Here is a 66,898-nt window from a genome sequence, read left to right as displayed (position 1 = left end):
TCGTGCTCTCTGTCTCTCATTCTCTCTCTCTCAAATAAATAAATAAAACATTTAAAAAAAAAAAATATCTCTCTCCACCTAATCCCGAGCAGCTATGCTTTACAAACTGCAGATACGTTGGCCATTATGCTTCTGATCCTTGCTACATGTTTCTGATCATTATTATGGGCATCAATTGGCAAAACGATGTTTGTTTTTCTTTTCTTTTCTTTTTTTTTTTTTTCCTTTGGCAAAGGAATATTTCTGAGAATGAAGTCTTTGGGCAGATGGTTGCAGACAGAGCTGTTTAGACAGAGGTAGTTTTTATTTTTTTTAAAAAAGTTGTATATGCCTTCAAATCCATCTGGCTGAATTGCTGACTCAATAAGCAAATACTGAACAGACAGAAAATTTAGGATGAGCTCCAGGACAGCAAAGAGGATGGTGAACTTCAAGATTGATTATGGAGCAGTTGTTGAAACGAGGTCTGTGAAGGGGTAAGTCTCCACCAGGTCAGGAGAAGGCAGGCAGGAGTTATGATGTTAATTAAGTTCATCAGATTCCAACTCCCTGGATAACCTGCTCGGCTTCCTGGGGCTACAGGTGAGGTCTCTCCACATCCACATCTAAATTGCCAAGCTTCTCAGCGCCCAGTGACACACCCATAGGGCCTCGGCCCATCTCAGCACTCTCTGGAGTGTTGCACGCATGCTCAGGTACAAGCCCAAACCTGTCTTCCACCCTGGCCTTGTCTTATTTGCATCCCCTGCTTCTGCTGGCCTGCCCTTCAGGAAAACAGCACCCCACTCCCACCCCCTATCTCACCTCCACCCCCCAGCCATCAGGGCCACCCCTGGTGTTCCCAGACTGCTGGTCCTACACAGTCAGTATCAGGCTGGGATTGGGGCAGAAATGCAAGGCTCTGTGACCACCCATAGTTGTGCTGTCCTGTGTCACCTAGGCCCCAAAGGGACACAGCCAGAGGCTCACCACCTCTCATAGAAACAGCTCACTAGTCTCAGCCCCAACGCCCTCTCCTCTCCACTGTTCCTGCCTTCCCTTCCTCTCCCTGGGCACCTCCGCACCAAACACTGCCATCCTCGTCCTCCAGTCCTAAGAGATGAAATCACCGTGTGTGTCCATTCCTGCAAAGAGGACCAGGCCAACACAAGGCCCCTGGCCTGCAAACAGCAGGCCCCGCCTCCCCGTCTGGTTACCTAGCAACACCCTGGGACATCCACACCAAACTCCTCGTTACCCGTGAACAGAGGTGGGGAGGATGCATTGGTTGTGCTCAAAGCCTTTGGTGTCAGTTAAGAACTGCACCTGACTACAAGTAACAAAGAACCAAAATCACAGTAGCTAGAGTAAGATGGAGGTTAAATTTTCCTCTCATGTAAAGAGAATTCTAGCCCGGGGTGAAGACAGCAGCTCCATAGCCATCAGTGACCCAGGCTCCTCTATCCTGTTCTCTGCCATCATTAACATGAGGCTTCCGGGCGCCTGGGTGGCTCAGTTGGTTAAGCGACTGCCTTCGGCTCAGGTCATGATCCTGGAGTCCCAGGATCGAGTCCCGCATCGGGCTCCCTGCTCGGCAGGGAGTCTGCTTCTCCCTCCGACCCTCCCCCCTTTCATGCTCTCTCTCTCTCAGTCTCTCTCTCTCAAATAAATAAATAAAATCTAAAAAAAAACCCCAAAAACATGAGGCTTCCATCCTTGAGGTCACCTCATGATCCCAAAATGGTTACTTCAGCTCCAGATATCACATCCATATTTCAGGCAGCAGAGAGTAGAAAGGGGCAAGGGTGAAAGGACATGCCTCCCTGCTGAGTCAGCCTCCTTTGAAGAGCTTTCCCCAGAAACCCTACCCAGGAACTCCATATTATTGATCTCTTTCTGAAAGCCAATGAATGTGGCATTATAAAAACCCCATTGACAGGCCTGGACGTGGGGATCCTATACCGCCGGTGAGTGACAGCCTCGCGCGCTGCGGACGGGGCACAGACTCGCAGACCGGTAGCGTCGGGAAAGAACTTTAGGGCAGCCCCCGGGGTGGAAAACCAGACCAGCGGGGTCGCGCAGGCGAACTGCAGCACCACCACCCCCCCCCCCGACCCCGACAGGAGCCCGGAGTCACGGTCGCGCACACGCGAACCGCAGTCCCCGGGACAGAACCCCAAGCGCTGGAGTTGCGCGCACGCGAACTGGGAGCGGCTGGTGGTTTTAGAAGCACAAAGGGCAGAGATGTGCCCCGACCTGGAGGCAGGACTGGGGGCGCTGCGGAGGGGCGCACAACCCAGGACGCTGCAGTTTATAGGAGCACGGACAGAAATGGAGACAGTGTGGCCTGGAGAGCTCACTGAAGAACAGACTGCGATCTCTCTGCTCTGAGGCAGAGGGTTGGAAACGGTCTCTTCTGCTCTGACTCGCGCAAGAGACGCGGAAAGCCGCCAGGGAAAGGTGCCAGAGAACAAAAGCCCCAAAGACTGATTCCCACTGAGCCCATCCCCCGCTACAGGGGTGCAGGGCAACTCCGCGCCCGAACAGGGTTGCCTGAGTAACAGCGAGGCAGGCCCCTCCCATAGAAGACAGGCTGGGAAAACAAGAGGCCAGCAACCCTAAGGTCCCAAGAAAACAGGTGCATCTTGCTTGGGTTCTGGTCAATGATTTGGACTCAATACATTCCCTCAAACTCCCATCGACAGAATGACTAGGAGGAGGAGCCCTCAAAAGAGAAAAGACTCAGAGATTATGACTTATGCTGCAGATTTACAAATGGATGCAGACATAACCAAGATGTCAGAGATGGAATTCAGGCTAGCAATTGTGAAGACAATGGCTAGAATGGAGAAATCAATTAATGGCAACATAGAGTCTCTAAGGGCAGAAATAAAAGGTGAATTGGCAGAATTTAAAAATGCTATCAATGAGGGCGCCTGGGTGGCTCAGATGGTTAAGCGTCTGCCTTCAGCTCAGGTCATGATCCCAGGGTCCTGGGATCGAGTCCCGCATCGGGCTCTCTGCTCCTTGGGAGCCTGCTTCTCCCTCTGCCTCTCTCTCTCTCTGTCTCTCGTGAATAAATAAATAAAATCTTAAAAAAAAAATGCTATCAATGAGATCCAATCCAATCTAGATAATCTAACAGCTAGGGTAACTGAGACAGAAGAGAGAATAAGTGATCTGGAAGACGGTATAATAGATAAAAAGGGAAAAGAGGAGGCCAGGGAAAAACAACTCAGAATCCATGAAAATAGAATCAGAGAAATAAGTGACACCATGAGGCGTTCCAATGTCAGAATAATTGGAATCCCGGAGGGAGTGGAGAGAGAGAGAGGGCTAGAAGATGTATTTGAGCAAATCGTAGCTGAGAACTTCCCTAATCTGGGGAATGAAACAAACATTCGAGTCCTAGAGGCAGAGAGGACCCCTCCTAAGATCAAGGAAAACAGGCCAACACCCCGGCATGTAATAGTAAAACTTGCAAATCTTAGAACCAAGGAAACCATCTTAAGGACAGTTAGGGGGAAGAGATTCCTTACGTACAGAGGGAGGAACATCAGAATAACGTCAGACCTATCCACAGAGACCTGGCAAGCCAGAAAGGCCTGGCAAGACATATTCAGGGTACTAAATGAGAAGAACATGCAGCCAAGAATACTTTATCCGGCAAGGCTTTCATTTAGAATGGATGGAGAGATGCAGAGCTTCCACAACCAGCAGAAGTTGAAAGAATATGTGACCACTAAGCCGGCCCTGCAAGAAATATTAAGGGGGGTTCTATAAAAGGAGAAAGACCCCAAGAGTGATCTACAACAGAAATTTACAGGGACAATCTATAAAAACAACATCTTCACAGGCAACATGATGACAATTAATTCATATCTTTCAATAATCACTCAACGTGAATGGCCTAAACACTCCCATAAAATGGCACAGGGTTGCAGATTGGATAAAAAGACAGGACCCATCCATATGCTGTCTACAAGAGACTCATTTTGAACCTAAAGATACATCCAGACTGTAAGTGAAGGGATGGAGATCCATCTTCCATGCCAGCGGACCTCAAAAGAAAGCTGGGATAGCAATTCTTATATCAGACAAATGAGATTTTAAACTAAAGTCTGTAATAAGAGACACGGAAGGACACTATATCATTCTTAAAGGGTCTATCCAACAAGAAGATCTAACAATTGTAAATATCTATGCCCCCAACATGGGAGCAGCCATATACATAAGCCAGCTGTTAACCAAAATAAAGAGTCATATTGATAACAATACGTTAATTGTAGGAGACCTCAATACTCCACTCTCAGCAATGTACAGATCATCTAAGCAGAAAATCAACAAGGAAACAAGAGCTTTGAATGATACATTGGACCAGATGGACCTCATAGATATTTACAGAATATTCCACCCTAAAACAACAGAATACTCATTCTTCTCGAGCGCACATGGAACTTTCTCCAGAATAGACCATATACTGGGTCACAAATCAGGTCTCAACCGATACCAAAAGATTGAGATTATTCCCTGCATATTCTCAGACCACAATGCTCTAAAACTGGAACTCAATCACAAGAAAAAATTTGGCAGAAATTCAAACACTTGGACGCTAAAGACCACTCTGCTCAAGAATGTTTGGGTCAACCAAGAAATCAAAGAAGAACTTAAACAATTCATGGAAATCAATGAGAACGAAAACACATCGGTCCAAAACCTATGGGATACTGCAAAGGCGGTCCTAAGGGGGAAATACATAGCCATCCAAGCCTCACTCAAAAAAATAGAAAAATCCCGAATTCACCAACTAACTCTACACCTTAAAGAACTAGAGAAAAAGCAACAAATGACGCCTAAGCCATGCATTAGAAGAGAAATAATTAAAATTAGAGCAGAAATCAATGAATTAGAAACCAGAAACACAGTAGATCAGATCACCGAAACTAGAAGTTGGTTCTTTGAAAGAATTAATAAGATTGATAAACCACTGGCCAGACTTATCCAAAAGAAGAGAGAAAGGACCCAAATTAATAAAATTATGAATGAAAGGGGAGAGATCACGACTAACACCAAGGAAATAGAAACAATTATTAGAAATTATTATCAACAACTATATGCCAATAAACTGAGCAATCTGGATGAAATGGAGGCCTTCCTGGAAACCTATAAACTGCCAAGACTGAAACAGGAAGAAACTGACAACCTGAATAGGCCAATAACCAGTAACGAGATTGAAGCAGTGATCAAAAAACAAGAGTCCAGGGCCTGATGGATTCCCTGGGGAATTCTACCAAACATTCAAAGAAGAAATAATACTTATTCTATTGAAGTTGTTTCAAAAAATAGAAACAGAAGGAAAACTTCCAAACTCATTCTATGAGGCCAGCATTACCTTAATCCCCAAACCAGGCAAAGACCCCATCAAAAAGGAGAATTTCAGACCGATATCCCTGATGAATATGGATTCCAAAATCCTCAACAAAATCCTAGCTAATAGGATCCAACAATACATTAAAAGGATCATCCACCATGATCAAGTGGGATTTATCCCCGGGATACAAGGGTGGTTCAACATTCGCAAATCAATCAGTGTGACAGAACACATTAATAAGAGGAGGGAGAAGAACCATATGGTCCTCTCAATTGATGCAGAAAAAGCATTTGACAAAATACAACATCCTTTCCTGATTAAAACTCCCCAGAGTATAGGGATAGAGGGAACATTCCTCAAGCTCATAAAATCCATCTATGAAAAACCCACAGCGAATATCATCCTCAATGGGGAAAAGCTGAGAGCCTTTCCCTTAAGATCAGGAATACGTCAAGGGTGCCCACTCTCACCACTGTTGTTCAACATAGTACTAGAAGTCCTAGCAACAGCAATCAGACAACAAAAAGAAATAAAAGGTATTCAAATTGGCAAAGAAGAAGTCAAACTCTCTCTTTTCGCAGACGACATGATACTTTATGTGGAAAACCCAAAAGACTCCACCCCCAAATTACTAGGACTCATCCAGCAATTCAGCAATGTGGCAGGATACAAAATCAATGCACAGAAATCAGTTGCTTTCTTATACACTAACAACGCAACTGTAGAAAGAGAAATTAAAGAAACGATTCCATTTACAATAGCACCAAAAACCATAAGATACTCGGAATAAACCTAACCAAAGAGGTAAAGGATCTATACTCTAGGAACTACAAAACACTCATGAAAGAAATTAAAGAAGACACAAAAAGATGGAAAAATATTCCATGCTCATGGATCGGAAGAATAAACATTGTTAAAATGTCTATGCTACCCAGAGCAATCTATACCTTCAATGCCATCCCGATCAAAATTCCAATGACATTTTTCAAAGTGCTGGAACAAACAATCCTAAAATTTGTATGGAATCAGAAAAGACCCCGAATCGCCAAGGAGATGTTGAAAAAGAAAAACAAAGCTGGGGGCATCACATTGCCCGATTTCAAGCTATATTACAAAGCTGTGATCACCAAGACAGCATGGTACTGGCGCAAAAACAGACATATAGACCAATGGAACAGAATAGAGAACCCAGATATGGACCCTCAACTCAATGGTCAAATAATCTTTGACAAAGCAGGAAAAAACATGAAATGGAAAAAAGACAGTCTCTTCAATAAATGGTGCTGGGAAAATTGGACAGCCACATGCAGAAGAATGAAACTCGACCATTCTCTAACACCACTCACAAAGATAAACTCCAAGTGGATGAAAGACCTCAATGTGAGACAGGAATCCATCAAAATCCTAGAGAAGAACATAGGCAGGAACCTCTTTGACATCGGCCTCAGCAACTTCTTTCAAGATACATCTCCAAAAGCTAGTGAAACAAAAGCAAAAATGAACTTTTGGGACTTCATCAAGATAAAAAGCTTCTGCACAGCAAAGGAAACAGTCAACAAAACAAAGAGGCAACCCACAGAATGGGAGAAGATATTTGCAAATGACACTACAGATAAAGGGCTGGTATCCAAGATCTATAAAGAACTTCTCAAACTCAACACCCAAAAAAACAAATAATCAAGTCAAAAAGTGGGCAGAAGAGATGAACAGACACTTCTCTGAAGACATACAAATGGCTAACAGACACATGAAAAAATGTTCATCATCATTAGCCATCAGGGAAATCCAAATCAAAATCACACTGAGATACCACCTTACACCAGTTAGAATGGCCAAAATGGACAGGGAAAGAAACCACAAATGTTGGAGAGGTTGTGGAGAAAGGGGAACGAACCCTCTTACACTGTTGGTGGGAATGCAAGTTGGTACAGCCACTTTGGAAAACAGTGTGGAGTTTCCTCAAAAATTTAAAAATAGAGCTACCCTATGACCCAGCAATTGCACTCCTGGGTATTTACCCCAAAGACACAGATGTAGTGAAAAGAAGGGTCATATGCACCCCAATGTTCATAGCAGCAATGTCCGCAATAGCCAAACTGTGGAAAGAGCCGAGATGCCCTTCAACAGATAAATGGATAAAGAAGATGTGGTCCATATATACAATGGAATATTACTCAGCCATCAGAAAGGATGAATACCCAACTTTCACATCAACATGGATGGGACTGAAGGAGATTATGCTAAGTGAAATAAGTCAAGCAGAGAAAGTCAATTATCATATGGTTTCACTTATTTGTGGAACATAAGGAATAACATGGCGGACATTAGGAGAAGGAAAGGAAAAATGGGGGGAGGAATTGGAGGGAGAGATGAACCATGAGAGACTATGGATCTGAGAAACAAACAGGGTTCTAGAGGGGAGGAGGGAGGGGGGATTGGTTAGCCCGGTGATGGGTATTAAGGAGGGCACGTACTGTATGGAGCACTGGGTATTATACGAAAACAATGGATCGTGGATCACTACATCAAAAACTAATGATGTATTGTATGGTGACTAACATAATATAATAAAATTAAAAACTACAAAAAAAAAAAAACACCATTGACACTCCCAACACCATAGGCCTTCTGCTGCTGTTGTCAAAGGAAGACAGGGGTGTGGCTATGGGGTAAGCAAATATAGCCTTGGACGCACTTTCTTGTGAGCTGAAGAAAGTAAGGGAATACAGGGGCGCCTGGGCGTCTGCCTTCGGCTCAGGTCATGGTCCCAGGGTCCTGGGATCGAGTCCCACATCGGGCTCCTTGCTCCGCGGGAAGCCTGCTTCTCTCTCTCCCTCTGATCCTTCTCCCCGTTTGTGCTCTCTCTCTGTCTCAAATAAATAAATAAAATCTTTAAAAAAAAAAAGAAAGAAAGAAAGGGAATACAGCCTTAAACTAATTTCTCACCTGGTTCCTTGGGGGGTGGGGAGAGGGGACACAGACAAGAATGACACAAGTGCTTTAACAATGATTATGGCAGCAAAAAAAAAAAAAAAAAGAGGCAGAGTGTCAAGTGTTCTCAGCCCATTCCGCCCCTGAGATGTGATACTGTGTTGTGGTGTTCCCCTTAACAAGACCACTATCATATGCCACTGCTAAGTGGTATTTAAAATAGCAGCCAATTGACTAATGCTCAGCTGGTGGTCTACTGGGACCTCAGGATCTTTGTCTCCTGAGCCATGCAGACTTTGTTTCTCCTCATCCATCTTTTGTTCGTGTTGTTTGTTTTCCTCCTTGGAACCGTTTACTCTGTAACCCTGTTTTTAGTCTTTCTGGGTAGAGTCTTCACGTTGTGGTACTAAGCTGTTGATCAGAATGGAGAGCCGAGCTAAGATGGGGGACACCGCAACGCCACGTGATGACCGACAGAATTTATTTCCAAAAAGGCCACTGGCATGTCTGCCTCCCATAAAGAAAGCCCAGAGCCAGTATTTATGGTGCTTCGAGCTCTGCAAGCTGAGGCAAGCTCCGGACCCTCGGCGCAAAGAAAGCTAACACATACAGCAGAGAAAAGCAAGTAACCCATAGCTGCTAGGGAGAAATGTGTTAAAGGGGGGCCATAAGATGGTGATTAAGAGCCCAGGGTCTAGAGGGGAGAGACCTGGGTTCCTGGGCTGGCATCCCCGGATGCCATCGTGTGACCTTGGACCACTTACGTCTATGAGCCTCACTTTCCTTATCCATAAAATGGAACAATAATGGATAATAAAAATAATGTAGAACCTATTCGTGAAATGAAATCACCCACAGACAGTTCTTGGCCCAGCACCTGGCTCCTGGCACAGGGCAAGTGCCCAATAACACTAGCAATTACTAGTCTGATCAAGCGACAACAGCATTGAGCACGGGGCCTCGTGCATGAGACTGGATAGATGGGTTCGACATCATTATTATTATTATCATTATTATTCTTGTTGCTGTTGAGGGAAATCTCAACATAGGCAACTAAAGACACTTGCTCTGGATCTGGCTCCCTCCCATGAGAACCCTCTGCTGTGAGCCTCCAAGCCTCAGCCACGGGAGAAGCAGACAAGGGAGCCCCTGGAAAAGCAGAGTCGGCTTGGCACCCTTGACCGCCTGGGGCGGTACGGGGGGGGAATGTCTCCGCTCATGCTGACCCATCAGTGCCCACCCGGGTTCCCTGGGCTCAGAGACACCTTCTCCGCCTTCTTGTCTGTGTCCAGCAATTTCCTGGCAGTCCACCTTGTGACAGGTCTGCAGAGACAGGCACCTGTCGGCCCCCACTGGGCAGGAAAGGAACATGCAGAGGCTCTGGGTATGGGGCAGGGGGCACAGCAACCCCCCCATACCAAAGAATACCCTCCTTCCAGTAAAGTGGTGATATGGCCTGAATTTCTGGCAGAAGACGCCGATTTTTGAAATCTACCATAAAACTGGATGTGGGTCCCTGTAGAAAATTCCACATTATAGAAAGCGTGGCCCAATGAGGAGGAAAACTCCAGCTGGGAGCATCAGGAGGCCTGGCCTTACCATTCTGAAGCCCTGTGACTGTGGGTAAGTCCCTTCCCCTCTGTGAGTCTCAGCTTCCCCCCATCAGGAAAGTTTGGGAAGTCGATGGATCCATGGCTCTAAATGCTGAGCATGCATCAGGGAAGTTTGCAACAAAGGCAGATTCCAAGCTCCACCCCAGAAATTCGGATTCGTCTAGACACACAGGGCCCAGGGAGCCACCCACACCTCCCCCCCTAGGAAGAGGCCCCCCTGGGCTGCCACTTGGCCAGGGCTTTCGGCCATCCCACAGTCTCACTCGAAGCATGACTGTCTCCTGGACCCCAGGGAGAGTCAGAGGGACGGGGGGTCCAAGAGGGGAGCAGGAGAGAGGCAGTGGGCCCCAGGGGCCCTGGCCTGGTGGCTGCACACCTCCCCCAGGGAAACCCACTCAGCCCAGCTGGGTACCGGCCGCCCACCCTCCCCATCAGCAGCAAGACAGCTGCCAAACGCAAGGCTGCTGGAACGTGCACCTTATGGAGTCGGTCTCCTTGTTTCTCCTGCTGAAAAGTCCTTTTACCTTTGAGGTTTTCAGAAATCTGAACGGAATTGCTGTCTGGACTCCATACACCCTATCAGCAAGGAAGGGAGGGTTTTCTTTCCATGAAGATGCGGTCATGTGGGAGCCGGCCTGGGTCCGCCCGTTAGATGGCAGTGACCCCCTGCCTCACCCCCAGGGACCCTTCCACCCCCTGCCACCTCCTCAACTGCCACTCTGCTCCATCACCAGCATTTGGTGACACCTGGCCCGTGTTCCAAGTGCTCGGCATGTTTTACTCCATCTACCTCTCACAACAACCCCAGGAGGTAGCAAGTATAATTCTCCCCATTTCACAGATAACGGTACTGAGGCACAGAGAGGCTCAGTAATTTGCCCGAGGTGACCCAGCTAAGAATTGGTGGAGAGGGCTTTGGACTCCGGCAGGCAGGCTCCCAGAGGCTGAGCTCTGAGCCCCACTTCATCTTCTCACTCACGTCTGCAGCCCAAGGCGTGCCTGGCCCCACCGGGGCCCAGGGTCCATCCATCCTGGTCCCAATCTGAATCCCACAGATCCCCATGGTTAGTAAGGTGCAGCCCGCAGGGATAAACTGAAAAAATAAAGTATTTGCTGCAAAACTTTTACCGTGGGCTCTGTGCCTCCCTCAGAGTGCCCAGTAAGAGCACACACACATGCACACGCACACCCACATTCATACACGCATGCTCTCACTCACATACACTCACACTCAACGCATACTTTGCTCACACACTCAAACACACAAACTCACACACACCTGCACACTCACACATTCATGACACACAACACACTCACATACACACCCAAACATCTGTGCTGACACACTTACACACATCTGCAAGCGCAGTGCATACATATCCTCACACTCACACTTACACACTCATATATTCACACACACCCTCACACGTGTACCCTCACACGCTCATGTGCTCTCACACGGTCACACACTCGTGTGCTCACACGCACGCTCACACTCATACACTTGCGTGCTTACACATTTGTGTGCTCACATGCACGAGGGTGTGTTCCCACCACCGCCCACTCCCAGCTGGTTGGTTTGTTCTCAAGCTTCTGACACCACATCAAGTCAGGAGAGCTGATAGACGACTCCCAGCCCGATGCAGGGAGCTGCAGGGGAGGGGTGCCCGTGTGGGCCTCATACCACAGGGAGGGGACAACATCGTCAGCTGAGGCACAAGCTGGAGGGGGCCCCTGCGGGCTCCCAGGCAAGGAGTTACAGATCACTAGAGGATGGGCAGAACATTCCTGAAGTCTTGCCTGGACATGGGTCCCTGTCGATGGCATGCCTGAGCCGATTCTGATTTTCTCTGGGTTCTCTTCATTTCCCTTTTTCAATTTAATCTGCGTTTGTGGAGAGCTCATGGTATGCTGGGCACCTTGCCCCTGCCCTACTGGACACCCTCTAGCTCTCCCAGGTGGGTACTGCTTCATCCCCATTTCACTGGAGAGGCAAAGCAGACCCAGGCCCCTTTGTTCCCAGGTGTTCCCACTGGTACTTCACCTGCTCTCACTGCATGCCAACTCCCTGGTGGGTGCTCCCTGGGCTCACCCTTCACCTTCTCCATATAGACCCCCCAACCCATCCACTCATAGAAGGGAGAGAGGAAGGGGCTTCCCATCATTCTGCTCATGGGCCACATTCCGCCCCCCCACCATCACAGCCCAGCCAGACTCCAGGCAGGGGAAAAAGGGGCCCCCGGGCAGCCTCCAGGACCTCTGCCAACACAAACGTGGACGACCCAGCAAGGACATACAGGGCTGGGGAGATGCGTCGTTTCATTTTCAAGGAGACAGCGTATCTTGGATCTTGCCCATGCTGCTGCGAGTCATATAAAATGATAGGATCTTTCTTTTTTTTTTTTTAAGATTTTATTTATTTATCCGAGAGAGAGAATGAGAGAGAGAGAGCACATGAGAGGGGGGAGGGTCAGAGGGAGAAGCAGACTCCCCACCGAGCAAGGAGTCTGATGCGGGACTCAATCCTGGAACTCCAGGATCATGACCTGAGCTGAAGGCAGTCGCTTAACCCACTGAGCCACCCAGGCGCCCTGATAGGATCTTTCTGAAGGGCAGTATGATCATATATACCAAAAGCCTTTAAAATGTGCATGCATGAGCACATCCTTTAGCACATTAATTCACCTCTAGGAAATGTATCCTAAGGAAATATTTGGACAGGTGAGCAAAGATGTAGGCACAAGAATGCCCATCGCAGCACTGTTTAAAATAGCAAGAAACTGAAAACAGCCCAAGTAGCCCAAAATAGAGAAAAATCTAAATAAATCATAATATCCCCCCAAATTTTTTTTTAAGATTTTATTTTTAAGTAATCTCCAGACCCAAGGTGGAGCTCAAACTCACAACCCAGAGATGAAGAGTTGCACACTCCACCGACTGAGCTGGCCAGGCACTGCCCCCCACACACAAAAATTTTTTAATATAATTCTTGGCATAGATATTCAAATCTATTTAAAACAGGTTATAGTAACTTATTTACATTTTGGTGCCAAATCCATTGAAAATCACTATCAATAAGGAAAAATCTAGGGGCACCTTGACCGGCTCAGTCTGTGGAGCAAGCAACTCTTGATCTCGGCATCATAGGCTCTAGCCCCACTTTGGGTGTGGAGATTACTTAAAAATAAAATCTTTAAAAAATAAAAATATAGGGGCACCTGGGTGGCTCAGTCGTTAAGCATCTGCCTTCGGCTCAGGTCATGGTCCCAGGGTCCTGGGATCGAGCCCCGCATCGGGGTCCCTGCTCAGTGCAGACCCTGCTTCTCCCTCTCCCTCCACCTGCTGCTTCCCCTGCTTGTGCTCTCTCTCTGTCAAAAATAAATAAAATCTTAAAAATATATATATAAAATATAAAGAAAGAAGATAAAGAAAAATCTGGATGTGAATGCATCAAAATGTTAACTAACAAGATTATCTATGGGTAATGCCACCAAAGGTTTTTCATTTTTTCTTTTTTTCCTTTTGTATTTCCTGATTTGACATTTAATTAAAATTAAAATTAACATTTAATGGGGCCCACCTGGGTGGCTCAGTCAGTTAAGCATCTGCCTTCCGCTCAGGTCAACGTCCCAGGGTCCTGGAATCAAGCCCCATATTGGGCTCCCTGCTCAGTGGGGAGTCTGCTTCTCCCTCTCTCTCTGCTCCTCACCCCTGCTTGTGCTCTCTCTCTCTCTCCCTCAAATAAATAAATAAATATTTTTAAAAAATAAATAAATAGGGGCATCTGGGTGGCTCAGTGGGTTGGGCATCTGCCTTTGGCTCAGGTCATGATCTCCAGGTCCTGGGATCAGGCTTGTGGGGGTGCGGTCCTTGCTCAGAGGGGAGCCTGCTTCTCCCTCTGCCTCTCCAGCCCTCCCTTGTGCTCTCTCTCTCTCTCTCAAATTTTAAATAAATAAATAAATAAATTTTATTTAAATAAAATTAATATTCAATGAAGGGGAACTTTTCTTGATCACCTATTTTATTTATTTATTTATTTAATTGACAGAGAGAGAGAGACAGCGAGAGCGGGAACACAAGCAGGGGGAGTGCGAGAGGGAGAAGCAGGCTTCCCGCGGAGCAGGGAGCCCGATGCGGGGCTCGATCCCAGGACCCTGGGATCATGACTTGAGCCGAAGGCAGACACTTAACCGACTGAGCCACCCAGGCGCCCCCACCTATACATTATATGTTAGTCTGACAGACATGAAATATGCCCACACAGGACTACAGAAGAACTGGTTAACATCAGTGCCTCTGGTAACGCAGGGCGTGTGGAAGGAAATTTTTTTCACTGTGTGCTCTATTGTAACCTTTGAATTTTGAATCATGAGTTTATATCTCTTCACAAATGTAAACTAAATTTAAATTTTGAAACAAACAAATAAAGATTTAAGAAGCCTCATTGCCCTTCACAAACCCTATTTTTGTACAGCAGTGAATGTGGAAGGAGACTAGTTATACCAGAGTTGCAAACCCAAATACCTAGAAAGGCCAAGGAGATAAATGAGTGACAGAGCTGGTGTGAGCGATAGGGAGTGGTGGGGACTGTGGCAAACTAGAAAGCAGAGGCCTTCTCTGTGGTGGCAACACGATTCTGCACTGGCTGGTCAGGCCGTGCAGGAAGACTGCCCCGGGGAGCCCTTCCAGTTTTCAATAAAAGTCAAACATCCAGACTTTCTTATGCATTTTCTCATTTTAAAACACGTGCTACACCCCCCACCAGAAAAACAAGTCTCTACCTGTGCCTGCAGGTCGCCAGTTTGCAATCCCTACTCCATTACTGTGGATTTTTTTTTTTTTTTTTTAGATTTTATTTATTTATTTGACAGAGAGAGAGACAACGAGAGAGGGAACACAAGCAGGGGGAGTGGGAGAGGGAGAAGCAGGCTCCCCACTGAGCACAGAGCCCGACTCAATCTGAGGACCCTGGGATCATGATCTGAACTGAAGGCAGACGCTTAACTGAATGAGCCACCCAGGCGCCCCTCTGTGGAATATTCTTATTGAGAGCCCCAGGGAACATTAGGGAGGGGCAACTTGCCCAGAGTCAAACAGTGCTTGCACAGGGCAAGGATGAAAAACTGGCACCCTGACTTCAGTTGCAACGGTGGTTAGTTAACAGTGACTTGTGGGGAGGTGAATGCATAGGGGAGCTGTCAGGACCTCTCGGGGACATAAGCATATTAACAAAGCCAGGGGCACGAGCCTGCTCTCTGAGGACTTTTTTTTTTTTAAATATTTATTTATTTGAAAGAGAGAGAGAGCACCAGCGGGAGGGGCAGAGGGAGAGGGAGAGAGAATCTCAAGCAGACTCCATACTGAGTGTGGAGCCCGATGCGGGGCTGGATCTCATGATCCTGAGATCATGACCTGAGCTGAAGCCAAGAGTCATGTGCTTAACTGACTGAACCACCCAGATGCCCCTCTCTGAGGCCATTTTCCAAGTGGGATAGAGGCCCAGTGCAGAAGGATGAGCCCCTTCCACTCTCCTGATTCCACAACCACATAAGGCTGGCCTTGTCAGAGGCCAACGTCAAGGTGTAGAAGCAGGCTGCCAGACGGCAGGTTCTGATCGCTTGCCTCTGGCCTCCCCACCTCCCCGTCTGTGGCCAGCCCCTCCCCGCCCATTCTGTTGGTTCACACCTGGCCCAGCCTACAACCCAAGTCACAGCTGTCTCCCCTAATGTGTGTCAGGCCACACAGGGCAGAGGAAGGATTCAGCTCAAGGCTGGCTCATTGCCCTGAGCCGCAGCCCTTTCCTCCCCCAACAGGCTTCCCCCCCGAGGCCCATCCTCTGAGCCCCAGTTCCTTCACCCATGAAATGAAACCAAGAAGACCTCTTTCTTAGGGTGAGTTACATAGGATAGAAGGGTAAGGAGACTGAAGATGAGAGACTTTTAGCCATCAAATTAGCAAAGGTTTTTAAATGACAATGTTCAGTGCATAGAATGAAATGGGACATTTTCATATCCTGCTTCTGAGACTATATGCCAGTACAATATTTATGAAAGGTTATTTGAAAGTATATTTCAAAATGTATATCAAAGTATGCCCGGCAAACCATAGAGACAGGACTCAGATGAGTGGTTGCCTTGAGCTGGAGAGTTGAGGGGCAAAGGGGCGTGACTGCCAATGGGTAGAGTTGCCCATGGAAGTGAAAAGTGTTCTAAAATTAGACCGCGGTCATGGCTGCACAACTCTGAATATACTAAAAATCACTGAATTGTACTTTAAATGGGCTCTTAAATAATACGTTATATGAGCCTTATCTCAATTGAGCTACTTTTAAATGCACAGATTTGTGTACAAACCTGTTTGTCTCAGCATCATTTATGATAGAAACAAAGTTTTCCACAATCGAAACATCCAGTATTGGGGTAAAATTAAAGCCCGTCTTGGGGCGCCTGGGTGGCTCAGTCCGTTAAGCGGCTGCCTTCGGCTCAGGTCATGATCCCGGGGTCTTGGGATCGAGCCCCACATCCGGCTCCCTGCTCAGCGGAGAGGCTGCTTCTCCCTCTCCATCTGCCTGCCACTCTGCCTACTTGTGCTCTCTCTCACTCTCTCTGTCAAATAAATAAATAAAATCTTAAAAAAAAAAAAATTAAAGCCCGTCTTTACAGTGGAACTCCTGGGGTTGAAGGAATTCTGGAATCAGCCCACCGGGGTCAAATGCACTTCTAGCTGAGTGACCTCGAGCAAGGTGCTGACCTTCACTGAGGCTCACCTTTCTCATCTCTGAAATGAAGATGATGCTTTTCTCATAAACTAGTTGTGAGGAGTCAGGGAGCTAACCTACGTAGAGTGCTCAGGCCCGTCCCTGCGCATCAGAAGACCTCAGTAAATCTCAGTAAATCCTTCATGACTGAATGACCACAATGTCACATCTGTTCATTCACCAGTTCATCTTAACAGTCATGTGACCCCCTTTAAAAAAAATAAAATGGGGAAGCCTGCGGCTGTTTGGTGAGCTGGTCATGTCACAGTCAGTAACACAGGACTCAGAATTCCAGATGTTTTCCCCTTCTCCTCTTCTCCTGGGGACCTGCTCCTAGGCCCTTCTCTCCTCTCTCACACCTTCAGGATGGGACACAGTTGGATGTGCCCCACGGGACCCCACCTGCCCCTGGGGCCTGCCTGCCTTTGCCCGGAATTCAGCATCTCTAGGTTCATGTCTTCCGGGTACCTCCCCCAGTAAGAGGCAAACCTCAAGATAGGAAGGTCCGCCATGAGACGCCCCCACGGGGTAATATGGGAAGAGAAGGCCTGGAGACAGACACCTCGAGTGGTACTATCCAGGCAACCCTGGGGTAGGGTTCTCTGCACTATACAAATAGCTCTGACCCGGGTGCCCACAAAGATGCTGGGGCCACAGTGGCCCTGTGGCCCCAACCACCTAGCTGGGATCGCAGAGCTGGAGCGGGGCCACACTGATCACTCTGAGCAGCACGAATATGGGCGGCTCCCCTCACTCGGTCCCTCGCAGACAGGCACCAAGCTCTGCCCAACTGGCCTCTCTCTAAGGGCCCGGCCCTCCTCCTGCTCTTCACCCGATGAGCTTCCAGAGGGGAGGCCGTGATCCAGGTCTAAGGCATCCCTGGACACAGTGATTGGTCCACCGTGGACACATGACCTAAGTGCATCCAATCAGAGTACATCTTCGCATTTCCCTCGGGAATGCTACAACCAAGACTCTCATCACCCTATTTCAGTGCGTAGCCCCCGGAGCACCCAGCACCCACCCTGGGGCCAAAAGGAAAATCCTCCAGGATACAACCCCAAGAAAACAGAATAAAAAGTTCAGATTGAGAAACTGGGTCCTGATCATGTGTTTGTGTACAGATCAGGCCTTGCCTGGGTCGCCCCCTGCAAAGTATAGTTGTAAGGGCCTAAAAATCCCACTCTGCTGAAGTAAGTTTAGGTTCTATTACTTACAACCAAGAGAATTCTAAAGGATACATGGCAGAGCTGTCCGAATACACAGCTGGGATGATTGTTTGGCCCCCCTGCTGCTCAGGCTCAAAGTCAAGGACCAAGGGTATGGTCTTACCCAGAAGGGTCTGCCCTGCCCCTCCTGAGGCCCCAGGCCCCCTCGGCTGAGAATTTGCCCCAAGCCCTCTGCCCTGCACACCCTCCTCACACACACAGATGACACACAGCACTGGATGGACTTTTATTTTAAAGTCAAAGGCACAGCCTGGATGGGCTGAGGCAGTGACTGTGGATGCCCAGCCCAGACCCTCAAGGCCCTGCCCCCAGCCAGAGGCAGCTATGCCAAGGGGGGTTGGGAGGGGGGGAGAAGGGGCCTCCCCTTATAGGGGTCGCCTACTTCCTTCCTTTGCCCCCAACAGGGGAGAAGCAGGTGACAGAAAGTGAGGCAGAAATGCTTCAGAGGCCTCTCCTTGAACCCGCCCCCCCCCCGCCCCCAGCACAGGTCTTTGGTGGACGTAATTGCACAGACAGTCCATAAAGTGACAGCTAGAGGGGCGCTCCCTCCCAAGAGCAGGGCCTCAGGGGAGGGCAGGGGAGAGGTCCCAGTTTCTCCCCGTGGCAACTCAGTGCGGAGAATGGAGAAACGGGGGAGGAGCCCTTCGGGTGGAGCAGCCCCCTGGGGGAGAAGTGCCTTCTGCCAGATGAGGCACGGTCTTGGCAGAGGCCCCTCCCTCCCTGCATCTCTAACTCTATCTGGTAAGACATAAAAAATTCTCTGCTTATAAAAATACTTCTGCTCTGTCTGGGAGTGGGGTGGGGGGGAAGGGGAGGGAAGGGCAATCCCTGGGGATGGGGCGGGGCCGATACCGAGGCTCCCAGGTCACAGCCCCTATCGGGGGAAGGAGGGGTCGCTGTGGCAGGGGCTAGGAGGGCGGCATGGGGCCGTTGGCTCGTCTGGGGGCTCCCTTGGCGGCGGGGGCCCTGCCCGGGGCGGCGGGCGCGGGGGAGACGCGGCGGGAGGTGGCGGCGCTCCGCAGCTTCTGTTTCCGCCGCTTGGCCAGCGGCGCGTTCTCCACGCTCTTCAGGAAGAAGCCCTCGCGCTTGCCCCGGTTGAAGGCCTGCACGAGAGTAGGAGGTGAGGGCCCCACCACCACCCGCCGGGCCTCGACTTCCAGATCCTAGCTTTAACCCCATCCCGGATCCTCCCTCCCATCCCGCTAGGTCAAGGCCAACAGGTCGTTGGCCTCCAGACTCCCCAAAGGTCAGGGTGGCCACCGACCAGAGGCCAGGACTCAGTCACCTCACCTTTATGGGCTCGGAGGGCGTCGCCTCCTGGAGGCCCCGCCTCCCCAGCCCCGCCTCCCATGGGCCCCGCCCCTCACCATGAAAGTGGCGTTGAGCCCGGAGCGCACAGCTGGCCCCGAGGACTCCAGCACGTCGGGTGTCCGGAGTGGGGGCGAGGAGCGGGCGCTGCCGTCCTGCAGCCATGAGCTGCCCCGCAGCCCCTCGAGCTTCAGCCGCTTGGCGGGGTCCACCGTCAGGAGCCCTGGAGCCAGGGCAGGGAAGGGTTGAGGAGGGGCCGAGCGTGGAGGCTGCGCCCGAGAGAGATCCCAACAGCCCCACTCTCCTCCCTGACCAGTCCCCCAGACCAAACACCTAACCCACTGACGACCCCTGCCCCACCTTGACCCCATGGCCGCCCCCCTCGGTGACACCTCCCACCCCCTCCCACCCCCCCACTCCGCACCTCGGACCAGCTCCTTGGCTTCCTCAGACACGCCCTGCCAGGCCTCCCCGTCAAGAGAGAAGCGCCCCTCGCGGATCTTGCACATGATCTCTGCCGCCTGGCTCTGCCCACCCTGGCCTGAGGCCCCCTGGAAGGGGACCTGCCCCGACAGCATCATGTACTGGGGAGGTGGGGGGGGGGGAGTGAGAACGGTCCAGACTTCAGGGCCAAGACAGGCCAGGAGGCTGACTTAGCCCACCCACAGAACCATTCACCCTCTCCACGAGGGTAACTCCTGAGGCCCATGCATCATGATGTTGACCTCCAACCCCTAATACTCGGGGGCCCTGACCCCAGCACCTAAGCAACCCTGCCTCTCTATTAGGACGACCCCTAAACCCAGCCTCAGAGCAAACCCTGCCACCCCCACCAAGATGACCCCTGTCCTCTGCCTCGGGGGTTGTCCCTGCTGGCCCGCATCAGGAAACCCTCTGGCCCCAGGCTGGAGGCACTCCGAACCGTCCCGGGGACCCCGTCTCATACCAGAATGACACCGAGGCTCCAGAGGTCGCAGGACTCGTCGTAGCCCTGCTGCGCCAACAGCTCGGGAGCCGCATACTGCAGCGTGAAGCAGGGCGTCTGCATGGGCCCCGCGGGGCTCTGCGGGCGCAGCCGCGCGAACCCGAAGTCGATGATCTTCACGGGGGCTCCGGGCGTGTCATCGGCGTACAGAATGTTCTGTGAGGACGGCGGGGCGGCCGTCAGAGACTAGCCCTCCGCGCCTCGGCCCTCCCCGGCTGCCCAAGCCCCACGCCCACCTCGGGCTTGAGGTCCCGATGCACCACGCCCGCCTCCTCGTGCATGAAGCTCACTGCCGACACGAGGCTGCGCAGGATCTGGCTCGCTTCGGACTCGCTGAAGGGCCGCTTCTTGCGGATGTGCTCCAGCAGCTCCCCGCCCCGCAGCAGCTCCAGAACCAGGTACGTGTGCAGCTGCGGGGCGGAGCGGCAGGCCTAGGTCACCACCTGGGTCAAGGTCCGACCTACCGACCGACCCCGGTCCAATCCACACCGGGCCCCACCCACTGACCAGGCCCCGCCCCTAGCCTCAGTCCCCGCCTCTATTCGAGTCCGGAACTCAAGACCACCCGAAAACCACCCTTAGGCCCCACGTCCTTCTGGGCCTCCGCCCCTTTGCCACCTTAAACCCTAGCCCCCTCCACGTCTTCCTCAAATTCTGTTCCCTTGGCCATCCTCAGCTCCGCCTTCCGATCCTCCTGCCCTACTCCACTCAAATCCCACCTCTCTGGCCTGCCACATCCCTCAGCGCCCCCACCCACCCAGTCCTCAGGCCCCTCCTCCTGCCTGCCTCCCCGCCCACCACACCCCCATCCCCCACCCCCAACCCCCCCCACCGGCCCGCAGCCCTCCAAGAGCAGCCTCCTGAGTCCCTGCGTTGTGCCCCAGCCCAAGAAAGGGTCACCTGGTCGTGATGCACGTCATGCAACTTCACCACGTTTGGGTGCGACTGGCAAAGCCGTAGGGCGGCCACTTCTCGCTGCGTGTTCTCCTCCAGCCTGCGGGCAAGGCAGGCGCGGTCAGTGGGGCCGACCTCCGGCCCCGCCTCCCGGAGCCGTCTTCGCCCGGCCCCGCCCAGCCCGGGCCCGCCCACCTGCGGCTGAGGATCTTGACCGCGAACTCCTGGCCACTCTGGCGCTGGCGACAGCGGCGACACACGGAGAAGCTGCCCTGGCCGAGCGCGGGCTCCCGCAGGTCCAGCTCGTACTGCTGGAAGAAGGGCGAGTCCTGGCGGCGAAGGGGGTGCGTCAGAGATCCTACCAGGGAGCCCCTCCAAACCTCACCGCGGTCACACCATGGGCGCCTGCTGAAGCCAGGTCTGGAATCCACGAGCCCGGACACCCCAGAATCAACTCCCCACCCGGGCCCCACCCACCTGCATCATGGCGCTCCTGGCCACCGCTGCCCGGCCAGGCCGGTCTCCAGCGCCAGATGCTTCCAGCACATCCGTCATCATCACCGCGTTGTTATGGTCAAACAGGATGGAGGGCGCCACGAAGGAGTATCCCTGCGGGGTGGAGGGGGGTGGAGGGGGCTTATGGGCATACCGGCTACAGGTGCATATGGAGTCCCTGCAGGTGCATATGGAGTGAGTCCCTGGAAGGGCCAGGCCCAGTGAGGGGCAGGGCTCAGAGGAAAACCCTGGACCAGAGTGGGTGGGGGAGGACGTTGCTTTGGTATGCTGGTGCACACAGGTGGGTGGACATTTCATTCCACCTTGTTCTGTGATCACTTGGGTTCATGTCCCCCCACCAGTCTGCGACTCCACCGTTCTCACCACAGTAAACCCCCCACCCTGAGTGCCAAGGGCATCATTTAGCACAGTGCAGTGACCCAGAAAACGATGGACCCAAGGCATGAAAGGGCCGTGGCCTGGCATCACACACACTTAGCTTATGAGAATTCAAATCCACCCACTGAATACAAAAAGTCTTTATGCCTTCATCTCAAACCAAACATTGGCCTCCTCTGCAAGGGGGGGCTACTGAGGAAATACAAAGAGGCAATTCAAGGGATTCTTAAGGGTAAGTTTAATGACGAATTGTTTTCTCCTAAAAACACAGCCCCACTGTGCACAAGAACGCAGACTCCACACTTGTCTGTTAGGTTCATCGATCTGTCCCCCGGGCCCAGATCCGTGCCAGGCACATTGTAGTCACTCAATACATATTCTTGAATCATTAAATGAATGAATGAGGGGCGCCTGGGTAGCTCAGTCAGTTGGGAGTCCAATTTTTGGTTTCAGCTCAGGTCATGATCTCGGGGTGGTGGGATCCAAGCCCTACATCAGGCTCCAGGCTCAGTGGGGAGTCTGCTGGAGATTCTCTCTCCCTCTCCCTCTCCCCCCCCACCCCCAGCCCAGGCTTGTGCACTCTCTCTCTCTAAAATAAGTCTTTTTAAAAAAATAATAAAATAGTTAAATAAAAATTAAAATAAAAAAAATAAATGAATGAATGAAAGTAACCACTGATTCACAAGAAAGAACTTTCTCAGAACTGTGAGATAATGGGGGCGCCTGGGTGGTGCAGTCAGTAAAGCATCGGACTCTTGGTTTCAGCTCAGGTCATGATCTCGGGGTGGTAGGATCGAGCCCTGCATCAGGCTCCACGGTCAGCATGGAGTCTGCTTTAGACTCCCTCCCTCTGCCTCTGCCCTCCCCCCACCCACTCTCGCTCTCTAAAATAAATTAATAAATCGGTGGAGGGCTGTTCCAACACAGCCAACACTTGGGAGAGCCTCACAGGGGGGCTGACCCATCTACACTTGCTATTGGCCTGTTCTTATTTCATATTTATGGACCATGTCCTACAGGCCAGGCCCCCACACTGGGCAATTAAACGTAGTCCCTGCCTTCTGGGAGCTTCCAGACCAGGGGAGGCAGTCCCAGTAAGGCAGTTAGGATACAACCTGACACGGTGCCACCTCCAGAGGACCAATGCACAAGGAGAGGGCAACCCAGGACCAGAGCGGCGGGGAGGAATTCACACAGGAGCAGCATCATGCAAGGAGGTTCACTTGAGGGTGGCCTGGGTGGCTCAGTTAGTTAAGCGACTGCCCTTGGCTCAGGTCATGATCCCGGAGTCCCGGGATCGAGTCCCACGTCGGGCTCCCTGCTCAGCGGGGAGTCTGCTTCTCCCTCTGACCCTCCTCCCTCTCATGCTCTCTCTCTCTCATTCTCTCTCTCGCAAATAAATAAAATCTTAAAAAAAAAAAAAAAAGGAGGTTCACTTGAAAGGTGAGTGGGAGTGCCAGGTGGGCAGCTACGGGGAAGGTCCTCCAGGTGGAGGGAATTGCATGTGCAAAGGCACAGATGTGTGCTCTGGAACCTCTGAGCTGTTCGTAGGTGGTAGAGTACCAAGTGGGACAACAGTGAGCACTGAGGCTAGGGCACTGAGCAAGGACCGCATCACGCAGGGCCCTGAATGCCGAGCAGTTTGACCTTGCCCAACAGGCCTAAGCTTCTAAAACTGAGTGGAGGGCGCCTGTGCTTCCACACATGTGATATGATTTGCCAGGGGACACGCAAAGCCACAGTATAAACATGGTATCTCTTTCTAGTTATCCACTTAAGCAACTGGATAGTTAAAACAGTATCTTTACATTACAGTAAAGATATATGGAGTAGAAGGGAAGTTATCATGAAGTTTAAAGATAAACCATGTCATTCAAAGACGAGCCCTGCCGTGGCAGTCTGTGTGACTGACAACTCCAGGTACCCCACCAGTGGACGGGGTCTGGGGGGGATGCTGAGTCCTGATCAGAACACAGGGCCTATGCAGGGCCATGAGTCAGCCCCGGTCCAGGGTGGCAGCAGCATCATCCTGTCTCCATGGCACCTGCAGTTCGGTGAGCTCTCACTCACCTGGAAGATGCGAGGGTCCCCAGGCGGGGGGCTGCCAGGGGGTGAGTAGACAGGCTCCAGCCGAGTAAATTCTTCTGCAAAGTTGCCCACATCCAGCTCTGAGCGGATCTGGGGTCGGAATGGGGCTGGAATTTTCCTGGCAGCCAGAGCAGCCCAATCCAGACCCTGGAGAAACGGAATGAGAGATTGGGGGTGAAGGGCAGGAAGTGAAAACCCCTGTCCCCTCAGGCCACCCTGACTGGGCAGCTCCTCCTCAGTGAGGCAAGGGTCTCTCTGGCATTTGGCTGGAAAGCTGTTCTCCCTGCCTCCCTGGCTTCTGTTTTTCTCCCTTTGATAAGAGAATCCCTATTTCCCTTAGAGAATCATCTCTCCACCACACTCAGTCAATTCTGGGACTTTTGTTAGCATTGGCATGCAAAACAAATCTCTTTCTCCAACTGGACTTAAATCTGGAAGGACATGGGCCTGGAACTGCTGGGGACCCCCTCGGGGTCTAATGATGAAGTCCCCATGGAGAACACCCAAGAGAAAAAGAAAGAAATTCTTAAAAACATAAATCCAACACCTGGATGCAGCCTTGCCTGAGGTCAGACCACTCTTCCTCGGACTTTTCACATACAGGAACTAAAACATGCCTTTTTAAGTTTAAGTTAGGATGGCAGAGCCTGTTTGTTGCCTGCCCAACTTCCATATTCCCCGTCTTCCTTCGTACCATAGCCCCAGTGTTATCACAGGAAGCAATCAATGTACACAATTAAAAGCCAGTATTTAACAAACTTCCTTGCACTTAGGGGTGACCCATAACCTGTAAGTAAAAACTGTGACAATCCAGAGAAAGAACCTCAAGAGGAGGGTGAACAGTTGGCATGTGTCCATTTTGCCCTTCCCCTCCTTTCTCCTCCTGATTTCTGCCTAGATGACAGCCTAAATGGCAAGTGCTCCAGCAGCCATTTTGGACCACGAGGCAACCCAGGGGCTGGAGGCCACACGCTAAGAATGGAGGAGAGTTAAAAAAAAACGAAGAAAGGAGCTTGTATTCATGAAAACACCACAGCAGCCCTGGCCCGCCAACCTTTTATATGAGAACAGAAATAAAAAAAAATAAACCTCTATCTTGTTTAGACCACTGTTCACTCCGCTCTCTCTTCTTAGCAGCCAATCTCTCTATTCCAGGGACATCACCATTTTGAGTAGGACTTTTTGTCACTTGCAGCCAAGATGCCTGACTTGGTCTCAAAGGCCCCGGGTCTGGTACCAGGACCTCAGCATTGCTATCACCAAAGGGGCTGTCTTGAGAGCAGGGGGACTGCAGGGAACACCCCTTCTGAGCATCAGCCCTCGAAGACCTTAGGGACTCTCCAGTATGACTGCCGGTCAACCGACTCCCAGAACCCAGGGCCTGGCATGCACGCAGGGTGGGTTTGAGGAATCCGCTTAAGGAAGGGGACACTGCCCAGCCCCTTCCCCCACCAAGGGACAACTTCACCACAAAGACTTAGATTCCTGTCTCAGAAAGCATCTCCAAGGGACCGTGGTAGGAAGATTGGAGATAGCACTCATAGCAAGAGTAACTGAGTGCCTGGCCCACAATAAGTGCCCATAAATGGGCACTTCCGTGACGATGTCAGACAAGTGGCTAATCTGATGCCCACAAGTAAAGAGAACACAGCAGTGAAGTGCACAGGCTTCAAATCATCCAGACCTGGGCTTGGATCTGAGCCCCATCACGTCCTGGCTGTGTGACCTTGGGCAAATGACTTAACCTCTCTGAACTTCAGTTTCCCCATCAGAATGCTTCTGCAGGTTACATGAAATGATGTAACACAGCAGGCGTTCACTGGTACGGGGTCCCGCGAGGCAACGACACTGGCCACGCACAGCGCCCGAGCCAACGAGCTCTCACAAGGAAACAGAATTCACCCTGCACCGCACTCTAATCTGTGCGTGCTCTTAACAACAGAACAAAACCCAAGCGACCGACCAACTGCCCATCTGAATGACAGGCACACAGAGAATGCTGGAACAAAGAACAAAATGCCTGGGTGGGTGCGGAGAGCCCTAAGTGTGACTTTTAGTACTGATGTGAGCCAATAGGAGACCTGCAATCGATCCCCAGCTCTACACCATTTCCTGTGCCATCCGGAGCAGGTCGCCTCCCTTCTCTGAACCTGTCCAGTGAAAGGACCAACGAAGGCATTCTCAAGTCCCTGCCAGCCCTGACAGTCAGTGAACCTACAATTCTTTCCCCCAGGAACACTCCTTCCAAGTTGCACCAGAGATGGAGAAGACAAACCCGCTTTATCTGGCAGTTTTTCTAAGTCAGGTGAAATCAGCTGGTCTCAGATCATCCCTCCAGGGTCCCCCAACCCAGAGCAGCGGCCCGGTCTGGGTAGCGTGCGGAGAGCTGTGGCGGGGAGTCAGGAACCTCACCTGGAAGAAGGGGTGGTTCCTGACTTCCTGTGCCCCCTGGGGCCCCGCGCCCAGCCGCTTCTTGGGGTCCTTGCAAAGCAGCCGCCGCAGCAGGTCCTGTGCCACAGGCCCGATCCGGGGGGGGAAGGGAGGGGAGCACTTCAGGATCCGTCTGGGAGGATTGGGGGGGCGTCAGGGGCAGCGAGCCCCCTCCCCAACCCTGCCCAGGCCCCTCCCTGCCCCCCCTTCTTGTCCAGCCCCGCTCACCGGGACACCTCTGCCTGCGTGTTCCTCTCACCCTCCAGTGTGAAGGGCGAGGCCCCAGTCAGCAGTTCGAAGAGCAGGATGCCCAGGCTCCACCAGTCCACCGCCTGCCGGGGCAGAGCCAGGGTGAGGGCCTGTGGCCACCCCTACCTCACCCCACCGCCACTCCCCACCCACTCCCCCGCGAACCCACCTTGCCATGCCCCGACTTGCTGCGGATAATTTCGGGGGCCATGTACTCGATAGTGCCACAGAAGGAGAAGGTTCGTTCTTTCTGGGAGGGCAAGAGGACCCATTTGGACACCCAGCAGTCCCCAAGGCTCAGAGTAGGACTCGCTGGACTTGTGAGGGTTGGAACAGGGGGGCAGCGCCTCCTGAAGGCAGGGCCTGGACCTGTTTACCTCTGCGCGGCCAAAACACAGAGCCAGGCACGGAGCAGGAGACAGGAAGGCGGAGGCTTGCATGGGGGTGCAGGAGGCAGGGAGAGTGCCCCTCGCTCACCTCCTCCGTCAGGAACTCCTTGCTAAGCCCGAAGTCTGTGAGGACGATGTGGCCCTCGGAGTCAAGCAGCACATTCTCCAGCTTCAGATCTCGGTAGATGATACCCAGCTGGTGGGAGCGAGAGCGGTGCTGAGCCTTCCTCCCCGACATCCCCACCTCCTACGGCTCGTGCCCAGGCACCAAGACCCAGCTCGAGATAAGGGGAGCCCCCTAGAGAAGGGGTCTCCGGTGCAGCAGTGGGCCCAGGCACCGGGCCATCAGATGGCAAAAGCCATTTCCGATGTAAAAGCAAGGAAGGAGGACACCATGGGAACAGGCCCCAAGGCCCCAGAGGGAAGGAGAGCCTGTGTGAAGAGTCCCATTGCAAGAAGGCCTTGGGAGCCAAGGCATGAGGTCTCCATTTGAGGAAGTTCTGCGAGCGTGGCCCCGGGAGGCAGTCCCGAGTTCCCTGTCGGAGGAAAGCCCCTCTGAGGGGGTGCCACAGGGGGGCTGGGGGGGGGGGAGACCCCTCCCCAGGCAGCGCTAAGGCCTTCCTTCCAGATGCATCCAGGCCCAGCCCCCACCAAGACCACCCAAGAGAGAGCGCTTCGAGGCTGCCATGTCTGGAGGCCCCTCAGTGCCTGTGGCAAGAGCCCGGAGGCCGGGTCCTCACCCACCTTGTGCAGGTGCTCCAGGGCCAGCACGATCTCGCCCCCATACACGCGCACCTCGGCCTCTTTGAAGTGCTGGCGCTGGTAGAGGTGGGTGAACATCTCGCCTCCACTCACATAGTCTGGGGGGTGGAATGGGGGTTGGGACGCAACGCCGACCGAGCGGCCCCACCTGCCTCCGTGGCCCCCAAGGTCGGTGGGTGCCCGCCCTTACCCAGGATGAGGTGCAGCTTGGCGTCCGTCTGGAAGGCGTAGTGCAGCGTAACCAGGAAGGGTGCCTGGCGCACCAGCTCCAGCACGGAGCGCTCGGTGCGTGTGTGTTCCTGCGTCTTGGCGCGCTGCACCAGGGCTGCCTTACGCAGCACCTTCATAGCATACAGCTTCCCTGCATCGTGCCCGACTGCTTTCCGCACCAGGAACACCTTCCCGTAGGCTGTGGGAGCAGTGGGCGAGCGGAGGGGTAGACCGTGAGCGGAAGGGTGGTGCGGACTGGTGGGGGCGGGGGCGGGGGCGATGCCAACCCAGAGGGCGTGCACACTGGGGGAAGGAGCTGGAGTGAGAGGCAAGGGTGCAAAAGGCTGACACAGCCCCGGAGGGCCCACAAAAGCGGGGAGGAGATGTGCAAACCAGGCTGGAAGACGTGCAACTCCTGGAGGCTTGCCATGCAGGGTGGGGGCAGAACATGGGCAGAGCTGGGGCAGATCAGACAGATGCAGGGGGATGCAAAGTGGACGGGGGAGGGATGTGCAAACCCAGGCCGGGGGAACTTGCAAAGCTGGGAGTGAGCAAAGCAGGAGACCAGGCTCGCATATGGAGGTGTGCAAAGCCCTGGGGAGGGCTGCAAGCCCTGGAGGGTGTTGGCAAATCCCGGAGGACCTTGCAGGGAGGAGCAACAGAATGTGGAGCGGTGCTAGGAGTAGGCATGTCCCTGGGAGTGGGCATGCAAACCCTGGCAGGGCAGGGCGGGGCAGGCAAGGCGGGCCGTGCTGGGAAAGGGTGGGGGGCATCGCCGGAGGCCTGGCCCAGGCCCAGGAGGGTGCGCCGCCGAGAGGCCCAGCGCACCAGGCTCGGGACACCTGCCCCGGGGGTGGGGGTCCTCACCTCCCGTGCCCAGCACCTTGAGCAGCTCGAAGTTCTCGACGCTCACCTTCTCCTCGTGCCCGGTCAGGTTGGCTGTGGGCACAGGAGGCGAATGAGCCCGGCCGGTGCATGCCCCCCTCCCGGCCCAGCCCCGGCGGCCCTCACGCGGCCCCGCGCCCCCTGGCCGCCCCCCGCCCCACCTTCGGTGATCCGCAGCTCCACGGCGCAGCCCTCGTCCTCGTCCTCGTCCCCCATGGCGTGCGGGTCGCCGGGGGCCCGCGCGGCTCTGCTCCGGGCGGCGCCGGTTACATGGCGGCTCCGGCCGGGGCGGGCGCTTCCTGGTGCCGCCTCCGGGGGCCGAGGCGGGCGCCGGCGCCGCCTCCCGCTCCCCGCCCCGCGCGGCCTGAGTCAGGCGGCTGGAACGTGACGGCGCCGGGCGGCGGGTGGGCGCGTGGGGGCGGCCGGGCTCCCTCGGGCGCGCGGGGCCGGCGGCGGGGCTGTGCGCTCCGGGACCCGTGCGACCCTCCTGGGGACCTGGGAACACCCTTTGGGAGCCGCATCTGGGGTCCGGGGAGAACCTGGAGCTTCTACTGGGTGGCCACTCCCGAGCCAGGTGTCTGCCCGGGGGCCCGCTGAAGCCAGCGGGGATGAGACACGGGAGCCCGCGCCCCAAGGGGGCTGGGGGGGGGCACCGAGGCGCTTTGGAACCGCCCCCTCCGGGGTGCCAGGCCGAAGGGCAGCCATGCATCTCTGTCCAGTTCTTAGCCGCCAGCCAAAGTGAGGCATTTCAGAGAGATCTCAATTCACTCACTCAGTTTTGATCACCCCTTGACCAGGACAAAGAGGGGGAGGCGATGTGCAGGTTTCCTTGACAGCCTGAAGCCTCAGGGCTACCCTTTTCCAGGTGCTGCCCTGGAGGCCTCTGCCCAGCACCTCTCACTCAAGTGTGGACTTGCCTGTGCAGGGGAGGGCCTGGGGGCTCAGGGGCCCTGACCACCCTGTCTCTGGGCAGCGCCTGCCCAGGGAGCACCTGCAGGGGGCGCTGAGAGGGTACTGGAGCCAAGCCCAACTCTGTGACAGGAGGGGTGGCTGATTTCCTGACCAATCTCTTCAGAGTGGGCCTGTGGAAGCACGGCAGCCCCCAGCCACCCTTCGCAGCCCAACCAGTGCCACGCACCTCTCACGTGCTTCTGTCCCGACGTCCCCAAGCCCAGCACAGAGCCCAAAGTAACCTCACAGGGGGCCTCCTCTCACGGTCCGGCCCAGGGCCCCTGGCTGGCCTGTCCTCCAGAGCCTCCCTGACGACTGACAGGAGCCACCAACAGAGCAGGGTGGTCATCAGAGCCCCCAGGCTGAGGCCTATGGGGAGGGGCTTTCAGCTCCTCAGCCCTGCTGGAGGCCGGGGGTCGGCTCCCACCTCACCACACTCTGAAGCTTGGGCTGAGAGGAGAGCAGAGCCGTCAGTTATCCCCAAGGGGAGCTGTGGAAACCCCATGAGTCAGGCTGCTGCCGGTCACCCTGGGGAGGCTGGCCTGGCCACCCCCAGATTCAGGCTGCCTCACCTCAGCCCTGGCAGCCCCACCCTACCCTGGGCGGCCCTGGGTGCCTTGACTCACGTCCTGCCACCTAGCCTAATTGCCCCTTTCCTGGGCGTCGTTCTGGAAGCGCTGGTCAGAGACCAGTGTCCTTCCCACCTCTTTATCCCTCCATGAAAGCCCGTGACACTAGGTGACATCCCACTGGGCTGAGAACCCACTGGGGAGGAGCTCAACCCTAGAGGGGTGGAGAAAGAGGATGAGGAGGCAAGAAGAAGTAAAAGGGGGCGCCTGGGTGGCTCAGTTGGTTGGGTGACTGCCTTCGGCTCAGGTCATGATCCTGGAGTCCCGGGATCGAGTCCCGCATCGGGCTCCCTGCTCAGCGGGGAGTCTGCTTCTCCCTCTGACCCTCCCCCCTCTCATGTGCTTGCTCTCTCTCATTCTCTCTCTCTCAAATAAATAAATAAAATCTTTAAAAAAAAAAAAAAAGAAGAAGAAGTAAAAGGAGGGAAGAGGGAGGGGGCGGAGCATCTGGGGCTCCACTGGAGCCCAGACCCCACCTTCTAAGCAAAGGCGGAGCCCAGACTTGGGCTACCCAGAACCCCACCTGCCCACCCCACTGGGACATCCAAGTGAGCCCGACTAGCCCGTCCCTCGAAGAAAGCCCTTTGCCACCCTGGGCAGGGTGAGGAAGCCAATGGGCACGGACCCCAGCCCACACAGACTTCGGTTGTGTACATGGTGGGTGCCTTGGGACTCCTGGACACCACCACTAGGCACAGAGCACAAATTCAGGTGGTCGTACCTCAGCTTTATTCTCAGGTCCCTCACAAACCAGATACAGCTCAGAGATGGGCCCAGGTCACCCTCCCCAATGAATGGTCCTTGGCTCCCTGCCCAGACCAGGCAGCGAGCTCTCTTGCCCACTTCTGCCCGTCTCCTTCAGCTGGGGGATCACCCGGAGCCGGCCTCCGTAGCGAGGGCCGCAAGGCAGAGCTGGTGCCCTGGCGAGGAGCTGCTCCTGGGGACCAGCTGTCCCCTCTGTCCACAGGCTTATCCCAGCTCCATCTCAGGGCCCCAGGGTAGGCCTTGGAGGAACTGGGGGCCCAGGCCTCCTTGTCCAAGGACTGGCTCCAGGCGGCCTGGATCCCCGAATTCTTGGGCTGTCGGAGACCCCCACCGGGACTCTGGTGCTGAAAGGACTGCACTCCCAAGCCCCCCGTCCACATGGTGTCACTGGCTGAGGGAAGGGGCAAGAGGGCGTTTCTCCGGCTCCTGCACCTCGAGGCCTGAGGAGGAAGGCTCAGCTCAGGCCACTCCCTCAGGAGCTCCCAGCATTCGAGGAGACCCCCAGGGCCCCCCACCTTCTGCCCCCCCCACTGTCCCTTGCAGCTCCCCTCAGCTCCCCCCTCCTCACTCAAGCTGCACTGGCCACCTTGCCCGTCCTTGAACTTGCCAGGCCTTTGCTTCGGCTGTTCCCTCTGCCTGGAATGCTTGTCCCCAGGGATGTTGACAGGAAACTCTCACCTCCAAGTCTTTGCTCCCACTTCACCTCCTCTCTGAGGACTACCCTGAGCACTGTAGTCAAACTCACAACCTGTCCCACCCAGCGCTCCTGATCTCCCCCCTGTGCTCTCTCTTTTCAGAGCGTCGCCACCTCCTAACATTCTGGGGCTGAGCCGCCCAGTGCAGAACCGAGCACCTGAGATGCGGCCCATCTGAACTTCCATGTGCTGGAGTGTAAAACAGCCGCTGGACTCAAGGACGTAGCAGGAAAAAATAATATAAACTATCTCATTAATAAAAATTAATTAATTAGCTAAATAAATAAATATCTCATTAATGATTTTCCACACTGACTACAGGTTGAAATGGTAACAGTTCTGGTATAATGGGATAAATAAAATGTTATTAAAACTAATTTTACCTGATAAATAAGACCTTAAAAAATAAAGGGGGGAGGGGCACCTGGGTGGCTCAGTCAGTAAAGCGTCTGCCTTTGGCTCAGGTCATGATCCCTGGGGTCCTGGGATCGAGTCCCGCATCGGACTCCCTGCTTAGTGGGGAGCCTGCTTCTCCCTCTCCCCCTGCTCCTGCTCTCTCTTGCTATCTCTGTCTTTCTCTCTCTCCAATAAATAAATAAAATATTTTTTAAAAAATTAAATTAATGGGGCACCTGGGTGGCTCAGTCGTTAAGCATCTGCCTTCAGCTCAGGTCGTGATCCCAGGGTCCTGGGATCGAGCCCCGCATTGGGCTCCCTGCTCTGCGGGAAGCCTGCTTCTCCCTCTCCCACTCCCCCTGCTTGTGTTCCCTCTCTTGCTGTGTCTCTCTCGGTCAAATAAATAAATAAAATCTTTAATAAATAAATAAATAAATAAATATAAAAGATTAAATTAATTTTACCGGTCTCTCTACTTTTCTGATGAGGCTACTGGAAAATTTTAAATTACACATGTAGCTCACATCATATTTCTACTGGACAGGGCCGTTGTAGATAATTATTATTTTTATGCACGTTGTTTACTATCTCCCTCCTGTACCAGAATGTTCCCTGCTGTATCCCCTGCTGTATCCCTAGCACATCCCCTGGCACTCAGTAAAGGCTCATTGTCAAGTAGATGAATGGATGAACCAGGGGCCCCAGGCAGGCCAAATACCCCCACTCACCCTCTCCGTTAGCATCTGCTTTGTGTTCGGACAGGGTCTCGATGGAGCCATGCCATCCCACGCCAGGTCCTGGGGGTGCACAAGGCAGCCAATGGGCCATGGGGACCACAGCAGAGGCAGGCAGGGCTTGCGGGGAGACCCAAGGGACAGGAGAAAGCCAAGGGGTTAGTGGGTCCAAGGGAGCTGGGGAGCAAATGGGAGCAGAGACCCTCATCTCTCACCTTTGCCATGGGAGGTGGGCGCGCCCAGGGGGCCCGGCCTGCGCTGTCGGAATCGCTGCCTGGGGGTGTCCCCGGGGCTGAATGACTCAGAACTTCGCCCCACAGGGAATCGTGAGCTGAGTTTCCGCCGCTGCCCCCCTGCCAGGGTCTCATCCCGCAGGCAGAGGGAGCTCTGGGCCCGGCGCATGGGTGCCGGGGCAGGGGACCCTGCAAGAGGCATAGGCAGGGAGGGTGTGGAGCAATGCAGGAAAGGGCTGGGCAGAGTGGAGGGGCCGGTGGGGTGACGCTGCAAAGGAGCAAGGAGAGGAGGCTGCAGAGGCAGGGGTAAGGTCTGGGTGAAGGAGGGTGGTGACAGGAGGCTGGCCTGGGCCGGCTCTGACACTAGCTGACTGTGTGACCTGGGGCAAGGCACGTCCCCTCCCTGGGCCTCGGCTTCCTCATCTGTCCCCCACACCCAGCAGCAGCGCCTGCGCCTCCTACAGGCTCACTGCAGTTCTCTCTCCTCCTCCAGGAAGCCTTCCCTGACATGACCCAGCCTGAGTCCACTGTGCTTCCTGGACTCCCACAGCTCCTTGCACAGTCCTGACCTTCACTAAAGTCCCCTGCCGCTCTGAGGTCCTAGACACTGCTGTGGATGGGTAGGACGGGGTGCCGGCTGAAGGGATTGTGGCAGGGACGCAGGGTGGGGTTGCGGCAGGGAAGGCCGGGGGGCGGGGGGTACACATGCAAGCCACACCAGATGAAGGGAGAGACGAGAGGCGCTGGCAAGCACCAGGGTGGGGGTAGGAGACATGGGGTAGAGACCATCCTGGTCACCCGGCCCCCAGACCCACCTGTCCCATCTGCCTCCCTGCCCTCGGAGAGCTCCGTCTCTGGGGGGCCCCCCAGGCTCTCGGTGCTGCCAGCCCCATCGGCCCCCAGGCGTGGCCCCCCATGGAGGCCCCCCTCCCGCCGGGGCCGCATCAGCCTCTTCACCTTGTCTGCCAACCAGCTGCCCTTCCTGGGGGCAAGAGGGCACAAGAGGGGGTAAGGCCAGGGAGGAAGGAGGGACAAGAGGGCCACGCTGGGGATGGCAAAGGCCAGGCAAACCCTCATCGGGGCCTGGAGAGGGCAGGGCAGGGGCAGAGGGTGGGAGGATCCCCGGCTCCAGGGGGTGGAGGGGCCCCTCACTTGGTCCGGGGCAGGGGTCCAGGCTCCAGCACTCGGTACTGGTCCATGATCTTCTCCACCAGCTTCTGCTTCTCACGGCGCAACGCATTGAGCTGGTCCCTGCGAGCATAAGGGCGGAGGCGGGTGTGAGGCCGGGCAGGAATGCAGCTCAGGACCCACCGCCACGAGCCTGCCTGCTGTTCGCACACCGCGCTCCGGTGCTGGCAAACTACTACTGTCCTGAGCCCCGGGCGGTCAGCCCCGGCCCTTTCCCGAGGACCCCCGGGGCATCTGCCCATGAGCAGCCAAAGGGGTCTCCGGGACCCGCTCTCCCTCCAGCTTCCAGCAGCCGAGCTGGGCCCACCCACGGCCTGCTCACAGGTACTCGCGCTGCTCGCGGTGCAGGTGGTCCCTGCTCTCCAGGCTGCGCTCCAGGAGGTCCCGGTTCTCCCGGCTCAGCGCCTGCACCTCAGCCAGCAGCTGCCGGTTCTCCTCTTCCTGGGCGCTCCGAAGCTCTGTCAACAGCTGGGGGGGGGGGGGGGCGGCAAGCAGGCGGTAGGGCAGGTGGGGGATTTAATGGGGCTCAGGGTGGCTACCTTCCACCCCCCCAACTCTCCAGCCCCCAGCCGGCCACCACCCATCCCTCACCACACCTCGCACTGCGTGGTCAGCCGGCAGGCACTCAGGTCCAGCTGCTGGTTGGACTCACGCAGTCGCTGGCTCTGCACCTCCAGCTGGGCCCGCTCCAGCTCCAGCCGTGCCAGCCGGCCCCGCAGCTCCCCACGTTCACCCTGCAGCTCACCGCGCTCCCGAGACACCTCTGCCAACAGCTTCTGAGCCCTGTAGAGTCCAGAAGAGACGCTCTTCAAGGGCACTCAACCCCCTCCCAGGCCCTCCCACAGGGGCCAGAAGGCCACGCTGAGCAAGAGGCAAAGCGGGACCCCACAGGGACGGTGACTAACTCACCACCAACCCACTTCGCAGACGGGAACACTGAGACCTGGCCCGAGAGGGGCGGGGCTGTGCCAGGGCTGGTACCTGTCATGCTCACTCTGCAGCCTCCGCAGCTCCTCCTCCAGGCCGCGCTGCCGATGCCCGTCCTGCATCAGGCGTTCTCGCTCCGCCAGCAAGGCCATCTCCTGCGCCTCCACGCTGGCCCTCTGGGCCTGCAGCTGCTCGTGCCTGGGATGCACAGGGACTGAGAAGGCTGCAGAGACCTGGGGCCGGGGCAAGTGTGCGGCTGGACTATCGGGACCTAGGGGTCTGCCCTCTCCTAAGCACCGGCCCCCAAACAAAGCGAGGGGGCAGAATGCCCGGCGAGGTGCCCACCACTCCCCATGATGAACGAGCCTCAGGGTGAGCTCACCCCGGGGCCCAGCCACACATGAGACCACGGCAGCAGAGGTGGCTGTGTTGAGTGGTGGTCCTTGGGGAGGGGGCCGGGGGCGGTCAGAGCCACGCAGGCCAGGGGTGCTGGGCAGAGAAGCCGGGAGTCTGGGGGAGGCTCACCGGCCCTGCAGCTCCCGGTGGGCCAGCTCCAGCGCCCGCATGTTAGCCTTGAGGTCACGGTGCCGGACCAGCAGTCCCTCTAGCTCAGCCTCCTGCCGCCGCTGCAGCTGGGCCAGGGCCTCGTGATCCCGCAGCAGAGCCTGCTGCTGCCCCCGGGTCTCCTCCTGGGACTGCCGGGCCACCCGCACCTCCTCCTCCAGCACCCCCAGCTTCTTATGCAGCTCCTGGCCCTGCATCTCCAGGACAGACTTCTCAGCCTAGACAGAAGAGGGGGTGCAATCCCAGTTCCGAAAGCGGGTAAGGGACAGGGGGCAAAAGGCAAGGGGCAGGGCAGAGAATACAGAGAGAACTAGGGAGGAGGCCGAGTGCTAGAGAGGAGGTGACAGGGAGCAGAAAGCAGAGGCGGGGGTGAGTGGGCAAGGAGAGGGGAGCGGTATCATGGAGATGGGCGCTGGTGCCAGGCTGTGGAGGGGAGGGCAAGAGGCACAAGGCAGGGGTGGGACAGATGAGGCTGGGGTGGGAGCAGGGAAAGAGGAAGGGACTAAGGGCTGGCTGCTGAGAGGGATGGAGCTGAGCCAGAAAACAGCACAGAGGTGAGGCGGAAGGGGGAAGGCTCAAGGGGAAGGAGCAAGTAGAAGTGAGCAGGAGCGGGGTTAGAGGGGTGCAGAATGGGGTGGTTAGGAGGTCAGGGACTAGGGAACAGGGAGGGCAGCCAGCTGGGAGCTAGGGCAGAGAAAAGGGCAGACAGCAGTGGAAAGGGGGCCTGAGATTGGGCAGGGGGTGGGGCACCCAGGCCACACCCACCTGCAGGCGGCTGCTGTACTCCTGGGCTCGCTGACTCTGCAGCAGGAGCTCCTGGGCTCGCCCCTGCAGGCTCCCCAGCTGCCCCTCCAGGTGCTGCAGCTGTCCCTGCAGAGCCACCTTCTCGGCCACCAGTGTTGCATTCTGCGCGTTGCATTTGGAAGGGAGGGGGGTTAGCAGGGGCCGGGTCACTGGGGCAACCCCCTCCCCGTGCCTGCCACGGTCACACTCACACTGCGCTCCACCTCGATGAGCCGCCCACTCTGGGCCCCCGGGGTCTTCAGCTCAGCGTGCCCCTCGGAACCCAGCCCCTCGGGGCCCTGGCGCAGCTGCAAGGAGAGGCCCCGGGAGGTCACTTGGGGGCGTGGAGGAGGCCGGAGGATAGTGCAGGGACCTAACCCAGGGGACTCTCACCCCTTGGGCAGCACCGCTGCCCCATCCCTCCATCACAGGGGTCCCCCACCCCCCCGTGCTCCTGGCTCCCACAGGTCCATCTGTCACTCTCTGTCTGCCCTGCTCCACGTCGCTCAGTTCTACAGCAGGGCCTGGCCTCTGCCTGGGCCACTTCTCTCTTCACCCTGCTCTTCCTCCCGGCCCCAGTTTCAACACCACTTTCCCCCGACCAAGCCTACGTGTACGTGTTAGGGGCTCTGCTGGGTGCCCGCTGTCCCCTGACACCCCGTGTTATGGCGGCCTGTGTCCTTGCCTGGTCTTGGGCCCCACCACAACCTGGAGCTGAGCCCTGAGCTGGGAGCCTCAGAAACAATGGCCAGCCAAGAACAAGGGCAGTAACTGAGCTCACTCGGGAGTGGTGAGGCCCCAGAGACAGCTGGCACCTCAGAGCAGAGCCGCTGGGGTCTGTCCATTGGAGGAATGAGGGCAACAAGGCCCCCCAGAAGACTACAAGGCCTGGGCAGAGTCCGCCTGACCCCCAGCATGGGGCGATCTCCAATAGGCCCCTAGATGGGGCACAAGGCAAGCAAGTGGCCCAAAATCAAGGGGCAAGACCAGCGCGGGGCTGGAGGGACTGAGCACACGCAGCCCCGGCTGTCCGCAGGCAGGATGGAAGGCGGGGTGGGACGAGGCTCCCAGCACCCAGGGCCGCAGGCCTCACCTGGACCAGCTCCTCTTCCAGCTGCAGAGCCCTGGTCTTGAGCTCCCTCAGGGCCTCCTCCTTGCTGGTGGCCGCCGCCTGAAGCTCTGCTTCCAGCCGCTGCTCTAGGCCCTGGTACCTGCCAGGAGAAGCCGTGGCACCAACCCCTCCCCAAGCCCTAGCTGCCCCCTCTCTGCCCCTGGGGCGACACCCTCACCTCTGGTGCTGAAACTCTTGTTCTCGCAGAAATTCCTGGCGCTCCAGAGCCGCCTGTTCCAGCTCACTCTGCAGGTGCTCCAGCCGCGCCCCCAGCTCCCGGCCCCGCACCACGGCCTTCTCTAGCTCCTGAGGGCAGGCACAGCGGGCTCAGGGCCCGGAGGGAAGACCACCAGACTCACCCGGGGAGGGGGGGGCGGGGGGGCCACATTCCAAGGCCTGAGCGTCTGGAGGCCTAGCTTTCTGTCCTTCCTCTGTCACCCTGGGCAAATATCTTTTTTGTTTTGTTTTGTTTTTGTTTTTAAGTGGGCTCTCACGACCCTGAGATCAAGAGTCACGTGCTCTACTGATGGAGTGAGCCAGGTGCCCCACCCTGGGCCAAGATCTTTACCCCTTTGGGCTTCCACTCCCCGACAGGGAGCAAAGCCTGGCCGCCTTGTGGAGTGACTACGGAAGACTGGGATGGTAAGCCTGGCAGCGGGTGAGGGAGGCCCCTGGTCCAGGACTCAGAGACACTCGCCGGGCAAGTGTCTTTACCTCTCTGAGCCCACGGTTCCTCGTGCGCCCAGTGGCAGCTAGACGTGTCCTACGTGCTGAGGCCATGCGGGCCACGTGAGGGAAAGAGGGGCTTGGAGGAGGCAGATCTGAAGAGTGTTCTGGGCCACAGGGGGAGGGCGACAGAGGACAGGAACTTGGTGAGTGTCGGGCCCAACCACAGTGGGGGCTGGCGGGTGGGGAGAGACTCTGCGGGCCAGGCCGGGCCAGGCATCCTGTGGCGGTTGGGCCACACCATTGCGGAAGGGGGCAGAGTGGGCCGCAGAGGGAGATAGGCCAAACCATTCTGAGGTGCGGGGGCCCTGGCAGGATGAAACCACAAGGAAGGGCCAACTGGGACCAGCTGCCTACCAAAGCCTTACTCTGGACACTGAGTCTACAGCCTCTGCTTTGATCTTCCCGGTTTTGCAATCCCACTGAGCCTCCCCTGGGGCCACTGCCTCTCACTGAAAAACTACAAGTCCCCCTGCTCCCTGCTGGCCCACCTCCACGAGAGCCCAAGGGCTAAGGGGTAGAAAGAACAGTGGAACCGATGAAGAGACTTGAACCTCAGGCCAGACCGCGGAACTGGCCCCCTCCAGGCCCTGGCCACGGCCCTCAGCGCCGCACCCCCTGCACTTGCAGCCCACGGGACGCCACCTGCCCTCGGGGACGCCACCTGCCCTCGGTTCCCCAACCCCTCCCCCTGCCCCGCCGGGGCTAGCCAACTCCTCCTACACCACACCCAGTCATCACCAGGAACTGCCTGCCCAGGAAATCTCACAAAATTCCCCTTTGTCCTCAGGCTCTTCCACGGGCTCAGTCCTCAGAGCACACCCTCCCCTCCCCTGCACCTCCCCCTACCCTCACCTGCCCGGCCCACCTGCCCGCATTGCCACTCCACAGCTGCCCCCAGCTCTCTACAGCGTCTTACAGTCTTATGGGATCCTCTAAGGCAGGTCATTTGTATTCCAGTTTCCCAGGAGACAGACAGGTTAAGGAGCTCACCCCTAACCGCACAGCCAGTAGGCAGGGGATCTGGGCTAGAAGCCAGGTGTGCCTGGCAGCATCTCTCAGTCACATCCTACACAGTGAACCCCAGAGACTCCCTCTCGGCTTTACCTTCCCGCCCACACCCCCATTATCCCACTCCCCAGGCCTGCCCTGCCCTATGCCTTACCCAGGTCGACCCAACACTGTGTTCCCGGGTCGACCCAACACTGTGTTCCCCGCTCCTCTCCGCCCGCCCGAGGGGTCTCAGCAAATTACTCCTCCTCTCTGAATCTCAGTGACCTTGTCTGGACAATAGGGATGAGACTGGAAACTGCTCAGCTGGAAGATTCGATTCCTCGTCTCCAGCACACTGTCCCCCAGCAGCCCGGGGCCCCCTGGCCTGAACATCCTTCCCATCGCCTCCTAGTCTCCTCGGCTTCCCCCGAGGGGCCTTGCAACATGAGTACCTGACAACTCTGCTCCCTTCAATGCTCCACTGGGTTTAAAGGTTATTGCCCTCATGTGAAGGTCACGGAGGTCATTTCCTTCCCAAGAACAACCACAACTCCTTCCTTAGCTTGAAAGGAAGATGAGGCCCTGCCCAGTAGGAACCTGCTAGTGAATCCTCTGCCTAGCCTCCCTCCACTTCCCACCTCACACCCCCCCCCCCACGCCTCCTACAGGCTCACTGCAGTTCTCTCTCCTCCTCCAGGAAGCCTTCCCTGACATGACCCAGCCTGAGTCCACTGTGCTTCCTGGACTCCCACAGCTCCCTGCACAGTCCTGTCTCCACCCCAGACCCTGAGAGCCCCCCCCAGTACGGGCGTTAGGCTGCCTGGTACAGCCCCTGGCGCCAAGGAGATCCCTGTCAACATGCGTGAGCCCATGAATGAAGGGGTTTCCAGGTCTCTCTCCTCCATCCCCCATCCCAGCCCCAGGCGGCCTCACCTGCCTCCTGATGGCCGCAGGCTCCCCTGCACACCAAGGGGACCCTCCTCAAACCCAGCCTCACACAGGTTTGCCCACACGCTTGGGTGGCTTTCCCTGCCTGGGGACGGAATACTGCCACCAGCAAGGCTGGCCCAGCACGTCTCTCCGGCCCTGTTCCTGCACCTGCCAGGTCCCTAAGCAGCGTTAATGCCTTCAGGTCTCTGCACATGCCGTTCCCTCTGAATGAAATGGCCTTCCCACCTAGTGGAATCTTGACTGCTCCTAGGAACCTTCTCCAAAGCCTCCTTGCCCCCACCCTGGCACTAGCTCCCTCCCCCATGGCTCCTGCACCCTTTACAGCACCTGAGTGGCTCAGCTAGTTGAGTGTCTGACTCTTGATTTCAGCCCAGGTGGTGATCTCGGGGTTCTGGGATCGAGCCCCACGTTGGTGGGGAGGGAAAAAATCCCTGCTCAGCGGGGAACCTACTTCTCTCCCTCTCCCTCTGCCCCTCCCCCTGCTCTCTCTTTCTCTCTAAAATAAATTTTAAAATAATAATAATAATCAACATGTCTGGGGGCACCTGGGTGGCTCAGTCAGTTAACCATCTGACTGTTGATTTCGGCTCAGGTCATGATCTCGGGGTCGTGAGATGGAGCCCCGTGTTGGGCTCCGCGCTGGGCTAGAGTCTGCTTGAGAGGCACTGTCTCCTTCTCCCCTACCCCTCTCCCCCTCTCTAAAAAATAAAAATAAACAAATAAATATTTTTTAAAAAATAATCAACATGTCTTGAGCCTTTGCCCAGCATAAACGAGGCTCATCACACGGTTATCTCCCTTGGTCTTCCAAAAGACCCACTGAGATGGCGATGAAGAGCACCCCCAGTTTAGGGAAGGAGGAATAGGGGGTTGGTGAGTCAGCTACCACAGTCAGAGATCCAGGATTGGCACCCAGGCAGTCTGGCTCCATAGCCATACTCTTATCCCCTCCTACAGCCCACCCCACCAGAGGTAGGGGACATCAGTCCTGTATCCCGGGCCAAGCACCTTTCGGAAGGCAGGGGTGGACTTCACCTTTCGCTCTCCAGCCCCAGCTAGGTGCCGAGCACTCCAGGGCCACAGATGGAATGAATAACCCAAACCCCAGCAACTGACCCAGAAACGCGCTTCCGATCCCAGGCTGTGAGCCCCAACATACCTCCTTGAGGGCCTGCCTCTCCCTCTCAGCCTCCTTCAGGTGCTGGTGGCCCTCGTTCTCCAGCACCTGCAGCCGCTCCTCAGCTGCCTCAGCCCGGGCCCTCAGTCTGGGCGCCTCACGCTCCCACTGCCTCCGCTCTCGGCCTGTGGCTGCCAGGGCCTCTGTCAGTGCCTCCCGTTCCCTCGACGCGGCCTCCAGCTCCCGGCCGGCTGCCTCCACGGCCTCCCGCAGCCGAGCCTGCTCCCGGGCCTGGGCCTCCACCTCCCCCTGGGCCTCGGTCTCTGCCTTCCGTGCCTGAGCCAGCTCCTCGGAGAGGCGGGCAGCCTCCGTGCCTCGGGCCTCCAGCCTCCGGGCCTGGGCCTCTAGCTCCGCTCGAAGGGCCTCAGCCTCTTTCCTGAGCTGCACCACCTCCTCCCTTAGGGCCTCCTGCTCTGGGACACCACCAGCCAGGATCTCCCCTGGGATCGGCCCTTCCCAGGTCTGGGCCTCTGGCACCCCTTCCAACTTCTGCTGTGGATTTTGCTGGCCTGGGTCCCCAGCCATCCCCTCCAGCTTCTGTTCATGCTCTCTGGCCTCTCTCTGCCCTTGGGGTAGGTCCAGCCCTTGGCCTGGGGTCTCCTGCTCCTCCAGCTGCCCACGGAGGCTGAGCTCTGAGGGTCCAGGCTTGCTTGCAGGGCCCTCTTGCCTCAGTACCTGGGCTTTGGGCCCTGGCTCTCCAGTCTCTCCTCCCAACAGCTCGGCCTGAATTTCCACCCCTGGAACTTGAGGCGAGACCACAGCGCTGGGGGTCTGGAGAAGGGCTCCATGGCCAGCCTTCTCCAGGGACTCCTGTGTTGCTACCGCACGGCCTGATTCCTGGACGGTCAAGTCTGAGGTCTGGGGGGCCGCGGCAGCCACCTGGAGGGGTCTCTCTATCACCTGTGGGTCTGAGTCAGAAGCCTGGGGAGGCACAGCTACTCTCTCAAGGGCCGAGTCTGATACCGGGGGAGCCAGGTCCAAGGCCTGGGTGCCTTCATCCCCCACCTGGCCGGCCAAACCCTGGGGGCCCAGGTCTGAGGCCAGGCAAGTCTGGGGAGTCACATCCAGCTCTGGAACCAAGGAGTCCTCGCTCTGCTCCTCCAGCAGGGGGTGCTGAGGGTACATGAGAGGAAGGGTTAAGCCCCCAGGAGGAGGCAAGGAAGGACCCGCTTGGAAGGTTGGGGGAGGGGACTCACCTGGCCCCCAGGCTGCCCCTGGAGCACCTGCAGAAGGGCCCGAAGCTCCCGATTCTCCCTCTCCAGGGTCTGCAGCCGCCCGGCCTCTGCCTCTCTCACTTCATCATGAAGGGAGGGGGCTGCTCCTGGCACGGGTGCTGGGACATGTGAGATGAGGTTAGGACCCCTCCCTACACTTTGCCATGATCCCTGGTTCCTCCCACACACCCATAGACCCTCCCCCCGCCACAACACCTTGGGAAGAGAATGAAGTCAGAAGGCAGCCCACTAGAGTTGCAGGAAAAGAGGCAGCCAGCCCCACATCTGCAGCCCCTCTACCGGGGCCCTGCTCACCCTCCCCGGGAGAGCCCAGGGGTGGCTCCAGGCTCCGCTGAAGCTCCAGCTCCAGCTCCACATTCTCCTCTGCCAGGCGCTCCACCTGTTGCCGCAGAGTGTCCAGCTCCTGGGGGAAGGGCAGGGTCAGACAAGCCTTCCCCACCATGGCCAGGCCAATGTGTGGGCTAGATCACTAGGGGAAACAAGGAGTCAGGGGTCACAGGGCGCTCTAGAGAACTCTGAGGGACCACTGGGGCCACCAGGGGTCACAGATGACAGAGTGACTGGGGGTCACTCGGGCAATCTCACCGCATGGGCCTCGCCCAGACGGGTCCGCAGCAACAGATTCTCACGCTGAGTCTCATGCAGCCTAGCACAGCGCTCTTGAGCAACCTCCAGCTGCTCCTCCAGTAGCGCCTTGGAGGCTTCCAGAGTCCCGGAGAGAACCCGTTCCTCCTGGTGGGGAGCAGAGACACCCGGGATGTGATGCTGCCCCCAAGCACTCCAGGGCCACAGACGCTGCCTTCCCTCCCTCATCTGACCCTGCACCCCTATGCTCTCCAGGCCCCGCCTCCCCCTCCCACCTGCCCCTCCCTCTCCAGGGTCTATCCAGGTACCACTTCCCCAGCACCTGGCCCCGCCCCCTCCTGTGTAGGCCCCGCCCCTTCTCTCCAAGAACTCCCTCCCAAGGCGGCATCCCTCTAGGCTCCACCGCGAAGGGCTCTCTCCAGACAGTTCCTCCCCTGCACTCGGCCCCACCCTCCTCTCCAGGACCTACCCTTACCTACGGCCCCCACCTCTCCCCTCCGTCCCCCCCATTCTCCAGAGGGCCTTTCCCCCAGACACCACCTCACCCATTTCTCCTGGTCGCGACTGTTCTATCCATTTGACGTCGCCCTCTCTTCTCCAGGCCCAAATTCGCCCCCCGTCCTGGCCCACCCCATCCCCGGCAGGCCCCGCCTCCCGGCCCCGCCCGCGCCCCGCCCTCTCCAGGCCCCGCCTCCCGTCTCACCTCCAGCTGGCTTTTGCAAGCCTCGGCCGCCTGTAGCCGCTCGCGACAGCGTCGCAGCTCCTCCTGCAGGCGGGGCAGGCGACCGGCCCGCTCCCGCAGCGCCTCTACCTCCTCGCGGTACAATTCGGCCCGCTTGGCCTGTCCCGACAGCGCCTGGGCCTGAGCCAGACGGTGCGGAGCTGGGGTCGGCCAGCCGCGGGCCAGAGGGATTAGGGAGGGGAAGGAGCCCGGGTGGCGGCAGGCGATGGGACAGAGGAGGCGTGGGGAGAGGGCTAGGGAATGCGGCAGCGGCGGGGAGCATCTGAGCGCACCTCCTGGCGGAGCCGTCGGATTTCGGCCTCCAAGCCCTGCACCTCCGCCTGGGAGTCTAGCAGCAGCTCGACCTTCTCCTCCCTGAAGAAAAGGGACGCTGGAGGGGTGTGGGGACCCAGAACCCCCAGGCCTGATCCCACCCGTTTCCATCCACGTCTAATCTGCCCCTCTCCCTCCAGGCCTACTTCCCAGACGGGGGTACTCACAGCTCCTGCCTCAGGCGCCGCAGCTGGGCCTTGGTGTTGGCCAGCTGCAGGGCCAGGTGGTGTGAGGGGCCCTCTGGGGGAGTCCTGGCAGGAGCCTCTGGCAACAAGGGGGCCGGCTGTCTCTCCAGCAGCAGTTCAGCCAGCCGCTGTGGGAAGTCGAGGGTCAGAAACCAGAAGTAACGCATCCCATGCGCCCCAGTCACCACAAGCCACGTCTGGCTCTTGAAGCTCTGCTGGTCCAAGACCCTCATCCCCAACCCCACATCTGGGCCCCAACCTCCATCCCCCCCCATATCTGGGTCCCTGCAGTCCTCCCATTCCTCCACCTGGGTCACAAAGCCCCCTACCTGGGCCCCCATATCACGCTCCCGTGCCAGCCTTAACAAAGTCCCCAGGAGGCTCCGGGACAGCATCTCCAGTTCCGGAGGCTCCAGCTCCCCAGGCTCGGGCCCAGCCAGTGCCAGCACCACACCGGCCCCAGGCTGCGTCACCTGGGTGGGTAGGGAGAGCAGTTCAGCGGAGGAAGGTGAGGGGCAGGGTGCCCCCAGCTGGCAGTGCCAGTCCCAGGCTATCGACCAGCCCAAGTACCTCCTGGATGGCAGCAGCCAGCTCACTCTGGACCTCAAGACTGAGGCCCTGGATGTGTCGGATGAAGAGTTCCCGGTGCTCACACTGCAGGGAGACCAGGTGGAAATGCCGGCACAGGAATCCCCCACGTCTTCGTCTTCCACAGAGGCTGAACCCTACCCTTCCCTCCCCTGCTCACCTGCACTGACGCCCCCAGCAAGAGCCGAAGGATGCCTTCCAACTCCTCCACCGCCTCCTCTGCAGAGCACAAGCCACAAAAAGTTACAGGCAGGGTGAGGGGATAGAAGCAGGAAGGGGTAGTAGGAGAGAGCACCTGAGAAGGGGTCAAACCCCAACGTCTGGAGGTCTGGGGGTGGCGAGAGGATCAGCAGCTGCAGCTCCTCCTGGGGGCAGAGGAGACAGGACCTAAGAGAGGGGCCTTCCCACAGGGGCCTCCCAGGCTCAGCCTCCCCTTCCCAGCCCCTCACCTGGTAGAAGTCCCTCAGCCGGCCCCACAGGTGGTTCAGGTTCCGCACCCGCCAGGATGAAGGAGCATCACGGCCCGCGACCACCCGAGGTCCCCCTCGAGAACTAGGAGCTCTGTGGGCACAGGGAGCTAGGTGGGGGGCCCCATCAAGGCCCCACCTCCCCCAGTCAGGCTCCACCCGCCAGCCCTCAAGCTCCTCCCAGTAGCCTGTGGGGGTAGGGGCCACCTCAGACTCCTAGGCCGGCCTGGGGCTTCTTACATGATGCCCAGCACCCGGAGGAGCAGGGCCCCATCGCTGAGATGCAAGAACTTCTTCTCCGGGCAAAGGGGCCCCTCTCCTTCCTCCTCCTCTTCCCCCTCCGGCTCCTCCGCCTCTCCCACCAGGCTGGCCAGTCCCAGCGCCTGTGGGGAGCCGAGACAAGTCAGCCAGCCGGTTAGGAACTCCCCTCCCAGCAGAGTGACTTCCAGCCCCTCGGACCTGCCTCCTGAGCCCACGCAGCCTCCTCCTCACCTCTTTCCCAAATGCCCCTGCCCCCTGCCCCATGGCTCCCTCGACTTCTCCAGCCCCACATCTGTGCCCACCCCTGCCCTCAGCACCTCCCCGCCCCCCACGCTGCCGGACCCTCCTCCAAACCCAGCACCAGCCCCTCCCTGCTGCTCACTTCCCTTTCCCAGCCGCCTCCCACCTGCCCCCTCACCCAGGTGGCCAGGCTCCCACTCAGGAAGTCTTTGAGTCTGGGCCCCTTGCCCCCATCCATGACAGGGCCAGGGTGTTGGTCCGGCTGTGGCAGCTACACCTGCCCTGAGAGGAAGAGGAAGTTCCCCTGGTCGGGGATCCCGGGGCCCAGCCACAGACACCCTGTGCAGCTTCCTCCTTCCGGGAGCAGGCGGGCCTCTGCACCCCCAGAGTCCTGCCTCAGCCCCCACCTCGCCACCCCACATCCTCCCGGCATCTCCGCAGGGCCACAGGGTCGGCACGGAGGTTAGCTGGGGAAGGTGGGGTCAGGGCCATCCGGGAAGGTGGGGTCAGGGCCATCCGGGAGGGACGCCCGCAGCTCTCCTGGCGCAGGGGACCATGGCGGGGGAGTCCGCCACGCTTCTGGAAACTTGAAACTAGAGATGGGGACCTCGGCCTCGCATCTTCCAGGGCCTCTGCAAGGACTCTGGGCCTCGTGTGGTGAGTCTGGGCGTCCACACCTGCCTCCTCTGATTTGCCCAGCTTCGCTTTCCCCTCCATGTTTCTCAAACTCACCCAAGCTCCGCCCCCAAACTGGGAAGCCTGCGTCAGACGTCGCTGCCCCTGCAAATCTCCTCCGAACCCCAGCCAGGAGTGAGCCCCCGTCCTCTGCCCCACCCTCCCCCATCTCTCTGCACACCAGACTGAGACAGGAGGTCTGGGCCATGGACGTGTGACCTCACAGGCCTCAATTTCCCGTCCGTACAAGAAGAGGCTTGGTCTCCAGCCTCTGAGGGAAGCGCTGTAGTGCAAGGACCGGCAGCCTGTATCCTGCTCACCCCCGGCCCTGCAGTGCAGAGGCCTGCAGCATGTCTCGTAGACAGGCCAGGAGGACCTCCCAGGCCCCCACTGCGCACTATGGGGACTCCATTCACTCTTTCATCCACCAGCGCCTTGCCAGACACAGCTAGATACTGGGATGTGGTGAAAGTCACCTAGTCCCTGCACCCACAAGCCTCGGGACACCGAGGAGATGACTGCCCCCCAAAATCACACACGCACTCAAAATGTAACATTGCAGCTATACTATGTGCATGAACAGTGAAGGGACTGACTCCTGGGGATGGTCAAGGAAGGCATCCTGGCGGGGCGGGGGGAGGGGGGGGCTACACGATGAAGCTGAGATGGGGAATGATTGGGTGAAGAAGGCAAAGAGGGGAGGAAGGAAGAGCGCAGGAACAGACCGTGCAAGGGCTCTGCGGTGCCTGGAAGCCCTGCCCAGTGCAAAGTTCAGAGATTATTCATGTGTTGTGGATTCCAAGACCCTTTCTTGCTCCCCCTTAAATTTCCTCACCGGCTTACATGGTAGAGTTGCTTTCTGGCTGGCTGCAGTCCTGACATAGTTGTCATTGCCTGCTCGTGCCCACACTTCAGAAGCAGCAAACCCCGCAGACAGAAAGGGCGTTAGCAGCTTGGAAGGAAGGCCCAGAGGCAAGAGCTGAGTGAGCACTCCCTTAACCCCAGGGACTTAAAGGGTGCGAGCCCCCAGAGAAGAGAACCAGACTTGTCAGTACACTCCCCAAGCAGAAATCTATCCCGAAGCTGGCTTGCAACAGCTCCTGCAGCTGTCGGTTTCAGGGTTGTCAAGGTTGTCTTTTTTTTTTTTTTTTAAGATTTTATTTATTTATTTATTTGACAGAGACACAGCGAGAGAGAGAGCACAAGCAGGGGGAGCGGGAGAGGGAGAAGCAGGCTTCCCACCGAGCAGGGAGCCCGATGTGGGGCTCAATCCCAGGACCCTGAGATCATGACCTGAGCCGAAGGCAGACGCTTAACGACTGAGCCACCCAGGCGCCCCAGTTTCAGGGTTGTCTTATGAATAGTTGGGGGACCGGGGGGCTGTGCTCCAGCACTCACCATGACTCACTGGAGGAGGTGGTGGTGAAACCCAGACATCACGCCTCCGTCCCCGTCGGACTCTAAATGGGAAGGAGTTTTCCGAACACCATAAAACAACTTATTTTGCTTCCAGTTTCCTTTTTGTGTGTTGCCTCCAAATTATATATGATGAGAATCTCCGTCTAAGTCAAAAAGAGCTCCTTCGGGAAGCATAAAATAAAGGTCTAGTGATGAAAGAGACTTGGGACATAGTCAACCGGCAGCATTCTTGTCTTCCCTGAGTGGCATCTTTTACAATGGATGACATCTTAGATTTGATGAAATATGGGGTAATAACAACCATGGCAGACAGGCTTACCAAGAGCCAGTCATGGTTACAAGAACTTCACACTTGGGACGCCTGGGTGGCTCGGTCGGCTGAGCGTCAGACTCTTGGTTTCTGTTCAGGTCATGATCTCGGGGTCATGAGATCGTGCCCCGCGTCAGGTTCCACGCTCAGCATGGAGTCAGCTTGAGATTCTCTCTCTCCCTCTCTCTCTCTCAAATAAATAAATAAAATCTTTAAAAAAAAAAAAAAAAGGTAAGGGGCACCTGGGAGGCTCAGTTAAGCATCTGCTTCAACTCAGGTCATGATCCCAGAGTCCTGGGATCCAGCCCCACATGGGGCTCCCTGCTCCTCAGGGAGTCTGCTTCTCCCTCTGTCTACCACTCCCCCTGCTTGTTCTCTCTCTCTCTGTTAAATGAATAAATAAAATCTTTTTTTAAAAAAGTACTTTAGGCTTATTGACTTATTTGTGTTGGACTAATAATACGTGACCTAAGGACTAAGGGTCTCTAATTCACAGAGGGGGAAACTGAGACTCAGAGAGGTTACTAACCTGCCCAAAGTCACACAGCTATTAAGTGGTAGAACCAACCAAAGGAAGGCAGTGGGGCCACTGTGTAAAGAGCAAGGAGCTCACGGCCATGGCGAGCCAGGTCTCACCAGGCAGTGGGAAGGCGTGCAGGGCAGCAGAGCACAGCCATTGTTCATCCCTGCTGAGATGCAGCTGGAAATGCAGATAATCCTCTCAGACGGTTGTTATGAGGATTCCATGAGCTGGGGCCCAGCTGAAGCGTTCATTAAATGGTCCCCGGTGTGGTTGTTATCTTTAGTATTAATAATATCAAGGGTCCATCCAGATTTGACCTTCTGTGGCTCTTAACTTCTATTTGCACCCCCTGGCCCGAGGATTCCAGCCCAGGAAGTCCTCCCAGAGAGCCTGCTTGGGGTTAGCCAAGCGCGGTGACTGGGCCTCATCCCTTGGCTGCCAAGGGCCCCTGCCTTGCTCAACATCTCCCAGGCACACCCTTCTTCAAGCCTCGGAGGCAGGCGCTGGGTCAACGATGGCTTTCACATCCGTCCCTCCACACACGCCTGGCTGCCCCTCAACCCTCTTCTCTGACTCGCTCCAGCTGAGTCAGGCCCAGGGAGGCTTCGGGGAGAGGGGAAGGGAGGGACGGGCCTCTTTAAAAAAAATAAAAATAAAAATACATAAACCGTGTCTTGTTGACAAATATTTTATTTTATTTTATTTTTATTTTTTATGTTTTAAAGAGTTTATTTGACAGAGAGAGACACAGTGAGAGAGGGAACACAAGCAGGGGGAGTGGGAGAGGGAGAAGCAGGCCCTCCGCTGAGCAAGGAGCCCGACGCGGGGCTCGATCCCAGGATCCTGGGACCATGACCTGAGCCGAAGGCAGACACTTAATGACTGAGCCACCCAGGCGCCCCTGTTGACAAATATTTTAAATGTTTGCAGTGCTATGGTGTCTGCCCTTCTCAGATATCTTTGTCTGGCAGGTTGTTTTTTTTTTTTTTTTTTAATCTATTTATCTATTTTGAGAGAGAGAAAGAGCTGACTCTGAGATCATGACCTGAGCCTAAATCAAGAGCCTGATGCTTCACCAACTGAGCCCCCCAGGCACCCCTCTGGCACTTTTTAAGGGAGTTCAGCTCCCACTACTGACAGCATGGGGATCCAGGAGGCAGGCAAGAAGCAGAGAAAGACAGACCGACAAATGGACAACTTAATCAACAGCAATCTCCTCCCTCGGGGCTCAGCTTCCCCATCTTCACAGGGTAGGAGTGGGAGGGATGCCATCTCCCAGTTCCCTTCTGGTTTTGAATTCTCTAGATAGCCCTGGTCCGACCCCAGAGGCCAGAGGCAGGAGGGTTTGAGGGAGCAGAGCCCAGGGCAGCCAGGACAAGTGGTGGTCAGGGCCAACCAGAGCCTGGGACCAACCAGGGCTGAGTCAGAGGGCCACTTTCGCCCCTTGCCTGCAGCAGGCCCAGAGCCCCACCGGGCACCCCTCTGGCCTGGCCAGGGCCCAGTCCCGTAACCAGAAAGTTCAGGGCCCCAAGCTCAAGAATTAAAAACAAAACAAAACAAAACAATCTCCAGGGCCTTCTGGGCACCTGGGCTTCTGGTGTTGGGTCTGAGGAACTCCCTCCTCCCCACCCAAGTGCTAAGAAGGGGTGGTTTTCCTACCCACCATTTGGGGGTGGAAATAATGGAGCCAGAGCGGGCCAGGAGCAGAAACGCCCAGTGGGGTGGCCTGAACCAGCTGCCCGATGGAAGGAGGCAGGGGGAAGCCAGAGTCAGGCCGGGCCAGGTCCCCAGGGACTCAGGGGGCCACCTGCAAGATGTGAGCCCCAGCAGCTGAAGAGAGCATGACACCGCACAGCCCCCACCACCTGACACTTGGCTTGCTCTCCCCAGTGCGTCCCCACACTCCTAGGGCGCATCCGCCCTGCCTCACCCTGAGACTCTTACCAAGGCGGACGTCAGCACCAGTCCTCCTCCGCGCGGCCTCCACCCAGAGCCCAAAGAGTCTTTTGGAAATACTGGCTCATGAACCTTTCCTGCTTAAAACCTTCCAGTGGCTTCTCCCTGTGCTTTGAATCAAGTTCTAACCTCTTACCATGACCTTCGAGACCCGAGGCTCTGCTGAGTGGGCCCAGCTGTCCACCCAAGCTCATCCCTGGCTCCTCCCCTCTCCTCTGCCGCCGGGCCCTCCCTGCTTCCTCAGTCTTCCACCCTGGACCCCTTGAAATTTGCTGTTCCTCCAAACTGAAACCACCCCCCACACACGCACCCTCCCTCTGCCTTCGGCTGGTTCCTTCTCACTCTGCTGCTCTCGCTGGATGTCCTGTTTCTCGGAAAAGATTTTCCCTTCCTACAGCAGACCCCAGTCCTTTTCCCTCCTAGCCTTACTCCGCTCTGCTGTGCATCTTCCCACGTTCTCACGGTGCCGAGCCATGGAGACCACGACGATGAAGAAACTGACACACAGAGAGGTTAAGTCACTTGCTTAAGGCCACAGAGCCAGGAAGAGGGAGAGCCAAAATACAGAAGGCAGCCAAAGTCATGTTTTTTGAGCAAATGAATTCCTATGTCAGGGATAAGGAGAGTGAGGCTCAGAGGGGCGCAGGGGTCAGTAAAGTTAAGGGTAAACCCAAAAGCTGCATCACCTCCCTTGCTCCCTGCTGCCTTGTCGCTGGCTGGTGGGAGAGCAAGGCTGGAGCCCAGCGCCCGGTTAGCGAGCACAGGGAGAGCGGTGCCAAGCCCCACGGTTGCCAGCCTCCCTCGTAATTAAAGACACATTCATGAAAGACCGTGCCAAGATACCATTAAATGCCCATTAAGCCAGCAAAAATACATCCAGGAGGTAAAGCCCAGATTGGCACGTGGTGAGGAGAGACACGGCCGCACACATCACTGGGGGCTGTCAAAATGGCCTCAGAGTTTCCAGAGACCATTAAAACCGCCCGAGCCCTGTGACCCAACACTCCAGCATTGGGGAACACGCCCCGAGGAAGGAGCCCAGGAGGAAACAAAAATAGAATGTCTCCCTCCGAAGCCGCCCTTAGCCAAATACCGGAGACACCGGATGTTCACCAAGAGAAGCCAACTAAGCTGTGGCTTGTGGACAAAACCCCTAAATCTCTGCTTGCCCGGACCTGGCTCCCCTTGCTCACCTTTAGGCTTTGGCGAGGCTGTTCCTGCCACCTAGAACACCCTTCCCACCTCTGTTCACCTGGCCGTCGTCTATTCATCTTCCAGCCCATGATTAGAAGTCATTCCCCTTCCCGTACCTGGTGGCGGGCGGGCTAGTGGCCAGAGTCCTTCTGTCCAACCTGGGCTGCCCTGTCACAGCTCCCCCGCATGGACTGCAAGCACTCATCCGGGGGCTGGCACCCCTGTGGGACGGTGGGCATGTCAAGGCAGGGACCAGAGCTTCCAGGGCACTGCCAGCTCGCTTGGACAGGAGCTTGGAGCCTGGAGTCCCACCTGGTGGTGGTGTCTGCAGGGCCCGTGCCTGGAGCGCTCACCACCGTGTCCCCGGAGCCCAGCCTGGGACCTGGCGCCCAGATGACTCTCGGCAAACAGCCACTGGGTGCAAGACACCTGATGTGACCGCAGGGGCACGTGGGGGCGAGCAGAACCCCCTAGAAGTCGGAACACGCCTTTTGTAACTAGGATGGGCACATGTGCGTCGCTCAGAAGAGACGAGCGACTTCATCTTGGGGAGAAGTCGTGGAGATTCAAGATCTGTCTTCGTGGCGGTGACGGTCGTCCAAGTTGGTGAGTAGACGAAACACCACTCAACTGTGCACGTTTAAAGAGTGAATGTTATGATATGTGAATTATATGTCAAAACCCCCCTCCATCCTTGATGAAGCTGAGGGTGTGGCCCACGTGGATCGTTCAAGTAAGGGACAGGAGGGGGCAGTGGTCCTCAGCAAACGGGACCGACCTGGGACCTCAGAGGGTAGAGCGCTTTGGGCAGGGGTAGGGAAGGGAGGGGCATCCCAGGTGATGAACATTGTCAGGAGATGCTGAAGAGGCTGGAGGACCCACAAGCTGGGGAATCGGGGTGACTGTGGAGACCAAGGTTTACAGGGAGCAGGAGAGAGGCTGGAGAGGGGTAACTGGGGGTAGGAGGTGACCACACAGGGACCTGGGACAGCTTAGGATTTGTCCCTGCCAAGGCTGATGGGAGCAGCAGCGGGTGCCACCATCCTTTGGGAGGCCATGGAGCCCCCAAAAGTGCCTATGCTCAGACAGGACACACACACCCCCGCCCCGTGTAGCCCACACTGCTTGTTTCTTCCCAATCTCCTTTTTCCCTTTCTCCTTTAGTAATAGAACCCCTGGTCTTTTAGTTAGACACATAGCAGCCCAGAATAAAGTGGACATTTCCCAGCCTCTTCTTGCAGCTAGTGTGACCATGCAACTAAGCTTTGGCCAGTGAGATTTAAGTGGAAATGATATGTGAGAGCTTCCAGAAAACCTTCTTAAAAGAGAGCTGGCATGGACCTTTTATTTATTTTTTTTTTTTAAGATTTTATTTGTTTATTTGACAGAGAGAAAGATAGTGAGAGCAGGAACACAGCAGGGGGAGTGGGAGAGGGAGAAGCAGGCTTCCCGCAGAGCAGGGAGCCCGATGCGGGGCTCGATCCCAGGACCCCGGGATCATGACCTGAGCCGAAGGCAGACGCTTAACGACTGAGCCACCCAGGCGCCCCTGGCATGGACCTTTTAACGCCTGTTCCCCATTTCCGCCTTTTTGCTGGCTAGACTACAGCTGTGGTGGCTGGAACCCAAGCAGCCGCATTGGATTGTGAGGTAGACGGCAGACGTTTAAAATGGCAGAGCGCAAGACAGGAGGAGCATGGGTCCCTTGTAATCATGGAGCTGCTGTACTAGCCCTAGACTGTCAACCTTCCTACTGCATATCTGTGAGCTAAGCCTCTGTCTCAAATCACTGCAATTATTATCACCCTCAAGCAAATCTAGTTCTAATTCAGACCTGCTTGGTCAAACTTATGCTGAAACAATGGGAACCAATATTCAGGAAGCTGGAGAAAGGATAGCTTTCTCTCTCTCTCTCCCATCCTTCACTTCTTTACTGTTTCCCAAAATGCATCCTGAGCAGGGCATCTTACCTGTGTTCAGTAAAAAAAAAAAAAAAAAAAGGACTTCCAGCTCAAGCAGGGAGAATCAATGCAAATATTCATAACATGGCGGATTGATATGCATGTTTATTAGCACCAAAAATCTGTGCATTCACACAGATGTTATCCAAACTTCTCCAGGAGTTGTACAAACACACGTGCACATACACACACACGCACACACACACACACAATCTCTCTCCACTGCGACTCCTCAACATCCGCGTGGCCAAACCCCAAGCATGACCAGCAAGGTGGGTTCCCTCAGGGTCAATATCCTCCTGATCATGGTGCCTGCAGAACTACAGCCCCAGGTCTGGGCCAGGAATGCCAGCACCCCTCCGACCCTCTCCTCTCAGAAGCTCGGGTCTGACTCCCTAGGGCCTGGCCAGGACTCTCCCCGGCGATGCTTTCCCAGCTTCTTAACCTGTGAGGCTTCAGGTGCCAGACAATGTATGGAGAATCCTGGGGACCCACATACAATGGATAATAAGAGAGTCACTAGCCCATTATACTGACAAGGAAACCGAGGCCCAGGGAGGCGTAGTCATAGGAATCGCTAACGACAGGACTGAGGTCTGACTTCTCTCCCAACTCCTAGCTCGCTTTTTTTTTTTTTTAAGATCTTATTTATTTATTTAAGACAGAGAGCGCTCACAGAGAGGAGCAATGGGGGAGGGAGAGAAAGGGAGAGAACCCCAAGCAGACTGTGCTCAGCGGAGCCGGACCAGGGCTCAATCTCACAACCCTGAGATCCCAACCTGAGCTAAAATCAAGAGTCAGACGGTCAACCGACGGAGCCATCCAGGCGCCCCTCTAGCTCTTTCTCTACCGACGGGCAGGCTGCATGGTAGAGAGCAAGGGTTCTTTCTTTTGTTTGTTTCTTTTTCTCTTTATAACCATGTCTTGGGTTCTTACTGCGTGCTAGGCACTGTGCCCAGTGCTTTCCATAAACTCTCATTTGTTCCCAACAACCCTATGAGGTGGGTTAGGATTATTCCTACTTTAAAGATGAGGGAAGTGGGGTCAAGGGAAACTAAATAGCCTGCCCAAGGTCACCAGCTTCTCGGTAGCAGGTCAGGATTCACAGTCTAGTGGTCTGAGCCCAAAGTCCAGTGACCCCACTCTGGTATGATGCCTCCCAGGGCGGGGTGGAGACTCACCTGGAATTTCTGGAAGGACTTCAGGGCACCTCCTCAAAACCCTTAAAAAGGGCATTCATATGTGCCCCTGTGCACACATATGTGCAAACGTGCATTTTCTTTTTCTTTTTTTAAAGATTTTATTTCTTTGAGAGAGAAAGAGCTAGCACGAGCTGGGCAGGGGGGGGGAGGGGCAGAGGGAGCCCGATGCAGGGCTCGATCCCAGGACCCTGAGATCATGACCTGAGCCCAAGGCCGATGCTTAACCGACTGAGCCACCCAGGCGCCCGATGATGTGCATTTTCTAAAGCAAGGGGCATGGCTCTCAGCTCTTGACGCAGAAAAGGCCAGAACTGCTGATGCTGAGTAAAACACTTAGCCTTCCCGGTCAGAGTTGCTATGCCCTTGGGAGGGTCAGGACAGGTGGGTGAGTTTTAGCTGGAGATGTGTTGGGTGAATGTCTCAGGGTTTGTTTTAACATTAACCCTTTGGCCACCAACAGCCCAGGAAGCTCATGCCCACTGCCCTGCCAGGTACAGCTCCAAGCCTCCAGAACCCACTGATCCAGGCCCCTTTGCCCTGGCCTGCCCTGCCCTTTATCTACAAGCCTGAAACACAGTGTGTCCACCCAGGAGATGAAGCTCTGTCGGATTCTCTTGCAATGTGATCGTTGATCTCAGGCCCTCCGCTATCCAGAGTAGCCCACAGACACCACCACCCCATGTGACCGGAGGCTCAGAGAGCCCAGCCGCTGACTCCGGCTCTCTCTCCACCTGAGGCTCTCAGGCTCACACCGCACGGGATCATCTTACTACCTGAAGAGGCAGCTCTAAGTGTCTGCCCTCCTTAAGACTATGAGCTCCTAAACACAGCAGGGGCCTAGTAATCGCTGCCTGATGCCAAGTGCAAGGCTTCCCAGGGGCAAAAGCCAGAGGCCCAAGGGCAGGGCCTGCAGACAGCACTGCCCTGCAGCCCCGACCCTGCTGGCCTCCCTGCCCCCCAGCCCCTCACAGTATACCCAGCACTGGTCGGTCCTCACCGGCATCTTCTCCCCTGGAACAGCTCACCCAGACTCCTCTCCCAGGAAGCTCTCCTGGACTAAACCAGTACTGCCTCCACTGATGGAGCCCTTTCTACCAGTTGGTTGGCCTCAAGGTGCCAGGAGCCCTTCCTGTGATGAGGGTGCTCCTGGGAGGGGTTCAATAGAGTCTAAAAGAATGGTGGGGCTAAAGCTTGGCCCAGGTGGGGGGTACCTAGCACCAAAGCTCAACCCTGAGGTTTATGGTCCACATGAGGTCAGCCAAGACCCAGAGAACAAATGCAAAAGGTCATGGATGCAAGCCAAGCTCACGTCTGCCTAGGGCCTACTCCCTCTGCACAGACTGCTCCTTCCCTTGCTCTTCAGACCACTGGTCCTTTCCCAACCTGTATATTGATGCTTCATTAACACTTCATTCAAAGGCTCGCCCTCATGAAGAATGAAATCAGGATCCCCCATTAGTACCCCTTCAGCCCCTGCCCACTACCCTCACAGTTGTGACTGTCCCAAGGCCTGGCCCTCAGCAAATCAGCAACTCAAAATCAAGGAGTAGGGGCCCCTGGATGGCTGTCAGTTAAAAGTCTCACTCTTGATTTCAACTCAGGTCATGATCTCAGGTTCATGAGATCAAGCCCTAAGTCCTGGCTCCAAGCTCGACAGCAAGTCTGCTTTCTCTCCCTCTGCCCGTCCCCAACCCCCAACCCCCAATGCATGTGCACACTCTCTCTCAAATAGTAAATAAATCTTAAAAAAAAAAAGAAAAGAAAGGAAAAATCAAGGACTAATTGTGAACCAGAAATGTTTATTGCAGAAATTTGGTCACAATTCCCACTTGGTGGCCCCCATTGAGGCTGGACTGGTGAAACAGGAAAGGGTGGAAGGAGTAGGGGCCCGGGTCCTCAGAGCTGTGAGAGGATGTTGGGGGCCAGGCTGCAGGTGAGGCCTGTACCATCTGGCTCCACATTCAAGGATTTCACTATGCCATCCTCTACCACCATGGAGAACCTGCCAGAAAGAGAGAATGGGCCAGGGGCGCCTGGGTGGTGCAGTCGGGTTAAGCGTCTGGCTCTTGGTTTCCCCTCAGGTCGTGGTCTCAGGGTCATGAGATCTAGCCCCACGTCGGGCTCTGCGCTCAGCGTGGAGTCCGCTTAAGACTCTCTCTCCCTCGGGGTGCCTGGGTGGCTCAGTCGGTTAAGCATCTGCCTTGGGCTCAGGTCATGATCCCAGAGTCCTGGGATCGAGTCCCGTGTCAGGCTCCCTGCTCAGAGGGGAGCCTGCTTCTCCCTCTGCCTCTGCCCCTCCCCCTGCTTGTGCTCTATCAAATAAATAAATGAAATCTTAAAAAAAAAAAAAGTCTCTCCCATTCCCTCTGCATGCTCGCTCTCTCTTTAAAATAAATAAGTAAATCTTTAAAAAGAGAGAGAGAGAGACTGAGCCAATTACAAAAGCCTGGGCCTGGAGGCTGGGAATGGAAATTGAAGGGATGGCAGGGGAACCCCACAGAGGACCCTCCCACTTTTACCTCTTGAGCCGATGATTTCCAAACAGGGACACCAATGAATCATCTAGTAGCAAATCTGTCTCCTAAAAGGAAAAGCAGAGACAAGGCTTAGAAACTACCAGAACAGACCAAGCCCTGCCTCCACCAGCTGCTTCCCACATTAGCCATGTCCCTCCATGCATCCAAGGCCTGGCACAGGGACCACCCTATAGGGTAGGGGTTGCAGGGATGCACTCACCTTCCCAAAGGCCCCAGTGGGGTCAGCCAAGAGCCTAACCTAAGGAGAAAGTAAAGGTCAAAGAAAAATCCCCCACCTGGCCCCTGATCCCCTGCAGGACCCATACCTCACCTTGCCTCCCGAGTTGTGAGCTTGTCCCCACTCTTCAGTCACAAAGACATCATTAACACACAGACAGGCTACCACCTGGACCCCCTTGGCCTTCAGAGCCTCAGCCTGCTGCACAAATCCTGGCAGGTGGGTCTAGGAGGGGACACAAAGGGTCAGCAAAGGGATAACTGCCTCTGCTCTGCGGCGTCATACCCTTTATCTCCAGGCCCTCCTCGCTTCCCTCTTGAATATCTTTGATCAATTAGAAATGTGTCAGCCACAGTTCCTTTTTGCCTTGGCGGCAAGAAGCTTGGATCCATACTTGAGTGCTCTGCGGTCACCGTGAACTTCCCTTGGACGTGACTATACTTTACCTGAGTATCTTCCACATCGCCAATCACCAGCAAGATCAATAACAGATGTTGGATTTAATTACAATACCCTTTTCTCCTACGTTCCTGGTGCCACGACCTTTTCATGGCCTCCGCTTTTTTCTGAACGCTCTGAGAGGCTTTGTTTTTTGTGGTTTTTTTTATTTTATTTTATTTTATTTTAAGATTTTTTATTTATTTATTTGACAGAGAAAGACACAGCGAGAGAGGGAACACAAACGGGGAGTGGGAGAGGGAGAAGCAGACCCTCTGCCGAGCAGGGAGCCCGACGTGGGACTCGATCCCAGGACTCCAGGATCATGACCCGAGCCGAAGGCAGTCGCCTAACCAACTGTGCCACCCAGGCGCCCTGTTTTTTGTGTTTTTTTTTAAAGATTTTCTTTCTTTATTTGACAGAGGGAGAGTGAGAGAGCATAAACAGGGGGAGCAGCAGCAGAGGGAGAGGGAGAAGCAGGCTCCCCACCCAGCAGGGAGCCCGATGCAGGACTGGATCCCAGGACCCCGGGATCATGACCTGAGCTGAAGGCAGACGCCTAACCGACTGAGCCACCCAGGCGCCCCGCTCTGATAGGCCTTGTAACTGTCACTGCCACTACATACTCTCATTGCAAGCTGCCCTAGAACTTAGGAACAATACAGACATGGACACGAGATTCCAACCGCTGAGTCCCAGAAGGGCAGGTCTCACCTTGGAACAGCCAGGGGTAAAAGCCCCAGGGACTCCAAACAGCACCCCCTTCTTGCCCTTGAACAGCTCTGCCAGGTTCACTTTGTTCCCAGGCTGCCCTTCAAAGACCACCACGGAAGGGATGGCATCTCCCACCTAGAGGGAATGACTTGGTAAGGAGTTACTTGGTTACTTTGTATATGAGCAAAGACAACTAGAGACTGACTAGATAAGGAGATAAGCAGTTGGGGAATGAAGGAGTGGGTAGGAGAAGCCAAGAGAAAGGCGTTAAACCAGACCAGACAGTCACTCCTAGTAGAGCAGAGTTGACAGAGCTGTAATGTCCTAACCTGTCAAAGTTTCCAGAGGTCCCTCCCAGCCGCCCTCCCCTCTCCCCGCCACCGCCTGGTTCCTCCACATCCTCCGGGTTTCAAGGTGGCCCCTATTCCTTTTACCAGCCTGTGGGTGACAGAAGAAAATGGGAGAGGAGGCCTCTCTGGGTGTCTCAAGGGGTTGAGTAAACAAGGAGTCTGTTTCTTACGGGAAAGAAGTGGGATAAATGGGCAGGGAAGGAGTGCAGGGAATCTATTGGGGGGTGAGGAGGAGACCCTGACAACAGGGAGGGAGAGGACCCTGGCCAGGTCTGAGTGTCCAGCCCTCAGGAAGAGAAAAAGGGAGAGCAGCAGAAGATGGAAAAGTTGGGGGGAGGGTAATAAAATAAAAAGGCATCTCTCAAAGGGGATGGGTTAGCCTAACTGGGAGTGTGTGAGGGTTTCATGGAGCCAGAGGAGGTACATGAAAGGAGGGCAAATCAGGGATTGGGAGTAAGATTAAGCAGGAGGAGGAGGAGGTCTCAGAAGAGGGTGGAAGGGTAAGGGAGGTGGTTCCCAGGTGCAGGGGATCGTTCCAGGTGAGGGGATGAAAGATTCAGCAGAAGAGTGGGAATGAGCACGGGAGAAATGGAACGGGAGAGACACAATAGGGGCTTTAAGAGAAAACCCTTGTTTCAGACGATGGGGTGAAGAATGATGCCCAGGAATATAACAAAAACGTACAAGAGAGTATGGGGGTAGGGGCATGTATGGAGGTTGAAAAGGGGCCCTGCGGCAAAGGAGATGGTTCCAGAAGGCGGAGACCACCATGGTATTCAATCGCCTAAGATGGTGGAGACACATCATTGGGTGTCGCATAGTGGAAGTGAAAAGGGGACGAGGGGAAGGCTCGAGAGCCTTGGGGGCTGTCCAGGAAATGGGGTACGAGTCCCCAAAACTGGCGAGAATTGGGGGAGGGGAGCAGCCACGGGGTGTTGCTGAGGGGAGGAGAACTGCGGGAGGAGCGTCCGGCGGAGCGCAGGGGTCCGGAGGGCAGGAAGGAGGGTGATTCTCCCCCAGAAAGCGGGACCGAGAGCACTGGGAAGACTGGCGGGAGGGGAGTTCAGGCCGGTCCCGGCCAACGGTCACCTTGATTGGGGCCATGGCTGAGGCGGCGCTTCTGAAACCGTAGGCCCCGCCAAGCGTCCACTCCCTGCCTGGTCGCCGGCGCCCGCCTGCTCTCGACGGCGCCGATGCTGCAGACTCGACGGCAGCTGCCCGGACGAGAACCGAGCCTGCCCCACCACTCAGGACGCGTAGCTGAACGAACGGCATGCCCAAACCGGAGCGCACTGCCGCTCCGCCCTCGCGTCGGAGCCCCGGCAGGAGGCGGTGCCTGGCGGGCTGTGCCCAGGCGCGTCCCCTCCGCGAGAGGCGGAGCCCCGGCCGTGCCCGCCCCCGGAGAGGCTCCTCCGCTGCGGAGGCCTGGGAGCGCGTGCAGGGGCGGAGCTTCCGGGGCGCTCGGCTTATTTGCATTTGGGGCTGGACGACCGGCGCAGTTACGAATGGGCGGGGCTTTCGGCAGCCGCGCAACTTATTTGCACAGAAGGATAGGGTGTAGCTGTTGTGGGCCTGGTTTACGGATTCCTGCAGTGTTTCCTTTCCTTAACCGGAAGCGAGGGGCGGGAGACGATGGTGTCAGGCGCTGGTGTAGGAGAAAAACATGTTTATTTGGCATTCAACGAAGGCCACTGCATTGCGGCTGCTTTACATATGATGTACACAGTGCATAATTCGTAGCGAATGGAAACCACTGGGCCTGCGCCGTAGTCATCTCCCATCGGGACGCTTCCGGTAGGAGCGCGTGATCCGACCAAGCTTTTCCAAATACCTCTACTTCGCTAGCACGAGAAGTTCCAGCATGTTCGCCACTTCCGCTCCTCCGAGCCATCCGATAGGACGGAGAATGGAGCGGCCCCGGAAGTGACGCGGTGGGTTTCTGCCTTCTTCCGGTTCCGGCTTGTTGAGAGCGCGCTGAGGCGACATGAAGCTGCTAACGCACAACCTGCTGAGCTCGCATGTGCGGGGGGTGGGGCCCCGCGGCTTCCCACTGCGCCTCCAGGTATCGGTCCGGGGTAGTCTCGCGCCCGTCTCCTGGGCGGAGTAGGGGAGCCAGGCCCTGTCCCTAACAAAACCCCTCCGCCCCGCAGGCCACCGAGGTCCGCATCAACCCCGTGGAGTTCAACCCCGACTTCGTGGCGCGTATGATACCCAAGGTGGAGTGGGCGGCGCTTCTGGAGGCGGCGGATACCGTGAGGACCCTCCCCCACGCCCGTGCTCACCCTGGGGTGGGGTGGTCTCACCGCAGGCCCTTGCCCCCAGGCCGGGGAACCTGGCCTCAGAGCAAGGGGCGGGATGCCCAGAGCTGATGTAGGCCTTTGCCCACAGCTGCATCTGGTCGAGGTGCCCAAAGGACCGATTGAAGGGTATGAGCACGATGAGAAATTCCTGAGGCAGATGCACCACGTGCTGCTGGAGGTGAGAACCGACCCCATCGCTTGCTTTCCGGGCCAGTCACAGCCGCAGGAGGCTGCCAGTGCTCAGCTCTGTTCCCTCCCCCTTCCCCACAGGTGGATGTGCTGGAGGGCACCTTGCAGTGCCCAGAGTCTGGACGTCTGTTCCCCATCAGTCGCGGGATCCCCAACATGCTGCTGAGTGATGAGGAAACCGAGACTTAATCGTGCCGGGCGCTAGTTTTTCAGGCTGTAACCAGGAATGTTTTTGTTGATGTATATCCTGTTTGCTAGGTCTGTCGTGTATCCCCAAACCTGGACCCAGTGACACACGAAACACAGTGTTCTTGAGCTCGATATATTTCTTTTTCTCATTAAAGGTTCAAAACCAAAAGCGGTTTCTCTTTGCAGCAAATATACATTAAAATAGAGTCTCTGTACAGCCAAAGGCTCTGGGCCCTGGCTTGCCCTATGTCCCTGCACCTCCCTGGCCAAACCCAAAAATAAATATAGTGTTATTGCTCTGCAGGGCATAGAGGCAGTGCTCTCCCTACCCCCCGAGGAGGCTGGGTGGGAGCTGATGGGGGGCCCTGGCCACCCCAGGGGTCCAGGGGCTGGAGCCTGCTTGGAGTTATTGCTTCAAGGGGGGGCAGTAATGCCCAATGCAAATGATGAGGAGAGGTGCGAAGGGGGCAGGGGCCTTTGCTCTCCAAATCCCCCTCTGCTCTGGAGAGGGGGTTGGATTAAGCAGCAGCAAAAGCATCACCCACTGGGAGACTGTGGCCTCCACTCCCTTCCCTCCCTGAGATCAGGCTTCTGCCCCGCCCCCCCCCACGTCCCCTGCAGCCCCCTATGGCTTCCGCAAGGCCCCCTACACTCTGGGGGCACGTTATGGCTTGCAAGGGGCAGCACTGTGCCCAGAGCCTGGGCGCGCACATTCCCAGCTTCTAAGACCCCCTGGGAGGGGGGAGGGGAGGGCGTAAGGCCTGCTCCCAGGGGCTGATGGTATTGCCCTGGCCCTGCCAACAGGCTGTGGCACTGCCCAGACCCCAGCTCTGCCCCCTTGGGGCTGACCCCGTGCTGGGCGGGTCCTGCCAGCATCCCCACCCATGCCCACCCCTTGCCTCAGTCCATCATGGCCTCGAGCATCTCCAAGAACAGCTTGTGCATGGGCACCTTGCCCTCCAGCTTCACGCCATAGAAATGGGCCAGCACCTTGCCCGCTGTCTGGCGAAGGAGCGGTAGTGTGAGCAGCAGCCTGCCCGCCCGCCGCCGCTCAGCACCCCCTCCGGGGCCCGCCCGGCCTGCTTCATACTCAAGCAGGGCCTCGTGTAGAGCTTCTCGCAGCTGCTCCACAGCCTCGGCATCCTCAATGTGCACAGAGTCTGCAAGGAGAGGAGAGGGCGCTGTGGACGCGGACCGTCTCCAGAAAGGGCAGAGCCCACACCTGCTTGAGCACTGTTGGATGGGGCCCGAGGAGGAGCCAGACGTGGATCTGAGGGGCTGCCTGAGGCACCACTCACCGCTCCTGCGCATGAGCCAGGGCCCCCCCTTCCTCCCTCAACTGTGGCCACCTTTGGTCCCCTCCTCCCCTCCCCACTAGATGGTTCACTTTCCATGTAAGGATAGCCCTAGCGCTCGAAATCCTACGTGCAGCTCCTAGGCCTGCCCTTGCCTTCTTTGGGACTTTCAACAAGTTACTGTTCTCCCCTAAGCTCCAATTTTCCTTGTCTGCCAGATGAGACCATGCCACCGTCGGGGTTACGAAGTGGAGGGCCTCACGGAGACTCCCGTCGATGCCCGCCCGGACTCACCTGAATTGGCAAGGGCCAGGGCCTTCAGCAGGACGTACTCCTCACGCTCCAGCCTCAGGGCCTGCAGTCGCCTCACCAGCTGCAGCAGCGCAGCCCCTAGCTCCCCCAAGCCGGCGGCGCGCGCCCCCTCTTCATCCAGGACCAGGTCCTCAGCGAAAGCCAGCTCATCCTGCAGTGGCAGTGAGCGCTGGGCCACACCCAACACCAAGACCTCCATCCACACGCTCTGCAGGACTGACATCTGGTCAGACAGTGACAGTGACGAGAAGCCTGGAGGATAGTGGGAAGCAGACCTGGCTGAACGAGTTCACCAGAGCCAGGCCTGGCCCGCAGAGGGAAGCCCCGGATCACCTGGGCTCGTTACCTGGGATGCTCTTGGCCCAGCTGATGGTGACCACAATCTCTCGGTCAAAGAGGTCACAGAGGGTAGCCACAGCTGGGAGGTGTCCGTCAGGGCCCGCCGGGTCGGGCATGGCATATAGCTTCTCAGGCTCAACCACCAGCAGGTGGGACACCAGTGCGTTTACAGGAGCTGCTGAGACAGTTGGAAGAGGCACTCGAGTTTGTCACCTTGCAGGCCCCTTTGGGGTCAGGCATCTGCCCCAAATTAGCTACCCCACTCCCCATGGCCTTCCTAATAGCCACAGGCCAGCCAGGCTTGGACACTTCTCTCCAGGAAGGCCTCCCACTCTCTCCCAGGGAAAGCAAGTCCATGGGCAGGTTCTGAGTGTGAGAAAAGTCTTTCCCTGGTCCCAGGTGTACTACTCAGGGACTGATAAGGATATTTTCAAAAATACTCCTTCAGGGAAACATGAACAGATGAAGGGCAAACCGGGATCCTGATGCCCACGCTATCCATTGTGGGTGACTGACACCTAACAGGCCTCTTGTGTCCCAGCCCTATCCCAGCCCTAGGGCTCCCAGGACCCACAGCACGCTCACCAGGTTTCCGAGGGCCTCCGGCTACCGCCAGGGGTCCAGCAGGGAAGGAGCCCGGGAAGGGCAGCGGGTCCACCTCTGGCCGCCGCTTGTACTTCTGCCGCCCGCCTCGGACACGGTCCAGACGTACGCCTTGAATTTCAGGACAAGGCTGTGTCCGTGGGGCTGGGGGTGGCTTGCTCTGCAGAGCCCTCCCGCCCCATCTCTTCCCGCAGGACACCCCAAGCCTAGCCCACCCCTGCCCCACGCACCCGGGCCCCTGCCCAGCGCTCACCCTCCTTGAGCATGCCCACCCGCAGGCACTTGGTGAAACGACAGGCCTGGCAGGCCTTGCGTCTCCGCTTGGTGATCTCGCACTCGTTGGAGGCCGGACAGCTGTACTCGATGCTCCCTACCAGGAAGACGCAGGGCTCCAGTGGCGGCCTCCCGGAGCCCGGAGGGGGCCCAGAAGACAGGAGAGCCCTGACGCGCCCTGGGCAAGTGCAGGTCTGGGGAGAGCGGGAGTGCCCTGAGTGGGGCAGGGAAGCCCGGGACAGTGAGGGGAATGGCCTCTGGGCTGGGGGCTCCTGACGAGGCCAGAGAAACCTGGGACCCAGGGAGTCAGGCTGATCTCTGCCCCAGGCCTCTTGTCAAGCCACGTCTCTGGGCTCTACCAACCCCATCTGTTCTCATCAAGGGCCACAGCGGCTTCTATGTTGCTACATCCAGTGGTCCATTCTTGTCCTCATCTTGCTTGGCCTAAAGGAGCATCTAATGCCATGGATCACGTCCTGCTCCCACAAACACTTGGACACTTGTCATCCTTTGCCTCTAGGACACCACCTCCTTCCAGCTCATTGGCCACTTTGTCATTTCTGTGCATCCCCACACACAACTTCCATCAAAGGACCGACCCCAGGGCTGCCCTTGGACCTCCCAACTCACTCCCACGGTGAGCTCACCAGTCGTGGGCCTTCACGTTTCTATCAGTAGAGCTTCATGAACTCTAGATTCGTTTTCCACTGCCTCAGCATCTTGCAGGTCTAGAAGGCGTGGCAAACTTCACCTGTCCTAAATGGAGCCCACGACCTACCACTCCAAACCCTACAACCCCATTTGTCCAGTGGCTCAAGCAGAAATCCAGAAAACATCTTTGATTCTTCTCTTACACCCAAATCCAACCCATCAGCAGGGCCTGGCAAGCTTTACCTCCTCCTATGTCCAGAAGCCGACCCATTGTGCCCCGTGCCTGCTCCCAGAGCCCCTGCCCCGAGTCACCATCACCCCACCTTCTCGCTGGCCTCCTCCTCCGTCCCTTTCTCCTTCAGTTAATGTCAACACAATGGGCCAGGACAATCCATTCAACCCAAGTCAGATCCTGTCCCTCCCTTGCTCCAAAGCCTCCAGTGATGTCCCTTCTCAGAATAAAAGCCCAAGTGCTCCCGAGGCCAGTGAGGCCTCCAGCCCTTGGCTTTTCAACCTTTCTAGCCTCATCCCCCTCGTACTCTGTTCCTCCCACAGACCCCAGGCTCAGGGCCCACTGCTCCCTTACCTCCTTCTTAGCTCTACTCCCAGTCACCTCAGGGAGGCCCTCCCTGGCCCCGCTGTGAGAACGTCGGGGGCCCCTCTGCAGGCTTCTCTTGCCACCTGCCCTGCCTGATAGTTTCTCGTCAGCTCTCAGCACCCTCTGAGTCGCCACACACGTACTTATTCATCTTATTATCTGTCTTCCCCCTTTAGCATCTGCTCCGTGAAGGCCAGGATGGCCAAGCACTAGGAAAAGGGCCTGGTATGTAATGGCAGCT

The 66,898-nt window shown here is 56.4% G+C and overlaps 5 protein-coding genes across 12 annotated transcripts in view; 1 reads left to right on the top strand and 4 right to left on the bottom strand.

Annotated features, from left to right (window-relative positions):
• Positions 1-18,092: 18,092 nt before the first annotated feature.
• On the bottom strand, positions 18,093-29,255 carry RPS6KA4 (ribosomal protein S6 kinase A4). 2 transcript variants are annotated; one of them, XM_035013154.1, is made up of 17 exons: positions 29,136-29,255; positions 28,957-29,028; positions 28,070-28,288; positions 27,862-27,977; positions 27,206-27,313; positions 26,898-26,978; positions 26,708-26,811; positions 26,462-26,612; positions 24,032-24,196; positions 21,545-21,676; positions 21,263-21,396; positions 21,074-21,167; positions 20,410-20,583; positions 20,135-20,329; positions 19,613-19,772; positions 19,248-19,411; positions 18,093-18,983 (listed from the first exon to the last, which is right to left on the bottom strand). In XM_035013154.1, exons 1-17 carry the CDS (start codon positions 29,188-29,190, stop codon positions 18,789-18,791), a joined length of 2,319 nt encoding a protein of 772 aa, XP_034869045.1. In that variant the 5' UTR covers positions 29,191-29,255; the 3' UTR covers positions 18,093-18,788. The 2 variants fall into 2 exon arrangements, with proteins under 2 accessions (XP_034869045.1, XP_034869046.1); XM_035013155.1 differs by having other exon boundaries at positions 29,003-29,028; positions 29,136-29,176.
• A 2,005-nt stretch (positions 29,256-31,260) lies between these two features.
• Positions 31,261-46,833, bottom strand: CCDC88B (coiled-coil domain containing 88B). Of its 4 annotated transcripts, none has more exons than XM_035013151.1 (27): positions 46,591-46,833; positions 46,152-46,294; positions 45,894-46,005; positions 45,740-45,809; positions 45,605-45,663; positions 45,427-45,510; positions 45,186-45,329; positions 44,839-44,984; positions 44,632-44,713; positions 44,321-44,479; positions 43,618-43,764; positions 43,327-43,435; positions 42,994-43,130; positions 41,780-42,910; positions 38,129-38,256; positions 37,933-38,050; positions 37,052-37,147; positions 36,822-36,962; positions 36,018-36,274; positions 35,547-35,690; positions 35,162-35,348; positions 34,888-35,033; positions 34,530-34,628; positions 34,193-34,359; positions 33,360-33,566; positions 33,139-33,207; positions 31,261-31,759 (listed from the first exon to the last, which is right to left on the bottom strand). In XM_035013151.1, exons 1-27 carry the CDS (start codon positions 46,648-46,650, stop codon positions 31,704-31,706), a joined length of 4,398 nt encoding a protein of 1,465 aa, XP_034869042.1. In that variant the 5' UTR covers positions 46,651-46,833; the 3' UTR covers positions 31,261-31,703. The 4 variants fall into 4 exon arrangements, with proteins under 4 accessions (XP_034869042.1, XP_034869043.1, XP_034869040.1 ...); XM_035013152.1 differs by having other exon boundaries at positions 45,740-45,806; XM_035013149.1 differs by having other exon boundaries at positions 46,579-46,758.
• Positions 46,834-57,431: 10,598 nt separating this feature from the next.
• PRDX5 (peroxiredoxin 5) lies at positions 57,432-61,263 on the bottom strand. Its single transcript, XM_035013147.1, has 6 exons — positions 60,998-61,263; positions 59,559-59,693; positions 58,500-58,631; positions 58,389-58,427; positions 58,172-58,233; positions 57,432-57,654 (listed from the first exon to the last, which is right to left on the bottom strand). The coding sequence occupies exons 1-6, from the start codon at positions 61,181-61,183 to the stop codon at positions 57,549-57,551; spliced, it is 660 nt and encodes a 219-aa protein (XP_034869038.1). The 5' UTR covers positions 61,184-61,263; the 3' UTR covers positions 57,432-57,548.
• Positions 61,264-61,847: 584 nt separating this feature from the next.
• On the top strand, positions 61,848-62,755 carry TRMT112 (tRNA methyltransferase subunit 11-2). Its single transcript, XM_035013148.1, has 4 exons — positions 61,848-61,970; positions 62,059-62,160; positions 62,297-62,386; positions 62,479-62,755. Exons 1-4 carry the CDS (start codon positions 61,893-61,895, stop codon positions 62,584-62,586), a joined length of 378 nt encoding a protein of 125 aa, XP_034869039.1. The 5' UTR covers positions 61,848-61,892; the 3' UTR covers positions 62,587-62,755.
• Positions 62,706-66,898, bottom strand: part of ESRRA (estrogen related receptor alpha) — a 7,757-nt gene continuing 3,564 nt past the window's right edge. For 2 of the 4 annotated variants that reach the window (XM_035013143.1, XM_035013144.1), the window contains 5 exons: positions 65,389-65,505; positions 65,118-65,246; positions 64,540-64,710; positions 64,176-64,445; positions 62,706-63,746 (listed from right to left, as the gene is read on the bottom strand). In XM_035013143.1, coding sequence (XP_034869034.1) covers positions 63,487-63,746; positions 64,176-64,445; positions 64,540-64,710; positions 65,118-65,246; positions 65,389-65,505 — 947 coding nt within the window. In that variant the 3' untranslated portion in view covers positions 62,706-63,486. Of the gene's footprint in view, positions 63,747-64,175; positions 64,446-64,539; positions 64,711-65,117; positions 65,247-65,388; positions 65,506-66,055 lie in introns of all 4 variants that reach the window. The other 2 variants (XM_035013146.1, XM_035013145.1) reach the window with 2 other exon arrangements.

The sequence above is a fragment of the Mirounga leonina genome, unplaced genomic scaffold, assembly GCF_011800145.1.
Source record: "Mirounga leonina isolate KUSES-001 unplaced genomic scaffold, KU_Mleo_1.0 Mir_166, whole genome shotgun sequence".
Lineage (NCBI taxonomy): Eukaryota > Metazoa > Chordata > Mammalia > Carnivora > Phocidae > Mirounga > Mirounga leonina.
Note: the sequence above shows the minus strand (reverse complement) of the source record. Positions and strands in the feature narration are given on the sequence as shown.

Coding starts and splice junctions, on each gene's coding strand:
- RPS6KA4 (XM_035013154.1), bottom strand. CDS start 29,190: ATGGGGGACGAGGACGAGGACGAGGGCTGCGCCGTGGAGCTGCGGATC. Junction 21,168..21,262: donor GTCAAGATCCTCAGCCGCAG/GTGGGCGGGCCC, acceptor CCTTGCCCGCAG/GCTGGAGGAGAACACGCAGC. Junction 18,984..19,247: donor GGCTCAACGCCACTTTCATG/GTGAGGGGCGGG, acceptor ACTCTCGTGCAG/GCCTTCAACCGGGGCAAGCG.
- CCDC88B (XM_035013149.1), bottom strand. CDS start 46,650: ATGGATGGGGGCAAGGGGCCCAGACTCAAAGACTTCCTGAGTGGGAGC. Junction 33,567..34,192: donor CAGGGAGGCAGATGGGACAG/GTGGGTCTGGGG, acceptor TGCCTCTTGCAG/GGTCCCCTGCCCCGGCACCC. Junction 33,208..33,359: donor GCCCACCTCCCATGGCAAAG/GTGAGAGATGAG, acceptor GTGCACCCCCAG/GACCTGGCGTGGGATGGCAT.
- PRDX5 (XM_035013147.1), bottom strand. CDS start 61,183: ATGCCGTTCGTTCAGCTACGCGTCCTGAGTGGTGGGGCAGGCTCGGTT. Junction 59,694..60,997: donor CAGCCATGGCCCCAATCAAG/GTGACCGTTGGC, acceptor CATTCCCTCTAG/GTGGGAGATGCCATCCCTTC. Junction 58,632..59,558: donor TTACCCCTGGCTGTTCCAAG/GTGAGACCTGCC, acceptor GTCCCCTCCTAG/ACCCACCTGCCAGGATTTGT.
- TRMT112 (XM_035013148.1), top strand. CDS start 61,893: ATGAAGCTGCTAACGCACAACCTGCTGAGCTCGCATGTGCGGGGGGTG. Junction 61,971..62,058: donor GCTTCCCACTGCGCCTCCAG/GTATCGGTCCGG, acceptor TCCGCCCCGCAG/GCCACCGAGGTCCGCATCAA. Junction 62,161..62,296: donor TTCTGGAGGCGGCGGATACC/GTGAGGACCCTC, acceptor CTTTGCCCACAG/CTGCATCTGGTCGAGGTGCC.